Source organism: Artemia franciscana, chromosome 3 (assembly GCF_032884065.1).
Source record: "Artemia franciscana chromosome 3, ASM3288406v1, whole genome shotgun sequence".
NCBI lineage: Eukaryota > Metazoa > Arthropoda > Branchiopoda > Anostraca > Artemiidae > Artemia > Artemia franciscana.
The window spans coordinates 12,067,896-12,139,984 of record NC_088865.1 but is presented as its reverse complement, the minus strand read 5'-3'; the positions used below and the strand labels follow the sequence as shown (position 1 = coordinate 12,139,984).

At 34.1% G+C, this 72,089-nt stretch overlaps 2 protein-coding genes across 2 annotated transcripts in view; both read left to right on the top strand.

The window, feature by feature from the left end:
- LOC136025460 (AF4/FMR2 family member lilli-like) overlaps positions 1–720 on the top strand; it is a 26,565-nt gene extending 25,845 nt beyond the window's left edge. The window contains exon 9 of the mRNA XM_065701492.1: positions 360–720. Within this exon, the coding sequence (XP_065557564.1) occupies positions 360–490 (131 nt within the window). The 3' untranslated portion in view covers positions 491–720. The remainder of the gene's footprint in view (positions 1–359) is intronic.
- Positions 721–28,027: 27,307 nt separating this feature from the next.
- On the top strand, positions 28,028–33,306 carry LOC136024616 (AF4/FMR2 family member lilli-like). The gene is made up of 3 exons (XM_065700047.1): positions 28,028–28,120; positions 31,346–31,484; positions 33,024–33,306. The coding sequence occupies exons 1-3, from the start codon at positions 28,040–28,042 to the stop codon at positions 33,152–33,154; spliced, it is 351 nt and encodes a 116-aa protein (XP_065556119.1). The 5' UTR covers positions 28,028–28,039; the 3' UTR covers positions 33,155–33,306.
- Positions 33,307–72,089: the final 38,783 nt, after the last annotated feature.

The following is a 72,089-nucleotide window of genomic DNA, read 5'->3' as shown; positions in this document are numbered from 1 at the left end:
TTAAAAATTAAGAGTTACCAAGAATTGTTTGATAGTGACACATTTATTTTGTGTATTGTCTTCAAAAAGTATTATAGATGATTTCAAATTAGTAATTAAAATTTTTCTTGTCTTCCCTGAAGTTCTATGGACTAAAATTCTAAGGACTAGAATTTACTAGAATAGAAATATGGATTATGCTTCTACGTTTTAATCTATCCCAAATAAGCAATTTTTCTGTTTTTCATATTCCTCAATAGATCTATGTTTCAATTTTTACAAGAATTTTTAATTTTTTGCTGTCCAATTTATGCTACTGTGTCTAAGAATACACTTTAGGTCTTTTCTTCCCTAAAAACTAATGTCCATAATTTTTTCAGACTTTTTTATACAACTTGAACACCAATTTGGATCTCTGACTCTTCATTGCAGTTTAAGAAAACTGGTTCTTTTAGTCTCTACTGCAATTAAGAAAATTGAAAAGGATAGAAAAGGTTGTTCTACAAAGTAACATTGATGCAAAGTAACAAAGTGACAGTGTTGCAAGTGACTTAAAATCTGTGAAGCGGAGTTGCCATAAGAACATTTCACCGAATATTTACCTTTCAATTTGAAAATAATTACAAAATGGAAGTGCTTACTTGCCAAGTGTTTTATTTCCTTAATTTGTATATCTAACTGAAATACGTAATGTGTTTCAATTTTAAGTTTTTTGTGGACTTTTGCGAGCGAATTCTTTATTGCAAGAGATCATAAACGTATTTTTCTAGTTCAAGACGAAATGTTATGTGTATAATATAATGTTATATGTTTATTCCTTGAAGTTTTAATATTTTTTTATTATGAAAGAAAAAAAATAAATAAAAATATTTAAACTCTATTATGTTTCCAGTTAGAGATAGTAATGAAAGAGCAAGGCTGCCTAAGATATTGCTTATATGCCCTTTTGAATACATAAAAATACATGTTTTTTCGTTTGATTGAAACTCACCCTAAACGTTCCAGAAGTTTCACCTTAATATCATCATTAGTTAAAATATCCTTCCGGGGGGTAGCACCAATATTTTCATTGGGGTGAGGGAGGCAAAATTTTATTCCAGCAAAACTGAAGAAAAGTTACCATTTACCGAAGACGCTTTTAGGTTAAATTCAATACATTCACAATACATAATAAACATAAGATTCAGTAATAGTGATCAAGCTTTTACTATAATGATCAGTAATTAGTTACTACAGGTGACAGTAGTATAGTTTAAAATTTTGCGTGGACTAAGGTAAATTTCCTATAAATCCGGCTTTTTTGAGCAGCATTCATCGCAAATTTTGCTGAGCCTACCTCAGCTTTCAGCCTCAGCCTCAACCTAATAAATACGTACCCGTTATCTGTCTTCTGGCAAAAAATATGAAATTCCACATTTTTGTAGATGGGAGCCTGAAATTTTCGCTTTAGGGTTCTCTGATACGCTGAATGCGATGGTGTGATTTTTGTTAAGATTCTATGACTTTTATAATAAATTCATATAAATTTTATATGAAATCCGGCTTTTTTCAGCAGCATTCGTCGCAAATTTTGCTGAGCCTACCTCAGCCTTCTACCTTCTCTCCCTCCACTTCCCCAGCCTCCTAACCCTACAGAGGATGCTCAATCTTACAGTTGAACCAAGCACCATTCTAACGGCCCCGTGTAGCGTGCTATTCTGTTGTATGCCATTTCGAACAGAATTTGAGTCTGTTTAACTGTTTTCTTTATTCAACTTAAAAAATACAAAAAGAATATTATTCCCCAACAGAGAGTAGAGCTCGTAAGGCTGGGACAGTACAAAGACAGAAAAAATATCAGCATCTCATCATACTAATGATTCAAAAAATTAACAGGGCAAAAAACGGACAAAATAGAAAAAAAAAACAAAAGAGAATTACAATGATAAGTAAATAGCTAAATATCGGGCAGGGGGGATGTGAGAGGCCATCCCAAACACAGGGACACAAAAATAAAACACAAAGAAGAAGATGAAATAATTTATTTTTTCATCATCAACGATGAAAACCAATCAATAGCAAACAGTCTTTGATAATTGTTTTTTGTAAATTTAGCTGAGATTTTTGGGATGGATCAAATTGAATTTTATCATTTGGTACCTAATCAAAGACCTTGATATTTCAGAACTTACAAAAAGAATTCGGTACATCTTAGACCGCCTATATTCGAAACGAAGAACTGAAATTACCAGAGATTTATCATTGAAATAATTATTAGAATTTTGGATTTGAAAATGCCACATGAAAGCATTTATTACTCGTATATATTTTAAATCTAACAAATTAAAAACAAAAACAACGTTTTAGTTTCTGATGCATTTTAAGTTTGAAGGTCGATGTAAAAGAAAATTCCGAGCATTCTTACTGCTTTATTTTGTAGTACCTTAAGGGTTTTATATGCTTCCAAAAGGTATTAAGATAAACAATTGAGCAGTAATTCAAATAAGAAGTAATTAGAGAGTGTTAAATTATTTTAATATAGAAAAATATTTTTCACAAAATACATCGACCCAATATTTTTATCAAGTTTTAATCGTAAATTTTCAATATGATTATGACAAACGGGAACAAGAAAAACTCCTAAATAACGATATGATTGGAACCAACAAATTTTTTGATCAAGGGCTTGAAGCCCCTGACAAGCAATCTCTCGAGTGGTAAGTTTTGAAAGACCCAAAACCATAAATTTAGTTTTCGTAAATTTCTGTACTAGATTATTGGAAACAAACCATCAATTGACTGAGGTAACACTTATAAAAAAGTTTTCGATCAATGCCCATGAATCCCTAGCTTTAACTGGTATAGCTGTGCCATCTGCAAATAGAATTGCATGGCTAATATTCTCTTGCAAGCCTCGCGGAAGATCATTAATATAATTAAAAAATAAAAGTGGACCTAATATTGAGCCCTGGGGTACACCTATATCATTAAGACTTTTTAACTTATTCATTTTTCCACCAATATCTACTGTGATTTTATGTCCACACAGGTATGGTTTAATAATTTGTAATCCCCTCCCTCTCATGCCAGAATTTATCATTTTGTCGAGAAGAATTTCATGATTTAAAGTGTCAAACGCTTTTTTTACATCATAGAAAACAGTAGCCTCATGGAAATCATCATCATCACAATTATCCATTTTAATAAAAGAGCTGCAACTGCCTGTTCTGTCAAACGGTTTTCCCTAAATCCAAATTGATATTTGGCAAAGAAATGTAAGATTAAATTTGCTTTGCTAAACTTTTACTATGGATGATTCATTGAAAAATAATTTATGACTCTTTATTAAATTGATATGATAGTGGGGTTGCTGCTTTATATTAATAAATAGTATTGGTATAAATAGCATAAATAATAGTAATAAATAATATAAATAATAGTATAAATAAATAAATAATAATAATAATAATAATAATTATAATATTATAATATAATAATAAGTAATAATTATAATATATATTATATTACAATAAATAATTATAATATAATCCAGACCATTATGTTCTATTTGACGAAACAATTCTAATTTTCAATGACCTAGGAATCAAACAAACTGTCCGTGAGGCAATCGAAATCAAACGAAACTTAAATAATAACACATCTCTAAATAGAGACTTGGGTGAATACACTCAACCCTATGTACACAAAATTAATTATAGAAAATAATCTAATTCAAAATAAAACAAAAATAGGAACGAACAAAAACAAGCCCAATATCAAAAGAACTATCAGATTAGCTGCAGAGAAGGCAAATATCGCAATAAGAAATCATTCCAATTTTTAATAAATAGAGTTAGTGAAATGAATGAACCTTTTTATCTTGCAAAATGTTAGCTTTTATCAGACAGTCTTGGCTGAACTTTCAAACAGTTCGTGGTAACGAACTGTAGTAAGGAGCGACCCGGCTCAATAGTAACCAAAACTCTAAAAAATGGAATTTTGATACCAATAGCTACATCAAAAGAATCGCATTTTAATGCTGGTTTTAAATATATAAGTTTCATCAAGTTTAGTCTTACCCATCAAAAGTTACGAGCCTGAGAAAATTTGCGTTATTTTAGAAAATAGGGGGAAACGCCCCCTGAAAGTCATAGAATCTTAACGAAAATCACACCATCAGATTCAGCGTATCAGTGAACCCTACTGTAGAAGTTTCGAGCTCCTATCTACAAAAATGTGGAATTTTGCATTTTTGCCAGAAGGCAGATCACGGATGCGTGTTTATTTGTTGTTTTTTTTTTGTTTTGTTTTTTCCCAGGGGTGATCGTATCGACCCAGTTCTCCTAGAATGTTGCAAGAGGGCTCATTCTAACGGAGATGAAAAGTTCTAGTGCCCTTTTTAAGTGACCAAAAAATTGGAGGGCACCTAGGCCCCCTCCCACGCTAATTATTTTCCCAAAGTCAACGGATCAAAATTCTGAGATAGCCATTTTATTCAGCGTAGTCGAAAAACCTTAAAACAAACAGAAATTATTACCCATATGAGGGGCTCACCTCCTTCTAATACCTCGCTCTTTACGCTAAAGTATTTTCGGTAATTTCAACTACTTATTCTACGGCTTTTGTGATTCAGGGGGTCATTCTTAATGAATTGGGATAAAATTTAAGCTTTAGTGTAAAGAGCGAGGTACTGACGATGGGGCGAATCCCCTCATATATGTAATAAAAACATGAGAATACAAAAGTTCTTTACGTAAGCTAATTTATAAGTTACGTAAATCTTTTACCAATAAAAAGATTCGTAAAAAATTAAAAGTTCTAGTTGCCTTTTTAATTAACCAAAAATCGGGGGGCAACTAGGCTTCGTTCCCCGCTCTTTTTTTTCTCAAAATCATTCGATCAAAATTATGAGAAAGCCATTGAGCCAAAAAAAAAATATACAAATTTCGTTTTGATTATTCCTCTGCGGAGAGCCAAAATCAAAACATGCATTTAGTCAGGGAGCCACTCAACGAAAATGTGTCGGGTAGGTGATCAGTGAGCAGCAGAAGGTTTGACAACGGAATATGGGGTAATCGATAGCGCTGATCACGAAAATGGGCGTTATATACTCGGCCGGGGGGTGCTTGACCGCGAAAATTGAAAATTTCGCGTTTTTTTACTATTAAATCACGTTTCGGAAAAATTTCTACAATGATCGCCAAATCTTTCGTAACTGATGCCAGAAGTGACGAGTACAGTAGGGACCATCGCGAATGACCTTGAAACTTGCAATTTTAATTTTTTTTTTTATTCGCGCTGGAAAAGATTTCGCGCCTAGATCCAGCTGGTAGTGGATAGTTTTATTATCTCAGACAGGAAGATTGCCACTATACTCAACAATGACCTTGATTACAACTCTCTTTCATTCCTAATCAGAATTATTAGTAAACTTGACAAGATTATTATTCAATAAGCTTGAATAAACAAAAAAAAGACTACTATACTAACACCTGCTACGGATTTCGTGAACGGCACTTGTTACTACAAAAGTTAAAAAGTAGCTCAGCATATCAAATTATCCATCAAGCATATCAAACTCGTCCATAAAACACTTCCCACCACAGTCACAAAGTAAATTGCAAGGTCTATTTCCAGCACATGAACATTTTTTTGTACAGCGCTTGCACGAGCAGTACTGGGGGACCACACCTTCTGGAAATGCCTGAAGGGTATACACAACTGGCCTAACCCCACCGTCTTGAAACATCCAGCCAAATTGCAGGGGATCCAGAAACTGTGGCTTTGCTCGATTTGCTTGCAAAAAAATGTCCAACTGCAGGTACACGCGCTTAGCATGACACTCAAAGGCAGCGTCAGATGGTGGCAAATACTTAAGCTCCCGCTTTCGAGGGCACAAATGCACTCTTAATTCATTAAGAGAGGTAAAGTGGTCTGGGTCTTTTCCGTATGAGGCAACAACGACCTTTTTGCAAATCACACTGAATTTTTCTAGAACCGCAGGGTCAAGCTTTGACTTCTGTATCTCTTGGACAAGCAAAGCAATCGGTTTCTCCAATCCCCATTTCTCGACAGCCTTGGCCACCACTCGTTTTCCTTTAGAAAACATGAAACCCACGGTATCACACCCTGAAAGCGTATGAAGAAGGCAGATGGAGTGAACAAAATCGTTCGGTAAATTGCTGCAAAGCCGATGTATAGGCACTAAATAGCTGTGGAACCTGACATAAACTTTCCGCTTTTCACAATTTGGGTGGTTCCCAAGGAATAACTTGTAGTGATATAGCAAGACGACAACTATGTCTGTGTCATTCGCATCGACCAAAACGACATCGAAACCCCTCTCCAAACAGTCCAACATGTGTAACACAACTCTTGTATCGGCCTCTTCATGGGTACAGCTCAAACGCTCTTCAAAGTTTGTATCAGCATTTCCACTTCTGTTGAGCATCACCATTCTCATCCGGTCTCGAAAGCCTCCTGAGAGGTCCACAGTGAACCCTGCTTGCAGCAGGTGAACTGAGTTTTCAAACTCACCGAATAGAAACTCAATCAGTCTTGCCTTTGTCTTGGAATTTGAGAGCAACGAGTTCCAGTCATCTAGGTTTAAGTGTCTACCTAGAGCTACCGGAGACCTGTTTGAACATCCTCGCTGCTCATGGCAACCACCGCAGTCCTTTAGGCAGATCACCTTGCCTTCTTCGTCGGAATATCCAAAAATCCCATCATATCTATCTGCAAGGACGTGCAGCTCCTTAACGTTGCTGTTGAAAGACACAAGCGTAGAAAATGTCCGTTTTCCATAGCTCTCAACGGTTTCCGATGGATTTGGTGGATGTCTTCTGAGGTAGGGCATCAAGTCTACCACCCTTGAGTGAGTCGACTCACTGCTAATCTCGAGGTTAACGGGCCACTCGCTCAAGCTGATTTTTGTTTTCAAATACTCCAGAAGAGCTGACTTTGTTCCTGTCCGAAGCACAACCATTCCAGATATGGCACTTCTCTGGAATATAGAAGGTGCATATGGAAGAAGCTCATGGGAAAGCAAATTCTTTAGATGGTGAAGTCCTCTTTCGCCTGTAAAGTCAACACTCACCAATACCCTTTTGACCGTTTGAAGTTCAACATTGGTAAGGCTATTTACAGCACTAGAAGTATTGGTTGCTTTTTTCTGTTTCGCCTTCTCATTATTCATGACCTTTACTTTGCTAAAGGCACCTTTTTCACCGTCCAAGTAGCGATCAACCGCTCCGCTTCCAACAGATCGCACACTGAGGAGATTGTCAGCTATCTCACTATCAACTGTCTCAAGCGTATAAATATTCAGCATATCTTCGTCAGTGGATCGAAAGGGATTGAGCCTGGCTTCCAGAACAGACTTCACTTTATCAACAGCCATGTGTTGCCGCAGAACGAAGGAAGGGTTATCTTCGTGGTGAGAGGAGTCAAACTCAGTCTGGGGAACAATGCGTAGCATCTCAGTGAATGTAGACGAGACTGAGGCACAGAACGGAAGAGTTAAAGTCCACTTCACCAGTGCCAACTCATTCATGGTAATACCCGTCATTCCACCTTCCGTTTTTGAATCTAAATTAATGGTAGATTCTACAGCATGGTCTGGGGATATGCAGTTGAATTTTGCATTCCTCCTCTTCACATTGAACAGTCCATTGTGGAATGCCTGATCTACTTCTTGAGGTTAGCCCTGCATCTCAGCCAGGTACTCAATCAAGCAAGTGCCATACTTATAGTGACCACATGCAACTAAATAAGGAAGCATTTTGCTAGCTCCTTCAAGATGGCCATCCCAGTCACCAGATCTTTCACTGTACAATAACTGCCACAAAACCAGTACCATTTCTTTGTACTGCTTCCAGAACTTGTGGGTTTTTGAGCGTGCACGAGAAGTCTCGAACCTTTCTAACCACGGGGACAATGCGGTAAGTTTTTCCTTTAGACAGTTCAAGTTCTCATCACCCTCTCTTGAGATCTTCAAGTTTTGCAGTAAATCTCCCATTTCTTCAAAGATAGTGATGCACGATGAATCGTCTGATTCTGCGCAAAAATTTTCGAAAGCTTCCCAGTACAGAATGGATATTGCCTCGAGGACTAACGTATGAGCAGCGAGAGCTTTATAGTACGGTTTACCACTCATCACTTTCTTTGCGGTTCCTTCCAATAGAATTCCAGTCTCGTAAATCAGCTCTTCTAGACCCGAGCACTTCATTATATGACCGATGGCACCCATGAAGTTCATTAAAATATGAAGACCGGCCATTCTGAGGACAACATCAGAATATGCTTCAGGATTTCTGACTCTCAGAGCATGAACGATTTCATATACGGCCTGGTCACATGTGACGACGGTGTAACTCAGTCCCAGTTCTCTGGCAGTTTTCTGGAAAGACTTAATGACTTCTTCCACGACTGCTGGGTTCGAGGGAGAGTGGGGAACCACTGGCAGGTATCCGATCCTGGTAACAGGAATATCAGCCTTACAGCCATACACTGCTGAGAAACACTTGAAACCAAAATATGGTTGAGATTCTGCCGAGTCACTTGATACATTAATGAGCTGCGTCGGCAAAGCTCTACAAAGAAGCCAGATCGTGAAAAAGTCTGAAACGGGAACTTTCTGGTCACCTGACAAACCAATGAGATCGCTGCATTTATCGGTCGCCTCTATTTTTCTCTTGAGGTACATCTTCCCAAACTTTCCAGGCTGAATCAGATTTGAAGACGACAGGGAAGGGTTTCTGTTCCAACTTTTCTTCAAAAAACACGCTTTCTTTAGTGGGCCGTCCGTGTTTGGTTGCATAATGATGCTTGTCGTAATATGTGACGTCGAACCGTCAGACGTCTCTTCCCGAAATAAAAGTACTCTTAAGCAAAATGTAACAAAAACCCTATTATTCCTTTCGAAAATTGCTCCAAGGACACCTGAAGAAGAAACAAAACTGGAAGATAGGATTCAGGTTGCTGTATACGCGAAGCGGCAACGGCGTTTTTTGTCGGCACATTTTTGAGTCCGTCGGCACAAACTGGACGCCCCCCCCCCCAAAAGCTAAACGGCTAGTGACGCCCCTGATGGTATCTGATACCACGGTCTAAAGTCGTTTTCGTGGTTACCGAAGTATCTGATACCCTGACGCATTCACACTGGATAGATGCCGCTGCTTATCCGAGCTAAAAATTGGGTCAATCCGCTTTTCTGTCAATAGTTCAAAAACGAGAAGAGTTAGAGAATTTCTGGATCAGTCATTTTGTAGGACAATAAATTTCCTACAGAAGCCATTAAAAAAAAATACACCTCAGTCAGGCAAATTTTCAAGATGGATCAAGATTAATCCAAAAGAGAGATAAATTGTGTTAACTTTTTCGTCGAAATTTTGTGATTACAACTGAACGGCAAAAGATAAAAATGTTTTGAAAAGAGAATATGATTCTTTATTTAATTACCTTCGATCTGAGGTATAGCTGAACAATTTTGGAGTAACCTGTAATTTTTTATCGATTTTAATATAATTTTTGCCAGTTAAGATGGATTTTTAGGGAATTTGAAGAAATGTGGATGTCGCACCCATTTGTCGACTATATAACGCCGATTTTCGTTTTCAGCATGGTCGATTGCATTAGATTGCACACTCAAACCTTCTGCTGCTTGCTGATCACCTCAATCCTTAAATATCAACATTTCTCTCGTGTGGCTCCCTGACTAATTGATTCAAAAACGTTCAGAAATTAAATAAAAAAAACAAGTTTTTTCAACTGAAAGTAAGGAGTGACATCAAAACTTAAAACGCACAGAAATTACTTCGTATATGAAAGAGGCTGCTTCCTCATCAACGCCCCGCTCTTTACGCTATAGTTTTTTACTGTTTTAGAAAGAAGAATTGAGAGAAAGAGTCAAACTTTAGCGTAAAGAGCGGGGCGTTGATGAGGAAGCAGCCTCTTTCATATACGAAGTAATTTCTGTGCGTTTTAAGTTTTGATGTCACTCCTTACTTTCAGTTGAAAAAACTTGTTTTTTTTATTTAATTCGTTGAGAAGTAATGATGCCAAGGCTATTTTAAAATAAAAACAAATGGATTTTTAACTGAGAACTTTTATTGTAAGTGTTTTATTGTTTTTTATTTTTTCTTTGCTGAAGACGGCCCTTAGATATAGGGCCGAAATATTCAAATAGGTTTTGTTGGTTCACTGTCTTGGGAAAAAAGTCCTCATTATTCTCTCTTTTGTTGTTGTATTATAATATAATAATAAGTAATAAATAATATAAATAATAGTAATAGTATAAATAGTAATAATATATTAATAATAGTATTATTAATTAATAATAGTATTTATTAATAAATAAATAGTATATTTTTTAAAGTTTTGGTAACTATTGAACCGTGTGGCTCCTTGCCGACAGTTCACTACGACAAACTGTTTGAACAGGCGTATAGCATCTAATGAAATTGGAAAGCCATAGTTAATTCCGATTTGACATGTTAAATATACAAAACCTGCATAAATATTTAGCCAATTCACCTTCCTTTCATTCTTTTTATCTCCATTCCTCCATTTCTTTCTTTGAATATTAATTAATGATTTTATTTTGTTCGGCCTCTAATGAATTTGGGATTTTAATTATATTCAGTAGCCTTTGACGAGTGACAATAACACTAAAAGTGTAATTTTTGAATATTGATCGAGATCACAACACGTAAAAGTTTAATATAGATATATAGATGCATAATTTCGTGATTTAATCAAAAACAGGTATTTCACAGAAAAAAAACAAATAGAACAAAAACATACGTACTCACTACAAAAAAAAATACACACTATCGAAAACAAAACATAAACACTAAGTAAAAGTCAAGTCTCCTCGTGCTGTATAAAAATCTGTTTACAATACCCTGAACTCTATTATTTCTATTTACCAGTGATAAAAGAAACGGTACACATATTTCATATTCACTTAATTCAAACTCATTTACTATACGTGTTCCGCCAGCACAATGGAGAGCTTTCCCAATCCTATCTGAAATTAAATAAAAAAACAAGTTTTTTCAACTGAAAGTAAGGAGCGACATTAAAACTTAAAACGAACAGAAATTACTTCGTATATGAAAGAGGCTGCCTCCTCATACACGCCCCGCTCTTTACGCTAAAGTTTGACTCTTTCTCTCAACTCTTCTTTTTAAAACGGTAAAAAACTTTAGCGTAAAGAGCGGGGCGTGTATGAGGAAGCAGCCCCTTTCATTTAAGAAGTAATTTCTGTTCGTTTGAAGTTTTAATGTCGCTCCTTACTTTCAGTTGTAAAAACTTGTTTTTTTATTTAATTTCTGAACGTTTTTGAATCAATGTATGTTTCGATTTTGGCTCCCCGCAGAGAAATAATTAAAATGAAATTTGGATATTTTTTGTTTGGCTTAATGGCTTTCTCATAATTTTGATCGAATGATTTTGAGAAAAAAAGAGCGGGGGAAGCCTAGTTGCCCTCCATTTTTTTGGTTAATAAAAAAGGTAACTAGAATTTTTAATTTTTTACGAATCTTTTTATTAGTAAAAGATATACATAACTTATAAACTAGCATACGTAAAGCACTGGTCAAAGTTTATAACTTGTAGCCCCTTCCACAGGGACTGTGGAGGAGTAAGTCGTCCCCAAAGACATAGTTATAAGGTTTTTCGACTACGTTGAATAAAATGGCTATCTCAGAATTTTGATCCGTTGACTTTGGGAAAATAATTAGCGTGGGAGGGGGCCTAGGTGCCCTCCAATTTTTTGATCACTTAAAAAGGGCACTAGAACTTTTCATTTCCGTTAGAATGAGCCCTCTCGCAACATTCTAGGATGACTGTGTCGATACGATCACCCCTGGGAAAAAAAAACAAAAAAACAAACAAATAAACACGCATCCTTGATCTGCCTTCTGGCAAAAAATGAAAAAATCCCACATTTTTGTAGATAGGAGCTTGAAACTTCTACAGTAGGATTCTCTGATACGCTGAATCTGATGGTGTAATTTTCGTTAAGATTTTATGACTTTTAGGGGGTGTTTCCCCCTATTTTCTAAAATAACACAAATTTTCTCAGGCTCGTAACTTTTGGTACGTAAGACTAAACTTGATGAAACTTATATATTTAAAATCAGCATTAAAATGCGATTCTTTTGATGTAGCTATTGGTATCAAAATTCCATTTTTTAGAGTTTTGGTTTCTATTGAGCCGGGTCGCTCCTTAATTACAGTTCGTTACCACGAACTGTTTGAAATGGCGTAACCTAGTATGCCCTGTAATAAGCTGTTTTAATCTACTATTTGGGTGGATTTTTAATGCAGACATCGCGTCGTCTTTATTGTGGTGCGAGAGCAACACTGGGTTTCTAGCACCCTGATTTAATTTCCTCGTTATTAAAGCCAAGGGGTGGTAAGTTTCCCATATAGGGGTCTTGGACAAGACGGTTCTAATATTGTGTTTTTTTTTACCCAAAGATAAGTGTGTTGCATAATCATACTTAAGATGATTAATTTTAATATTTTGTTGCGAGAGAAACACTTCGGTTTTGTCACATTCTTTTTTTGTTCTAGCACCTCGATTTCATTTCCTCGTTATTAAAGCCAAGGGGTGGTAAGTTTCCTATATAGGGGTCTTGGACCAGACAGTTCTAATAGTGTGCTTTTCTTACCAAAAGATAAGGGTGTTGCATCATCATACGTAAGATGATTAATTTTGATATTTGTTGCGAGAGCAAAACTTTAGTTTTATCATGTTTTTTGTTTTTGTTTCAAGCATCTCGATTTAATTTCCTCGTTATTAAAGCTAAGGGGTGGTAAGTTTCCTATATACGGGTCTTGGACTAGATGTCTCTAATAGTGTGTCCCTCGCCAACGCCCTGTCTTTACACTAAAGTTTGACTCTTTTTCTCAACTTTAATTTTTCTAAAAGCTAAAAACTTTAGCGTAAAGAGCGAGGCGTTGAGGAGGGAACAGCCCCTTTCATATACGGAGCGAATGTTGTTGGTTTTAAGTATTAACATCACTCCTTATTTTTCAATTAATGCCGCTCCTTACCTTACGCATGTTTTGATTTTGGCTCTCAAGCCATGAATAATTAAAAAAAATTGCATGTTAATTAAATTTTGTGGCTAAATGCCTTTCTCATAGTTTTGGAGAATTATAAAATGTTTTTTTTTTATTAAAATAATCAAATCGAAAAATTTTGAGAAAAAGAAGCGAGGGAAGAGGTAAAAAGTTTGAAAAAACTTTTCCACATTTTTCCCCTTTTTTTAAATTCTAGAAAATCCTGTGTCCCCTTCATGTAGATTCTGTTCCCTCATGATAAATTACTCCATGAAAAGCTCCCTCATATAATCCCTTCCCCTAAACCCCTCACTCAACCAAACGAATCCCCCTGAAAACGTTTGTACGATTCCTGATAATCATAAACACTGGTCAAAGTTTGTGACTTGCAACCCCATGCACGGGGACTGTGGGGGAGTAAGTTGTCCCCAAAGACATGGCTATTAGATTTTTTGACTATGCTGACTAAAATGGCTGTCTTAGAATTTTGGTCCGGTAACTTTGGGAAAAATTACTCCGTATATGAAAGGGGCTATTCCCTACTCAACGCCCCTCTCTTTACGCTAAAGTTTGACTCTTTCTTTAAACTTTTGTTTTTAATAAGTTATAAACTTTAGAGTAAAGAGTGGGGCTTTGAGGAGGGAACAGCCCCTTTCATATACGGAGCAACTTCTGTTCGTTTTAAGCTTTAATTGTCGCTCCTTACTAAATACCTAAAACATACTAAACATACTAAAACATAATACCTATATTTAGAAGTAAAGAAAGATTGACCACAAGCGTTTCAGTGGCAGAATACTTTTTTTTTCTAATCTCAATTTGTTTTCGAAAAGGCAAAAATCACCTTTGTATCGTAAAAACTTGTTTGCGTCGTTAGGAGACAAACATAGACGATATTGTGACATTTTATCCCTGGGCTGCATTAAGTCATGTTTGCCGACAAGAAACCAAATTTTATCAAACAGTTCGTGGTAACGAACTGTAGTAAGGAGCGACCGTGCTCAATAGTAACCAAAACTCTAAAAAATGGAATTTTGGTACCAATAGCTACATCAAAAGAAATGTATTTTAATGCTGATCTTAAATATATAAGTTTCATCAAGTTTATTCTTACCCATCAAAAGTTAAGAGCCTGAGAAAATTTGCAATATTTTAGAAAATAGGGGAAAATGACCCGTAAAAGTCATAGAATCTTAACGCCATTACACCATCCGATTCAGCGTATCAGAGAACCCTACTGTAGAAGTTTCAAGCTCCTATCTACAAAAATGTGGAATTTTATATTTTTGGCCAGAAGGCAGATCACGGATGCGTGTTTATTTATTTTTTTTTTTTTTCGTTATTTCGTTTTTCAGTTATTGGGAAGTGTACAGGCGTTTTCAGGAAGATTTTTTGGCTGGAGGCAGGGGTTGAGAAGAGGGGGATATGCTGGGTGAACTTTCCATCGAGGAATTTATCATGGGGGAAGAAAATTTCCATGAAGGAAGCACAGGATTTACTAGCATTACTTAAAAAAAAACAATGAAAAAATAAATATGAAAATGTTTTTTTCAGCTGGAAGTAAGCAGCAGCATTAAAATTTAAAACGAACATAAATTATTACCCACATGAGGGGCTCACCTCCTTCTAATACCTCGCTCTTTACGCTAAAGTATTTTTAGTAATTTCAACTATTTATTCTGCGGATTTTGTGATTCAAGGGTCATTCTTAATGAATTGGGACAAAATTTAAGATTTAGTGTAAAGAGCGAGGTACTGACGAGGGGGCGAACCCCCTCATATATGTAATAAAAAATGAGAATACAAAAGTTCTTTACGTAAGCTAATTTATAAATTATGTATATCTTTTATTTATAAAAAGATTCGTAAGAAATTAAAACTTCTAGTTGCCTTTTTAATTAATTGAAAATCCGAGGGCAACTAGGCTTCCTCCCCCGCTCTTTATTTTCTCAAAATCATTCGATCAAAATTATAAGAAAGCCATTTTGCCAAAAAAAAAAATATACAAATTTCGTTTTAATTATTCCCCTGCGGGGAGCCAAAACCAAAACATTCATTGATTCAAAAACGTTCAGAAATTAAATAAAAAAACAAGTTTTTTTAAACTGAAAGTAAGGAGCGACATTAAAACTTAATACGAACAGAAATTACTCCGTATAAGAAAGAGGCTTTTCCTTCTCAACGCCCCGCTCTTTACGCTAAAGTTTTTCTTGTTTTAAAATGTAGAGTTAAGAGAAAGAGTCAAACTTTAGCGTAAAGAGCGGGGCGTTGAGAAGTAAAAGCCTCTTTCATATATGGAGTAATTTCTGTTCGTTTTAAGTTTTAATGTCGCTCCTTACTTTCATATAAAAAAATTGTTTTTTTTTATTTAATAACGATTAAGGTCGCATCCAAGTGAGAGGAGCTAATTTTTTTGTCTAATTCGCAAAAATGTAACACCATAATCTTAAGATCATTCGTTTGAACATAGACGAAAGATGCAATACCTATACCTTTGAGGGTAACATAACCCCGTTGCTCATAAGGAAAGGGAATACTATTTTGGAATTTAAGAGGGTGATTTTGCACAGAAATCAACGGTTCTAGAGTCCCTTTAAAGTAACAAAAATTATGGAAGGACAAGTAGCCCCCTCCCATTTCCCTTTCCCCCAAAGCCGTCTGATCATAATCTTAAGATAGACCTTCTGTTGAAGATAGATGAAAGATATGCTACTTATACCTTTGCGGGTAACAGGACCCCGTAGCCCATGAGGAAAGCGCAAAATATTTTGAGATTTGCCTAATGCATGCATATAGTATTTGTTACTGGAAAATTTACAAAAATTAAAGGGTTGTGTAAATTTTGTGTTTTGACTGAATTTTCACGGCGAGGGAAATATCTGGAGGGAACCTTCCAGGGGAAATTTTTAAACTAAGGGGATTTGACAGGATTTCTATACGGAATTCAGAGGGACCAAATCTTTCTTGTACGGAAAAGTTTTTGGTCGATTTGAGTTACATATCCTAGATTAAGAGAATAGTGGGATTCTGAAAAAATAATCTAAGGGTGATTTTTTTAAAAGCAATACATAGTTAATCATGTGGCCAATTTGAACCCTATTTTTTAACCACAATGACTTGTGGACGGTTTTGTCCAACAGTGCAAAGCTTTAAGATCTTCGCTTCCGAATATTTTAAGAACTTTAAGTGAAAGAAAACGTTTTATCTCCTTTTCTTTATACGGGAGGCCAAATCTTCTACGTAAAAGATTAAGATCACTACTGACTTATATGGTGTGTAGTACCTGAACTCATTCTCTAATCAGTTTATTCATTAATTAAAAAGAAGCCGGACATAGTTCATCAACGTCCGGCTTCGAAGGGATACAGAAAACCAACTTTACTTCCTTATCTGCCACTGCTAATTAGTTACTTTAATGTACGACGCTGAATATTAATTAATGATGGTAATTCGTTTTACTTCCAACTAGTTAGTAATTATTATGACATTCACTTACCCTTTATGTGTTAATAAATTAAAATGATATACTTACTTTTACTAGATTGTTTTCTCAAGGAAATATTTTTTTCAAGAGTAAAGTTAATGCGCATAAATCATTAGTATTAATTGTTAATATATTTGATAAGCAATGCCTCAAATTGAAATGTATAATGAATTTGATTAGTAAAGTCAACAAGTATATCAAACAGATTGGGGTAAAAAAACTGTAGTAAGGAGCAATAACCGAAACTCTAAAAAAAACAGAATTTTGAAACCAATAGTTACATCAAAAGAATTAAATCTTAACGCTTATTATAAAAATATAAGTTTCATCCAATTTAGTCTAACCAATAAAAAGTTGAGAGCCTTAGAAAATTTACTTTTTTTAGAAAATAGGAGGAAACACCCCCTACAGGTCATAAAATCTTAACAAAAATCACACCATCAGATTCAGCGTAACAGAAAACCCTACTCTAAAAATTTCAAGCTCCTATCTACAAAAATGTGGATTTTTTTGCCAGAAGATAGACCACGGATGCGTGTTTATTCGTTTGTTTTATTCTCCAGGGGTGATCGTCATCCCAATGGTCCTAGAATGTTGCAAGAGGGCTCATTCTAGCGGAAATTAAAATTTATAGAGCCTTTTTTGGTGACCAAAAAACTTGGAGGGCACTTAGGCCTCCCACTCACATTTTTCTCCAAACTTACTGCATCAAAATTTTGAGATAGCTATTCTGTTCATTTTCGTCAAAAACCTAATAACTATGTCTTTGAGGACGACTTGGTTCCCAGCAGTTCCCGGGGAGGGGCTGCAAGTTTTATACTTTGATCATTGTTGACGTATAGTAATGGTTATTATGAAGTGTACGAACGTTTTCAGGGGGGACGTTTTCGCGTTGGGGTAGGGATAGGTCGGTGGGAGGGGATTATACGGGAGGGTTTTTCCAAGGAAGATTTTTCATGAGGGAAATTCTTCCTTCATGGAAGAATTTCCATGAAGGGGGTGCAGGATTTTATAGTATTATTTAAAAAAAATGAAAAAATAAATATATATTTTTTTCAAGTGGAAGTAATGAGTAGCATTAAAACTTAAAAAGTTACGTAAATAAGGGGGTTAGTCTCCTCCAAAATACCTTGCTCTTTACACTAAAGTATTTTTGGTTATTTCAACTATTTACTCTACGGCCTTTGTGATCGGGACAAAAAATAACGAATTTTGACAAATTTTAAGCTTTAGTGTAAAACGCGAGGTATTGACGAGGACGTGAACTCCCTCATATACGTAATACAAACAAACGAATATAGAATTTCGTTAAGTAAGTTAATTCGTAAGTTATGTATATTTTTACGAATAAAAATGTTCATAAATAATTAAAATTTCTAGTTGCCTTTTTAAATACCGAAAAATTGGAGGGTAACTAAGCCTACTCCACGCTCCTTTTTTTCTCAAAATTTTCGGATCAAAACTATGAGGAAGCCACTTAGCCAAAAATATAAATTAAAGTGCAAATTTCCTTTTGATTATTCATGTGTGGAAGGCCAAAATCAAAACATGCATTAATAAAAAATGTTCAGAAATTGAATAAAAAAACCTTTTTTTGACTGAAAGTAAGGAGCGATATTGAAACTTAAAACGAACGAAAATCGCTCTGTGTATGAGAGGGGTTGTTCCCTCCTCAACGCCCCGCTCTTTACGCTAAAGTTGTTTACTGTTTTAAAAAGCAGAGTTGAGAGAAAGAGTCAAACTTTAGCGTAAAGAGCGGGGCGTTGAAGAGGGAACAGCCTCTTTCATATACGGAGTAATTTACGTTCGTTTGAAGTTTTAGTGTCGCTCCTTACTTACAGTTAAAAGAAACTTGATTTTTTTTTCAATTTAGGTAAATGAATATCAGCCATTGTCGATCATTGAGACAGTAGGCTTGATAATGTTGTCAGGGATAGGCCTCCTCCCACCGAACAATTCTTCTTATTCAAAAATTGAACAGTAAAAGGTAAAGTAAGACAAACAAAATAATTGGGAAAATCAGGAATTTTAGAATATCTTTTATTTTTTTCCCAAAAATGAAAGAAAACGCTGGAATGTGGTCCTGTAAACTACTTTTAGACTATGTATCACTTGGTACAAGCTGATTTAACTCATTGAGGGGGGGATTGAATGGCCACCCCTGCAGGAAGACAGATCCGGTATTCAAAACTTGGTCAAAGTGATCAGACACTTAAGTTTCTAATTAGAATAAAACTAAGACGGATAGTCATATTAAAACGGATAAGACGGATTGCCTATCAGAGGCAAAGTTGGCATAACTTTTTCAGATCTGTATAAAGTAATTATTTGCATTTTTTCAAATTGTCTTAATGCATATTGTTAAAGTTTATAGGTCTGATCAAAATGTCGGGGGAGGATTTCAAGCCATGTTACCTCTCCCTCTCCTGCTCCACATACATGACATTACTTTCGGTTAGTTTTTGAAAATTCTAAAATCTTAATTCCTTTTAAATAAAAAAACAAATCTTACCTCAATTCTTAATTGTAATCTATTATGAGATATATCTGTGTAATAACACATGTTAAGAATTTTTTCAATTTTCGTCAATATTTTTAGATTACTAGACATTGATATAAGCATCGTTTTGGAAGATGAGCAGTTTTCCCCATCCAATAATTTGGAGAAAAGTGGTTTTCAAATTTAATTTTGAAATTGTTCTTGATCTAAAATCTAACTTCAGTTTTTTACTTCTGACTTGATATAAATCAAAAAATAAAAAACATGTTTTTTTAACGCAAGTAAGGAGCGGCATTAAAATTTAAAACGAACAGAAATTATACCGTATATGAAAGGGGCTGTACCCTTCTCAACGCCACGCTCTTTACCCTAAGGTTTTACTGGTTTTCACATCTCTACTTTAAAAAAAAATAAAACCTTAGCGTAAAGTGACTTCAGCTGAAAATGAGGAGCGATATTAAAACTTAAAACGAAACGAAATTACTCTGTATATGAAAGGGGCTGTTTCCCTCCTGAACACCACGCTTTTTACGCTAAAATTTGACTCTTTCTCTCAATTCTACTTTTTAAAACAGTAAAAAACTTAAGCATAAAGAGCAGGGCGTTGACAAGGGAACAGCCTTTCTCTTATACGGAGAAATTCAAATAAAATTAATTTAAAGTAATTTAAAGTTATTCAAGTTCTAAATAAAAAAAAATTAGTTTTTCTAAATGAAAGTAAAGAGCGAAACTAAAACTTAAAACAGAAATTACTCCGTATATGAAAGGGACTTTTCCTCCTCAACGCCTCTCTCTTTACACTAAAGTTTGACTCTTTCTCTGAACTCTGCTTTTTAAAACAGTAAAAGGCCTTGGCGTAAAGAGCGGGGTATTGAGGAGGAATTTTTGATTACTTAAAAAGGCAACTAGAACTTTTAACTTTTTACAAACCTTTTTATTCTTAAAAATAATGCGTAACTTACGAATTAACTTACGTAACGAACTTTTATATTCGTATGTTTTTATTGCGTATATAAGGGGGTTCAACCCTCGTCGATATCTCGCTCTTTGCATTAAGGCTTAAATTTTGTCCCAATTCCTTAAGAATGACCTCTGAATCACAAAGGTCGCAGAATAGATAGTTGAAATTACTAGAAATGCCTTAGCGTAAAGAGCGAGGTATTACGAGGAGGTAAACCCCTCACATGCGTAATAATTTCTGTTCGTTTTAAGTTTCAAAACTGCTCCTCACTTTCAGTAGAAAAAAGCTTTTCATATTTATTTTTTCATTGTTTTTTTTTTCTAAATAATGCTAAAAAATCCTGCGCCCCCTTCACTGAAAGTCTCTTCCCCAATGAAAATTTCCTCCATGGAAAGATCCTCCCATGTAATCCCACAAACCAAAAAAATCCCACTGAAAACGGCTGTACACTTCCCAATAGCCATTCCTATATGTAAACACTTGTCAAAGTTTGTAACTTGCAGCCCCTCCCACGGGGACTGCGGGGGTGTAAGTCGTTCCCAAAGACATAATTATTAGGTTTTTAGACTATGGTGAATAAAATGGCTATCTCACTTTTTTGATCCAGTGACTTTGGGGAAAATTGAGCGTCGGATGGAACCTAGGTGCCCTCAAATTTTTCGTTCACTTAAAAAGGGCACTAGAACTTTTAATTTCTGTTAGAATGAGCCCTCTTGCGACACTCTAGCACCACTGAGTCTATATTCCTTAAGAATGGCCCCTGAAGCACAAACGCCGTAAGATAAAGAGTTGAAAATACTAAAAATATTTTAGCGTAAAGTGCGAGGTATTAAGAAGAAATGAACCCCTAATATGTGTAATAATTTCTGTTCATTTTAAGTTTTAATACTGCTTCTTACTTTCAGTTGGAAACACTTTTTCATATTTATTTTTTCGTTGTTTTTAAAAAAAATGCTAGAAAATTCTTCATGGAAATTTTCTTCCCACACAAAAAAAATCCTCCGTGAAAACGTCTGTACACTTCCCAATAACCGTTATTGCTTGTAAACAGTGGTCAAAGTTTGTAAATTGCGACCCCTACCACGGGGACTGCGGGGGACTAACTCGTCCTCAAAGACATAGTTATTAGGTTTTTCGACTATGCCGAATAAAATGGCTATCTCAAAATTTTTAATCGGTGACTTTGGGAAAAAAAACGAGCGTTGGTAGAGGCCTAGGGGAACTCCAATTTTTGGTCACTTAGGTAAGGAACTAGAACTTTTAATTCCCGTTAGAACAAGCCTTTTTATGACATTCTAGGACCACTGGTTCGATACGATCACCCCAGGGAAAAAAGCAGAAAAAAACAACAACAACGAACAAACAAATAAATACGCTTCCGTGATCTCTCTTCTGATAAAAAGTACAAATTTCCGCATTTTTGTAGATAGGATCTTGGAACTTCTACACTAGGGTTCTCTGATACGTTGAATCTGATGCTTTGATTTTTGTTAAGATTCTATGGCTTTTAGGGGCTGTTTCCTCCTATTTCTAAAACAAGGCAAATTATCTCAGGCTCGTACCTTTTGATGGTTAAGACTAAACTTGATGAGACTTATATATTTAAATTCAGCATTAAAATCTGATTCTTTTCATGTAGCTATTGGTATCAAAATTCCGTTGTTTAGATTTTCGGTTACTATTGAGTCGGGTCGCTCATTACTAAAGTTCGTTACCACGAACTGTTTGATAATTTGGTATTAAATTAGTGGTGTCAACCTAAAACCTTTTTGTTTCGTTGTTAGTTGTAAGTTGCAGCTCTAATGGGACCGAGGAGGGAGATATTCTGGAGCTCAAAAATTTGATTAGAGTGCTTTTGAAAGACTGCTTTCAGATTTTTTGCTCTCAGATTTTGTCCTTTGCTATGTTTTTTCTTTTTTATTTTTCACCGTAGTCTGTTCAATAAACCTATCAGAGTTTTAAAAGTGGAAAATTATTTATGACACCAGGGAAACTATTATTAAAAATGGGAATTATTTATATAACTAACATTAACTTTATTATGTTGAGACTTTTATGTTAATAGGAACTAGGAGAGTTAGGAACTAGGAACTAGGACTTATCCTGTTTGTCAAAGTATTGGGCGGGGTCAATGCAGATCCGCTTGATAGACTATTAGGTTCCGGGTAGGAAACATTATCCAATCTAATTCAATCGTGTTCCGGGTTATCCAATCCAAAGACTTTGAGTGAAATTACGCCGCGGGCGAATTTTGTTAAATAGGCATTGCTGTTGTGGATCACTCTGGTTCTCAATATTCTTATTCTGGTTTTAGCTGTTATAGAACAAAGTTTAAGTGTTATATATCAGATCTTTGTTTGCTTCACAAAGCTGTTAGTCATGGTAATTGTACTTTGTTCTTTTATTCTTCCTATATTATATAATTCTATCTGCAAGGATGGCTATTTTTTCTTTGCTCCTCGTTCTTACTGCTAAAGGATTTAAGTTATTTAAAGTACTCCTCATTCAGAGTCAGAAGCTCTTGAGTTTGAACATCTTTCTCAAAGAATTGCTACAAAATGTCAGATTATAGAAAATCATCAAGGGTGGAAAAAAGTTTTGCCACCCTCTTTAGTGAGTTAGTCTATATTCGTGTTTTAAGTTGCAATACCGTTTCTTAGTTTCAGCTAATTTTTTCATTTAATATTTCCCTTTCTTTAATGGTTATGATGTTCTTTTTATTTCTATAGGCGTAGTTATTGAGCCTTTCAACTGTCTTTTATCACCTGATCAGAGGCAGTTACATCCTGGGGGCAAATGAAATTTTTTAGAAGGGCTTATCGCAAACAATTTGGAAGTGGCTCATTTGACTGGGAATTGAAAATTGTTTCAGCTTCAAGAATCATTGGTTCAATTCAAAAATTCCACAGAGAAAGCAATAGAACAAAATAACCCCCCCCCCCAAAAAAAATCTAGCTTTTCATTTGGAACTCTAATTTGAGATAATTGTGATATTAAATTTTGTTTGAATAGCTGAAACATAAAAATAATACGTTTCATTTTCCTTAATAATTATTCCCTCCAGATATTTGTTTTTCAAACGGTTCGTGGTAACGAACTGTAGTAAGGAGCGACCCGGCTCAATAGTAACCGAAATTCTAAAAAATGGAATTTTGATACCAATAATTACATCAAAAAATTGCATTTTAATGCTGATTTTAAATATATAACTTTCATCAAGATTAGTCTTACCAATCAAAAGTTACGAGCCTGAGAAAATTTGCCTCATTTTAGAAAATAGGGGAAAACACCCTCTAAAAGTCATGCAATCTTAACGAAAATCAAACCATCAGATTCAGCGTATCAGAGAACCTAATTGTAGAAGTTTCAAGCTCCTATCTTCAAAAATGTGTAATTTCGCATTTTTTGCTAGAAAACAAATCACGGATTTAAGTGACCAAAAAATTGGAGGGCACCTAGGCCCCCTCCCACGCTCATTTTTCCCCAAAATCACCGGATCAAAATTCTGAGATAGCTATTTTATTCACCATAGTCGAAAAACCTAATAACTATGTCTTTGGGGACGACTTACTCCCCTGCAGTCCCCGTGGGAGGGGTTGCAAGTCACAAACTTTGACCTGTGTTTACATATAGTAATGGTTACTGGGAAATGTACAGACGTTTTCAGGGAGATTTTTTTTTTGGTTTGGGAGGGAGAGTTGAGGTGGGGGGATTACATGGGAGGACCTTTCCATGGAAAAACTTCTCATGGGGGAAGAGAGTGAGGAGCAGCATTAAAACTTAGAACGAGCGGAAATCATTGCTCATATGAGGGGTTTACCTCCTCGAAATACCTTGCTCTTTAGGCTAAAGTATTTTTAGTAATTTCAACTATTTATTCTATGGCCTCTGTGATTCAAAGGTTATTCTTAAGGAATTGGGACAGAATTTAAGCTTTAATGTAAAGAGCAAGGTATCGACGAGGGGTAAACCCCCTCATATACGCAATAGAAACATACAAATAAAGAAGTTCGTCACGTAAGTTAATCCGTAAATTACGTATATTTTTTACTAATGAAAATGTTCGTAAAAAATGCTAAAAATAATGGGAATGATTTTACAATTCAAAACCTGATTTGGTTAAAAAAAAAAAAAAAATTACCACATGAAAAAGTAATTGTTCCCAGCTTAACCGATGACACTCATATAACTGTGGCTGCACAAACAGGAATTCAGCTGTTGAGTCGTATTAGTTCTTGTCTGGAGTTTGTACAAAAGTGGATGAAGCTTAATAAGTTAAATTTGAATTATAGTAAATCTTACTTTTTATTGTATGGTAGGAGCTCAAATTATTACCCTTGGATAGACAGACTTAATATTACTGATATAAGTATTTTAAGAATAAATTGTACAAAATATCTAGGAGTATTAATTGATGAATGTCTCAGTTTTAGAGAACATATAGATTATATTAGTCTTAAACTCGCTAGGAATGTTGGCATTTTAAAAAAGCTGAAGTACAGTTTTCCCAAGAGATATTTTAAGAACACTGTATTATTCCTTGATTCATCCTTATCTGCTATATTGTTGTAATGTTTGGGGTAGTTCATTTCCTTCTCATCTCCATCATATTCGAGTTTTGCAGAATAAAGCGCTTCGAGTGTTATGTGGTGTAGGTTTTAAAGACTCGGTACCAAAGAGGTATATATTGCAAAATCTTGCCTTTAGCAGGACTTATTACTTTTTATCAAAGCCTGTTTATATATAAATATTTTCAAAATTGTTTACCAATATGTTTTAAAAGTATGTTTGAATTAGGAAGTCATGTTCATACACATTCTACGAGACAGTCCGATATAATTCGTCGTCCGCTTGCTATTACCCGTAGATCTCCATTTTCTATTCGCCATCTAGGACCCCATGCATGGAATTGTTTACCTACGACTTTGAGAAACATGGATAATTTCCTTGAATTTCGGCGGGTACTAATTAAAAATAGACTGTTAAATTCTCTCAAGTCACATTGTCTGTTGCTTTCCAGAACAAAAAAATTACAATTGAACTGGAAACTCTTATACCTAAAATTTTAATCTAAGATATTTCAGGCTTTTGTTTTGGCTCACCACCAATAAAAACATTATGTTTTTTGGGGGGAGCTCTTGTTGTTCCCTTATTTGGTTCTTGATTTCCACTTATTTCGATGCTTGTAACCCCATAACTGCTGTATATTTTAACTATTTATAATTATTATAGCTGTTTTTCTCATGGTTTGAATTTTTTTTTAGATGGATTTCTAAGAAATTTGAAAATCAGGAATGCAGCCAGACTCAAGGAAAATATCTCTCCGTGCTCTTGGTCTTGAGGTACTGTACAGTTTTTGGTAGTAAATGTACAATTTACATTAATATAAACCTGGAGATGTTTTTTTTAGCTATATAGATGAATCCATAAGAAAAGGTTAAGAAAATAGCTAGTGGTTTAAATGTGCGTAAGGCTCGTCTCAACACGTCTTGTGTTTTTGCATCATTCTTAAAGAACGACTGCATAAAGAACTAAGAAACAACTTCAAACCTTACCGTAAAGTTTGGGAGAATCAGTAGTGATTAGCCTCCCATGATTTACAAAATAACTTATGTTCATTATAAGTTTTAACACTTCTCTGCACCTTCATTTGAGAAAAACTTGTTATATTTTAGATTATATTTTCAAACACCCCTAAAACTATACTCTTAACAAAAAAATTTGCCTTCTCTCAGAAATATGTTTTAGTTTTGCTTCTTACTTTCAGTTGAGAAAAGTATATTAACGTTTAATATGAAATAAAAGTATTTGGAGTCTGACAAACTTCACCAGCATCCACAATTTTTTGGGGAGGTTTGAACACAAAGTGAGTCAAAAGCTCGTTCCTTATTCAGAGTACAATCTCCTCAAGTTAAATGCATAAAGTTATCCTGCATGCTTAAAACAAGGCTCTCTTAGATATCAAAAAGAGCATTACCCTCCCTCGCCTGAAATATTTGACATTTAAGCTTGTTTCATAATTGTTCATGTGCAATTATGCATCACTGATCATGGTTTTATAAGAAATAAAGGCAGTCAAAAGTAGTAAGATGAATCAATAAAATAAATAATAACAAATTATTATTAAAAGAATGTATAAATAATACAAGAGACAAAAGTATATTAGAAACTAAAAAAAAACAACATATATCCTCCCTCCATTCACCTCAAATATTTTACATTTAAGTTTTCATCATAATCGTCGATTTGTAATTACACAGGGTTGGCTCGAAGCATACAGTCTAAGGGTAATGAGATTCCCTCATTGAAACGACTTCTAGATCCTTTTATACGACTCATGAACATAATTCTGAATCTAAGACTTTGTCGACGGTCTTTTCCTTGACTTCTGCTGAAATTAAGTCAATGAAGTCGCTCTGGAAGATTCTGCATAAATCGATCAATTTTTATGGTCTATAACTGGTATCAAGAACTGCCACAAATCTTGCTTAAGTTTATTAATTTGAACAAAGTTACTGTTTTGTTCTTCCTTTCTTTTAAAGGTAATGCCCTGTCTCGCTATGGTCCTTAGAACATCGAAAAGAAAAATTCACAGCTTATCTGTTTGTTTTTTCACCTTTTGCTTGCTGCAAAACCTTAGTTCGAGTAATTTTATCTGTTAGGAAATCCACATGACTGCTGCTATTGACGAAGTGACAAAAATAGACAAAGGGACTTGGTGTGACTCGGAAGAGGAATGAGTTGTCGGTTTTCTTTTCTTCGCCTTTACTTGGTTCTTCATTTTATGCCATTTCCAAACATTATCTTCCATCAAAGCTTTTTCGAATTGGCCTGTCCTGGGACCACTAGAGATAAGGAAATATACGAAGCAGAGGGCTGCATCTTTATTGATATTGTATTATATTATAAGATAATCCTCATACCGTCCCGAATGAAAACACCACAGTTTTATTTTTGATATTGAAGGATCAACTGGGAATAGGCTACACTTAGGTTTGGTTGATTAGGACCACATTAAATAAGGTATTTCCTTTACTTTTCGCTTGAGATTTCCTTCTCTATTCTTGGACCCTTGCGAACTATACCTTCAATCGTCACTGTAACTTTCGACACCAACTCCTCTAAATGCTGAAATATTACCAAGTTCTTCAGTGCAATCGACTGTTAACTCTTTACATCGATCAAACATAGGAGGAAATGTAGATTTTATTTCCACCAAGATATTTTGGCAAAAGATGCTAAATTCCAGATTCTTGTAGATATGAGCTTGAAACTTCTACAGTAGGATTCTCTGATACGCTGAACCTGATAACATGATTTTGGTTAAGATTCTATGACTTTTAGGGTGTTTTTCCCCCTATTTTCTAAAATAAGTCACATTTTCTCAGGCTCGTAACTTTTGATGGGTAGGACTAAACTTGATGAAACTTATAAATTTAAAATCAGCATGAAAATGCGATTCTTTTGATGTAATTATTGATATCAAAATTTTTAGAGTTTTGGCTACTTTTGAGCCGGGTCGCTCCCTACTATAGTTCGTTACCACGAACTGCCTGAAAACAGTAGATTTTGAGATTTAATATACTTTAACTGAATTAAAAACCTTTAACAGTCATTCAAACTATAATTAACAACAATTTTTTATTTGAGGAGGGGTGCAAACAGGCAAAGCCTATTAAATCCTGTTCGGTTTACTTTAGCTTTTCTTTTTGATTGTATATTGAATTCGGAGAAGAAAACAATTGTAAAAGTCATTCACTCGTTACCAAGTGATAACATAATTTCTGAAGAATAAAAAAAATATATATAAAAATTATTCCTTGCAAAGGTGGTCAAATCAAACTCCCCATAAGAATTTGATTCCCCTACCTCAAGCTAATTTTTGTTTGTTCCCGAGATAAGAAAAAAACACCATACATTAATTTATAACTAATAAAAAAGCCAAGAAAAAGTATCTTATCAATATTACAATTATTTTTGTAATTTTAATTAATTCGGACACATTCTTATTTGACGGATTACTTACAATTTATTTGTTAATTTCAGTATGAAAGCTCAAGCCATGCTGGACTTGAATCTGTACAAATCAAAAGATTCAGAGGTGAAGAAAGACGTTATAACGTTAAATGGCCATTTTGCAAATGTAAGATTCAAATTATTGTTAAATTTATCTTATTGTATTTCTTAATATTCATTATTCTCTTTCTCTCTCTCCTTTTCTCTTTTCTGTGTCTCTATTGTACATTATGTGTACTTTTCTCAATTCCCTTCATAATCAAATCGACGGCCTTATTGTCAATAATATGATATGATATTGATTTATTGCCTGCTAAAACTGTGCAAATACAATAGGGGGAAGAGTACGAATAAAAAAGAGATAAAGGTAGCAAATTACAATTTAACACGATTAATATACAACAGAAGAAATGACTCAAAATTCAACTATTAAATAAGAAAAGAAAAAAAAAAGAAAAAGACGGCAAAATACAGTTTAACTCAAATATATACAACAGATTTAATACACATAACATTCAACTATTAGAAATTAATTCTAATTGGAAACATACTCTGAAGAGTCACCCAAGGGTGATGTAGAGTCTGGAAATTATTTTTAAAATTAATTACTCTCATAGGGACAGCAACATCTGGATCTATCAGACCAAATCTTTTAATCAAATACCGGTTACTGGTCCACGGTGGTAGCCCAAGAAAATACTTAGCATACATAAAATAAATAATGCGCAGCTTTTTCTTATCTGTCTGAGTGAAACATTTCCAAATCGGAAATATGTATTTCTCCGCATACATATGCGGAGATATGTATACAAAATTTGGCAGAACAAATAGATTATATAACTGGGCTAGAATATGACGATTAAATCTTGTCTTATTTGGGACAAGCCTTCCATATGCGCTACGGACTTTCCTGAGGGTGTCATCAATAGCAAGTTCACGCATAACCTTGAGCAATGTACCGATTCGGACTCTAAGGACTCCAAATAGCATGAACTGGTTTGACCTCAGTACCTTTCAGAATGACAGATACATCATCAGTTGGCACATTATAGTTAAAAAACAGCAGTTCCGTTTTCGTTGGGTTAAACCAATGGCTGATACAAGAATATTCATTCGTTAAACCACTGAAACAACTTATTATTCCTTGTAGACTCCTTCTAATATTTCAAACTAATATCTGCATAGCTAATGAGCGACACGTCAATCCCATAAAGAAATGCATGTTGTTGGGGCTTTATATTGTGCATCAAGAGCTATTGAACAAATCTGGCGAGTTCACAGCCCCTTGCCTTATACCCTACTTTACTGGTATATTAGACTCAACTAGTACATCACAATTTACATTTTTGCACTTTATTCTAACTGGAAGTGAACTATACATTGAGTCAAAGGCCTTTGTAATACATGCTTGGACTCCTCTTTATGCTGACGGAAGCAGAATCTGCTCACGAGTGGATGAATCGAAAGCACGAGGGAGATCGTGTCCTGCCAGGACAAGAGAATCATTATTACTTTCTGCGTCCACCAATACAGAAACTAATGAATAGAGCGAATGATCACAAACGAGAAATGTTTTATATCACGCTATATATTATGTTATGAATTGATTATGTTCTCTAAAGGATGTTTTTTTGGTTTACTTTATTTAGGTTTTTCGTTTAACTACTTTCTACCCCAGTCCCTTCTAGTTATCTCTTTTTTTTCATAAATCTATTCGTCTTTGATTTGGCTTTGATATGATTCACCACGACTTAAAGCGATTAATAGGATTTGAATAGTAAAATCACACCTGTGCTGTTTTTAGTATATAAGTTCCACATTAGTCCAAACTCACGCAATAATCTAACAATTTAACGATTCAAAGGAATTATTGCAATTTAAAGGAATATTCTTTAAAAAAGCTGGATATTTGTATTCTTACGATTTGTCACATGGATATATTTGAGTTTTGCAGTCATATTTGGTAATGCAACTATTTATACAACTTTTTTTCATAAAGAAATATCTCAAATCAAAACCTATTATTTGCAAGTTCCACAGTTTTGAGTTAAATATTTCAAACATATTCATTAGTTTCTACCGTATTACATATTTAAGTTCAAGTGTTTCTTTAATATATTCTTTGTTAATTGAATATGTTAGGAAGGAGCGATGCAGCTCAATAACAACCGAATCTCTAAAAAAAAGTCTTGATAACAGTAGATACATCAAAAGAAATGAATTGATTGAATGAATTGAAATGGATGAATTGAATTGATTTTTGTTCAAAATGTTTAAAAAAGTTACGGGCCTGAGAAAATTTGCCCAATTTGTGAAAAAGGAAGTACCCAACCCCGAAACATCAAATGATCTTAATGAAAATTACATCATGAGATTCAACATACCAGGGAATCCTACTGTAGAAGTCTCAAGATTTTTATGTACGAAAATGTGGAATTTTGTCTTCTTTGTCAGAAGAAAGATCACGGACACGTGTTTATTTGTTGTTGTTTTTTCTTTTTTCCCCAGGAGTGATCATATCGAACCAAAAATCGTAGAAGATCGGGAGAGGGCTCTTTTGATTAGAAACAAAAGTTATAATGCCCTTTTTAAGTGACCAACATTATTGGATGGAAGTTAGCCCCCCTCCAACACTCATTTTTCTCCAAATCACCCGCTCAAAATTTTGAGATGGCCATATTTTCAGAACAGTCAAACGACATAATCTTTAAGGATAGAAACCCCCCTCACAGTCCCCGGGTAAAGGCCGCAAGTTATGAACTTCGCCCGTTATTTTCATATAGTATTGGTTATTGAAAAGAATACTAATATTTTAAGGTGAGAAATTTCTGGTAGCAGGGGGTACGTGGGAAGATTTTTCAATGGAGTAATTTGTCATGGTGGATGGGAATTTTCCATGGAGGGGGAGTCGGATTTCCTAGAATTATTTGAATAAATGATAAGATAATAAATAAGAAAACAAGTTTTTTCAACTAAAAGTAAGGAACAACATTAAAACTTAAAAGGAAAAGAAATTATTACTTATACGAGGAGGGGTGGCTACCTCATCTATACCTCGCTCTGTAAGCTAAAGTTTTTTAGCATCTTCTGAAGGACTTTTGATTCTAATTAAAGTCTTTGTAATTCAGGAGTCATTCTTAAACAATTTCTGCTCGTTTCAAGTTTTAATGCTGCTCCTTGCTTCCGGTTAAAAAAACTTATTTCGTATTTATAGCCTTTGCCTTTATATATATATATATATATATATATATATATATATATATATATATATATATATATATATATATATATATATATATATAAATGAATATTAATATATAAACGAATATATAACGAATATTCTTTCTTTCAGTCTTCTCAAATGGCTGCACCAGTTCCACTGTCAACTTACTCAGCTCTATTGAGGCATCATCATAATGTTGGTTTTTTGCAAACATCATTTGATCTTTGGGATCAAGCAGATGAGATGGTTTTCAGAACTCATTCTGAAGGTGAGTGCATCTTGTTTTTATTTAATAAAAAACAAGTTTTTTTTTAACTACAAGTAAGGAGTGACATTAAAACTTAGACGAACAGAAATTATTCCGTATATGAAAGGGGTTGGCCCCTTCTCAACGCCCTGCTCATTACGCTAAAGTTTGACTCTTTGTCACAACTCTACTTTTTAAAACAATAAGACAATTGGATATATAACTTCTATGTTTGTGTATTTTTATTAGTGTATTAGGGGGGCTCACTCCTCCTCAATACCTCACTCTTTACACTAAAGCTTGAATTTTGTCCCAAATCTTTAAGAATGACCCCTTAATCACAAAGGAAGTAGAATTAATAGTTGAAATTAGTAAAATTACTTTGGCGTAAAGAGCAAGGTAGGCCTATTGTAGATGAGACGAACTCACTTACATTCGTAATATTTTGTGTTCGTTTTAAGTTTTAAAGCTGCTCATTACTTCCAGTTGAAAAAGAACTATTTTCTCATTTTTTTTTTTTTAAATAATGCTAGAAAATCCAGTGCCTCCTTCATGGAAATTCTCTTCCCTCATGATAAATTCCTCCATAGAAGGATCATCCCACCTAACTTCCTCCTTCCTACTCACCCCAACAAGAAAAATCCCCCCTGAAAACGTCTGCACACTTCATAATAACCATTACTATATGTAAACAATGGTCAAAGTTTGTAGCTTGTAGCCTTTCCCCTGGGGACTCTGGGGGATTAAGTCGTTCATAAAGACACAATTATTAGGTTTTTGACTAAGTTAAATAGAATGGATATCTCAAAATTTTGATCCGGTGTTTTTGGTGAAAAATTTGAGTGGGCCATTGGAGGTTTCCTCCAATTTTTTCGGTCACTTAAAAAGGCAACTAGAACTTTTAATTTCCGCTATAATAAGCTCTCTCACGACATTCTAGGACCACTGGGTCGATACGATCACCCTTGAAAAAACAAAACAAAAACAAATGAACTACTGGGAAAAAACAAAATTTCACATTTTTGAAGGTAGGAGCTTGAAACTTCTTCAGTAGGATTCTCTGACATGCTGAATCTGATGGCGTGATTTAAGATTCTATGACTTAAAGTTAGATGTTTCCCCCTATTTTCAAAAATAACGCAAATTTTTTCAGGCTCTGAACTGTTGATGGACAAGACTAAACTTGATGAAACTAATATGTTTAAAAATTAAGAGTTACCAAGAATTGTTTGATAGTGACACATTTATTTTGTGTATTGTCTTCAAAAAGTATTATAGATGATTTCAAATTAGTAATTAAAATTTTTTTTGTCTCCCCTGAAGTTCTATGGACTAAAATTCTAAGGACTAGAATTTACTAGAATAGAAATATGGATTATGCTTCTACGTTTTAATATATCCCAAATAATCAATTTTTCTGTTTTTCATATTCCTCAATAGATCTATGTTTCAATTTTTACAAGAATTTTTAATTTTTTGCTGTCCAATTTATGCTGCTGTGTCTAAGAATACACTTTAGGTCTTTTCTTCCCTAAAAACTAATGTCTATAATTTTTTCAGACTTTTTTATACAACTTGAACACCAATTTGGATCTCTGACTCTTCATTGCAGTTTAAGAAAACTGGTTCTTATAGTCTCTACTGCAATTAAGAAAATTGAAAAGGATAGAAAAGGTTGTTCTACAAAGTAACATTGATGCAAAGTAACAAAGTGACAGTGTTGCAAGTGACTTAAAATCTGTGAAGCGGAGCTGCCATAAGAACATTTCACCGAATATATACCTTTCAATTTGAAAATAATTACAAAATGGAAGTGCTTACTTGCCAAGTGTTTTATTTCCTTAATTTGTATATCTAACTGAAATACGTAATGTGTTTCAATTTTAGGTTTTTTGTGGACTTTTGCGAGCGAATTCTTTATTGCAAGAGATCATAAACGTATTTTTCTAGTTCAAGACGAAATGTTATGTGTATAATATAATGTTATATGTTTATTCCTTGAAGTTTTAATATTTTTTGATTATGAAATAAAAAAAAATAATTAAGCTCTATTATGTTTTCAGTTAGAGATAGTAATGAAAGAGCAAGGCTGCCTAAGATATTCCTTATATGCCCTTTTCAAACAGTTCGTGGTAACGAACTGTAGTAAGGAGCGACCCGGCTCAATAGTAACCAAAACTCTAAAAATTTGAATTTTGATATCAATAGCTACATCAAAAGAATCGCATTTTAATGCTGATTTTAAATATATAAGTTTCATCAAGTTTAGTTTTACCCATCAAAAGTTACGAGCCTGACAAAATTTGCCTTATTTAAGAAAATAGGGGGAAACACCCCCTAAAAGTCGTAGAATCTTAACGAATATGACACCATCAGATTCAGCGTATCAGAGAACCATACTGTAGAAGTTTCAAGCTCCTATCAACAAAAATGTGGAATTTTGTATTTTTTGCCAGAAGACAAATCACGGGTGCGTGTTTATTTGTTTGTTTGTTTTGTTTTTTCTTTCTTTTCTCCAGGGGTCATCGTATCGACCAAGTGGTCCTAGAATGTTGCAAGAAGGCTCATTCTAACGGAAATGAAAAGTTCTAGTGCCCTTTTTAAGTGACCAAAAAAATTTGAGGGCATCTAGGCCCCCTCCCACGCTAATTTTTTTCCAAAAGTCAACAGATTAAAATTTTGAGATTGCCATTTTGTTCCACATAGTCGAAAACTATAATAACTATGTCTTTGGGAATGACTTACTCCCCCAAAGTCGTTGGGGGAGGGGCTGCAAGTTACAAACTTTGACCAGTGTTTACATATAGTAATGGTTGTTGGGAAGTGTACAGACGTACACTTCCGTAGAACGAACAGAAATTACTCCGAATATGAAATGGGTTGTCCCCTCCGCAGTCCCTCGCTCTTTACGCTAAAGTTTGACTCTTTGCCACAATTCTACTTTTTAAAACAATTAAAAACTTTAGCGTAAAGAGCGAGGGACTGCGGAGGGGACAACCTATTTCATATACGGAGTAATTTCTGTTCGTTTTAAGTTTTAATGTCGCTCCTTACTTTCAGTTAAAAAAACTAGTTTTTTTATTTAATGAATACATAAGAATACATGTTATTTTTTCGTTTGATTGAAACTCACCTTAAACGTTCCAGAAGTTTCACCTTAATATCATCGTTATTTAAAATAACCTTCGGGGGAGTAGCACCAATATTTTTATAGGGGGTGGGGGAGGCAAAAATTTTATTCCAGCAATACTGAAGAAAAGTTGCCATTTACCGAAGACGCATTTAGGTTAAATTCAATACATTCACAATACATAATAAACATAAGATTCAGTAATAGTGATCAAGCTTTTACTATAATAATTACTTTTACTTTTACTTTTTACTTTTATAATTTTTTACTTTTACTTTTATAATTTTACTTTTACTATAATGATCAGTAATTAGTTACTACAGGTGACAGTAGTATAGTTTAAAAATGTTGTATGGACTAAGGTAAATTTCATATAAATCCGGCTTTTTTGAGCAGCATTCATCGCAAATTTTGCTGAGCCTACCCCTACCCCCCTCCACTTCCCCAGCCTTCCAACTCAGCAGAGGATGTTTAATCTTTTATTCGAACCAAGCACCATTCTAATGGCCCCGAGCAGCGTGCTATTCTGTTGTATGCACTTTCGAACAGAATTTAAGTCTGTTTGACTGTTTTCTTTATTCAACTTAAAAAATACAAAAAGAATATTATTCCCCAACAGAGAGTAAAGCTCGCAAGGCTGGGACAGTACAAAGAGAAAAAACATCAGCATCTCATCATACTAATTATTCAAAAAATTAACACGGCAAAAACGGACAAAACAGAAAAAAAAACACAAAAGAGAATTACAATGATAAGTAAATAGCTAAATATCGGGCAGGAGGGACGTGGGAGGCCATCCCAAACACAGGGACACAAAAATAAAACATATAGAAGAAGATAAAATAATTTATTATTTCATCTCCAACGATGAAATTGTTTTTTGTTTTTTGTAAATTTAGCTAAGATTTTTGGAATGGATCAAATTCAATTTTATCATTTGGTACCTTATCATAGACCTTGATATTTCAGAACTTACAAAAAGAATTCGGTACATCTTAGACCGCCTACATTCCAAACGGGGAACTGAAATTAACAGAGATTTATTATTGAAATAATTATTAGAATTTTGGATTTGAAAATGCCATACGAGAGCTTTGATTATTCGTATATATTTTAAATCTAACAATAAAAAAAAAGAACAACGTTTTACTTTCTGATACATTTTAAGTTTGAAGGTCAATGTAAAAAAAAAAATTCCAAGCTTTCTTACTGCTTGGTTTTGTAGTATCTTAAGGGTTTTATATTCTTCCAAAGGGTATTAAGATAAACAATTGAGCATTAATTCAAATAAGAAGTAATTAGAGAGTGTTAAATTATTTTTAATATAGAAAAATATTTTTCACACAATACATCGACCAAATATTTTTAGCAAGTTTTAATCTGAAATATTCAATATGATTATGACAAACGGGAACAAGAAAAACTCCTAAATAACAATATGATTTGAACCAACTAATTTTTTGATCAAGGACCTGAAGCCCCTGACAAGAAATCTCTCGAACGGTAAGTTTTGAACGACCCAAAACCATAAATTTAGTTTTTTGTAAATTTCCATAGTTAATTATTGGAAGCAAACCATCAATTAACTGACGTAACACTTATAAAAAAGTTTTCGATCAATGCCAATGAATCCCTAGCTTTAACTGGTATAGCTGTGCCATCTGCAAATAGAATTGCATGGCTAATATTCTCTTGCAAGCCTCGCGGAAGATCATTAATAATTAAAAAATAAAAGTGGACCTAATACTGAGCCCTGGGGTACACCTATATCATTAAGACTTTTTAACTTATTCATTTTTCCACCAACATCTACTGTGATTTTATGTCCGCACAGGTATGATTTAATAATTTGTAATCCCTTCCCTCTCATGGCAGGATTTATCATTTTGTCGAGAAGAATTTCATGATTTAAAGTGTCAAACGCTTGTTTTACATCATAGAAAACAGAAGCCTCATCAAAACAATTATCCATTTTAATAAAAGAGCTGCAACTGCCTGTTCTGTCAAAAGTTTTTTATTGTTTTAAAAAGTAGAGTTGCGAGAAAGAATCAAACGTTAGCGCAAGGAGCGGGGTGTCAAGGAGGAAAAGCCCCTTTCATATACGGAGTAATTTCTGTTCGTTTTAAGTTTTAATGTCGCTCCTTACTTTCATTTAAAAAAACTTGTTTTTTTATTTAATTTCTGAAAGCTTTTTAATTAATGCATGACTGATTATGGCTCTCCGTACATAAATTATTAAAATGAAATTTGCATATTAATTCTTTTTTTGGCTAAATGGCTTTCTCTTAGTTTTGTTCAGACGATTTTGAGAAATAAGGGGTGGGGAAGGAGGTATTGTTGCCCTCCAATTTTTCGGTTACTTAAAAAGGCAACTAGATCTTCTATTTTTAACGAACGTTTTCATTAGTAAAAAAAAATACGTAACTTAAGAATTAACTTACGTAACAAACTTTTATATTCTTATATTTTTGATTATATATATGAGGGGGTTGGTCCCCTCGTTAATACCTCGCTCTTCACACTAAATCTTGTTTTATCCCAATTCTTTAAGAATGACCCCTGAATCAGAAAGGCCGTAGAATAAATAGTTGAAATTATTTTAAAAAATTTTAGCATAAAGAGTGAAGTATTTATCTCCTCCTAAATACCTCGCTCTTTATGCTAAAGTATTTTTAGAACCCCTCATATGCGTAATAATCTCTGTTCCTTTTTAAGTTTTAGTGCTTCTCCTTACTTTCAATTGAAAAAACTTTTTCATGTTTATATTTTCATTGTTTTTTTTTTTTTTATAGTAATGCTAGAAAGTCCTGCGCCCTTTTCATTGAATTTCTCTTCCCCCATGAAATATTCCTCCAAGGAAAGATCCTCCCATATAGCCCCCTCCCCTGAACCCCACACCCAAACCAAAAAATCCCCCTGATAACGTCGGTACACTTCCCAGTAACCATTACTGTATGTAAACATTGGTCAAAGTTTGTAACTTGCAGCCCCTCCCCCAGGGACTGTGGGGGGTAAGTCATCCCCAAAGACATAATTATTATGGTTTTCGACTATGCGGAACAAAATGGCTATCTCAAAATTTTGATCCGTTGACTTTGGGAAAAAAATGAGCGTGGGAGGGGGCCTAGGTGCCCTCCAATTTTTTTGGTCACTTAAAAAGGGCACTAGAAATTTTCATTTCCGTTAGAATGAGCCCTCTTGCAACACTCTAGGACCACTTGGTCGATACAATGACCCCTGGAAAAAAAAAAAAAACAAAAAAAAAACAAATAAACACGCACCCGTGATTTGTCTTCTGGCAAAAAATACGAAATTCCACGTTTTTGAAGATTGGACCTTGAAATTTTATCTATAGAATTCTCTGATACGCTGAATACGATGGTGTAATTTTTGTTAAGATCCTATGTATTTTAGGGGGTGTTACCCCCTATTTTCCAAAATAAGGAAAATTTTCTCAGGCTCGTAACTTTTGATGACAATAACTAAACTTGATGAAACTTATATATTTGAAATCAGCATAAAAATCCGATTCTTTTGATATATCTTTTAGCATCGAAATTCCGTTTTTTAGACTTTCGTTTACTATTGAGCCGGGTCGCTCCTTACTACAGTTCGTTACCACGAAGTGTTTGAAATGGCGTAACCTACTATGCTCTGTAATAAGCTGTGTTAATCTACTATTTGGGTGGATTTTTAATGCAGAGATAATGTCGTCTTTATTATGGTGCGAGAGCAACACTGGGTTTCTAGCACCCTGATTTCATTTCCTCGTTATTAAAGTCAAGGGATGGTAAGTTTCCCATATAGGGGTCTTGGACAAGACGGTTCTAATATTGTGTTTTTTTTTACCCAAAGATAAGTGTGTTGCATAATTATACTTAAGATGATTAATTTTAATATTTTGTTGCGAGAGAAACACTTCGGTTTTGTCACATTCTTTTTTTGTTCTAGCACCTCGATTTCATTTCCTCGTTATTAAAGCCAAGGGGTGGTAAGTTTCCTATATAGGGGTCTTGGACTAGACAGTTCTAATAGTGTGCTTTTCTTACCAAAAGATAAGGGTGTTGCATCATCATACGTAAGATGATTAATTTTGATATTTGTTGCGAGAGCAAAACTTTAGTTTTATCATGTTTTTTGTTTTTGTTTCAAGCATCTCGATTTCATTTCCTCGTTATTAAAGCTAAGGGGTGGTAAGTTTCCTATATAGGGGTCTTGGACTAGATGGCTCTAATAGTGTATCCCTTCCCAACGCCCTGTCTTTACACTAAAGTTTGACTCTTTTTCTCAACTTTACTTTTTTTAAAGTTAAAAACTTTAGCGTAAAGAGTGAGGTGTTGAGGAGGGAACAGCCCCTTTCATATACGGAGCGATTTCTGTTGGTTTTAAGTATTAATATCACTCCTTATTTTTCAATTAATGTCGCTCCTTACCTTACGCATGTTTTGATTTTGGCTCTCCATCCATGAATAATTAAAAAAAATTGCATGTTAATTAAATTTTTTGGCTAAATGGCTTTCTCATAGTTTCGGCAATTATAAAATGTTTTTTTTATTAAAGTAATCAAATCGAAAAATTTTGAGAAAAAGAAGCGAGGGAAGAGGTAAAAAGTTTGAAAAACCTTTTCCACATTTTTTCCCTTTTTTTAATTCTAGAAAATCCTGTGCCCCCTTCATGTAGATTCTTTTCCCTCATGATAAATTACTCCATGAAAAGCTCCCTCATATAATCCCTTCCCCTAAACCCCTCCCTCAACCAAACGAATCCCCCCTGAAAACGTTCGTACGATTCCCGATAATCATAAACACTGGTCAAAGTTTGTGACTTACAACCCCATGCAGGGGGACTGCGGGGGAGTAAGTTGTCCCCAAAGACATGCCTATTAGGTTTTTTGACTATGATGACTAAAATGGCTATCTCGGAATTTTGGTCTGGTAACTTTTGGAAAAATTACTCCGTATATGAAAGGGGCTATTCCCTCCTCAACACCCCTCTCTTTACGCTAAAGTTTGACTCTTTCTTTCAACTTTTGTTTTTAATAAGTTATAAAATTTAAAGTAAAGGGTGGGGCGTCGAGGAGGGAACAGCCCCTTTCATATACGGAGCAACTTCTGTTCGTTTTAAGCTTTAATGTCACTCCTTACTAAATACCTAAAACATACTAAACATACTAAAACATAATACCTATATTAGAAGTAAAGAAAAATTGACCACAAGCATTTCAGTGGCAGAATACTTTTTTTTTCTAATCTCATTTTGTTTTTGAAAAGGCAAAAATCACCTTTGTATCGTAAAAACTTGTTTGCTTCGCTAGGAGACAAGCATAGACGATATTGTGACATTTTATCTCTGGGCTGCATTAAGTCATGTTTGCCGACAAGAAACCAAATTTTATCAAACAGTTCGTGGTAACGAACTGTAGTAAGGAGCGACCGTGCTCAATAGTAACCAAAACTCTAAAAAATGGAATTTTGGTACCAATAGTTACATCAAAAGAAATGCATTTTAGTGCTGATCTTAAATATATAAGTTTCATCAAGTTTAGCCTTACCCATCAAAAGTTACGAGCCTGAGAAAATTTCCAATATTTTAGAAAATAGGGGGAAACGCCCCGTAAAAGTCATATAATCTTAACGCCATCACACCATCAGATTCAGCGTATCAGAGAACCCTACTGTAGAAGTTTCAAGCTCCTATCTACAAAAATGTGGAATTTTATAGTTTTTGCCAGAAAGAAGATCACGGATGCGTGTTTTTTTTTCCCAGGGGTGATCGTATCGACCCAGTTGTCCTAGAATGTTGCGAGAGGGCTCATTCTAACGGAAATGCAAAGTTATAGTGCCCTTTTTAAGTGACTAAAAAAATTGGAGGGCACCTAGGCCCCCTCCCACAATAACTATTTTCCCAAAGTCAACGGATCAAAATTCTGAGATAGCCATTTTATTAAGCGTAGACAAAAAACCTTATAACTATGTCTTTGGGGACGACTTACTCCCCCACGGTCTCCGTGGGAGGGGTTACAAGTTGAAAACTTTGACCAGTGCTTACATTTAGTAATAATTATTGGGAAGTGTACAGGCGTTTTCAGGAGGATTTTTTGGCTGGAGGCAGGGGTTGAGAAGAGGGGGATATGCTGGGTGAACTTTCCATCGAGGAATTTGTCATGGGGGAACAAATTTTCCATGACGGGACCGCAGGATTTACTAGCATTACTAAAAAAAACAATGAAAAAATAAATATGAAAAAGTTGTTTTTTTTTCAGCTGGAAGTAAGCAGCAGCATTAAAACTTAAAACGAACAGAAATTATTACTCACATGAGGGGCTCAGCTCCTCCTAATACCTGGCTCTTTACGCTAAACTATTTTTAGTAATTTCAACTACTTATTCTGCGGATTTTGTGATTAAGGGGTCATTCTTAATGAATTGGAACAAAATTTAAGATTTAGTGTAAAGAGCGAGGTACTGACGAGGGTGCGAACCCCCTAATATATATAATAAAAACATGAGAATACAAAAGTTCTTTACGTAAGCTAATTTATAAATTATGTATATCTTTTATTTATAAAAAGATTCGTAAAAAATTGAAAGTTCTAGTTGCCTTTTTAATTAATTGAAAATCGGAGGGCAACTAGGCTTCCTCCCCCGCTATTTTTTCTCAAAATCACTCGATCAAAATTATGAGAAAGCCATTTATCAAAAAAAAATATATACAAATTTAGTTTTAATTATTCCTCTGCGGGGAGCAAAAATCAAAACATGCATTTATTCAAAAACGTTCAGAAATTAAATAAAAAAAAACATGTTTTTTCAACTGAAAGTAAGGAGCGACATTAAAACTTAAAACGAACAGAAATTACTTCGTATGTGAAAGAGGCTTTACCTTCTCAACGCCCCGCTCTTTACGCTAAAATTTTTACTGTTTTAAAATGTAGAGTTAAGAGAAAGAGTCAAACTTTAGCGTAAAGAGTGGGGCGTTGAGAAGGAAAAGCCTCTTTCATATATGGAGTAATTTCTGTTCGTTTTAAGTTTTAATGTCGCTCCTTACTTTCATTTAAAAAACTAGTTTTTTTATTTAATAATGATCAAGGTCGCATCCAAGTGAGAGGAGCTAATTTTTTTGTCTTATTCGCAAAAATGTAACATCATAATCTTAAGATCATTCTTTTGAACATAGACGTAAGATGCAATACCTATACCTTTGAGGGTAACATAACCCCGTTGCTCATAAGCAAAGGGAATACTATTTTGGAATTTAAGAGGGTGATTTTGCACAGAAATCAACAGTTCTAGAGTCCCTTTGAAGTAGCAAAAATTATGGAAAGACAAGTAGCCCCCTCCCATTTCCCTTTCCCCCAAACCCGTCTGATCATAATCTTAAGATAGACCTTCTGTTGAAGATAGATGAAAGATATGCTACTTATACCTTTGCGGGTAACAGGACCCCGTAGCCCATGAGGAAAGCGCAAAATATTTTGAGATTTGCCTAATGCATGCATATAGTATTTGTTACTGGAAAATTTACCAAAATTAAAGGGTTGTGTAAATTTTGTGTTTTGCCTGAGTTTTTACGACGAGGGAAATATCTGGATTGAACTTTTCATGGGAAATTTTTAAACTAAGGGGATTTGACAGGATTTCTATACGGAATTCAGAGGGACCAAATCTTTCTTATACGGAAAAGTTTTTGGTCGTTTTGAGTTACATATCCTAGATTAAGAGAAAAGCGGGATTCCGAAAAAAATAATCCAAGGGTGATTTTTTTAAAAGCAATACATAGTTAATCATGTGGCCAATTTGAAACCTTCATTATTTCAGATAAAAGGTATTCCCATGTATTTTTTAACCACAAGGACTTGTGCACGGGTTTTGTCCAACCGTGTAAAGCTTTGAGATCTTCGCTTCCGAATATTTTAAGAACTTTAAGCGAAAGAAAACGTTTTATCTGCTTTTCCTTATACGGGAGGCCAAATCTTCTACGTAAAAGATTAAGATCACTACTGACTTATATGATGTGTAGTACCTAAACTTATTCTCTAATCAGTTGATTCGTTAATTAAAAAGAAGCCGGACATAGTTCATCAACGTCCGGCTTCAAAGGGATACAGAAAATTAACTTTACTTCCTTATCTGTCACTGCTAATTAGTTATATTAATGTAGAACGCTGAATATTAATTAATGATGGTAATTCGTTTGACTTCCAACTAGTTAGTAATTATTATGACATATTATGACATATTATGACATTCACTTACCCTTTATGTGTTAATAAATTAAAATGATATACTTACTTCTACTAGATTGTTTTCTCAGGGAAATATTTTTTTCCAGAGTAAAGTTAATGCGCATAAATCATTAGTATTAATTGTTAATATATTTGATAAGCAATGCCTCAAATTGAAATGTATAATGAATTTGATTAGTAAAGTCAACAAGTATATCAAACAGATTGGGGTAAAAAACTGTAGTAAGGAGCAATCCACCTCAATAATAACCGAAACTCTAAAAAAACAGAATTTTGAAACCAATAGTTCCATCAAAAGAATCAAATCTTAACGCTTATTATAAAAATATAAGTTTCATCCAATTTAGCCTAACCAATAAAAAGCTGAGAGCCTTAGAAGATTTACTATTTTTTAGAAAATAGGAGGAACCACCCCCTACAGGTCAAAAATTTTTTTTTGCCAGAAGATAGACCACGGATGCGTGTTTATTTGTTTGTTTTATTCCCCGGAGGTGATCGTCAGCCCAGTGGTCCTAGAATGTTGCAAGAGGGCTCATTCTAGCGGAAATTAAAATTTATAGAGCCTTTTTTGGTGACCAAAAAACTTGGAGGGCACTTAGGCCTCCCACTCACATTTTTCTCCAAACTTACTGCATCAAAATTTTGAGATAGCTATTCTGTTCATTTTCGTCAAAAACCTAATAACTATGTCTTTGAGGACGACTTGGTTCCCAGCAGTTCCCGGGGAGGGGCTGCAAGTTTTATACTTTGATCATTGTTGACGTATAGTAATGGTTATTATGAAGTGTACGAACGTTTTCAGGGGGACGTTTTCGCGTTGGGGTAGGGATAGGTCGGTGGGAGGGGATTATACGGGAGGGTTTTTCCAAGGAAGATTTTTCATGAGGGAAATTCTTCCTTCATGGAAGAATTTCCATGAAGGGGGTGCAGGATTTTATAGTATTATTTAAAAAAAAATGAGAAAATAAATATATATTTTTTTCAAGTGGAAGTAATGAGCAGCATTAAAACTTAAAACTAACGTAAAAAGTTACGTAAATAAGGGGGTTAGTCTCCTCCAAAATACCTTGCTCTTTACACTAAAGTATTTTTGGTTATTTCAACTATTTACTCTACGGCCTTTGTGATCAGGACAAAAAATAACGAATTTTGACAAATTTTAAGCTTTAGTGTAAAACGCGAGGTATTGACGAGGACGTGAACTCCCTCATATACGTAATACAAACAAACGAATATAGAACTTCGTTAAGTAAGTTAATTCGTAAGTTATGTATATTTTTACGAATAAAAATGTTCATAAACAATTAAAATTTCTAGTTGCCTTTTTAAATACCGAAAAATTGGAGGGTAACTAAGCCTACTCCCCGCTCCTTTTTTTCTCAAAATTTTCGGATCAAAACTATGAGGAAGCCACTTAGCCAAAAATATAAATTAATGTGCAAATTTCCTTTTGATTATTCATGCGCGGAGAGCCAAAATCAAAACATGCATTAATAAAAAATGTTCAGAAATTGAATAAAAAAAACTTTTTTTGACTGAAACTAAGGAACGATATTGAAACTTAAAACGAACGAAAATCGCTCTGTGTATGAGAGGGGTTGTTCCCTCCTCAACGCCCCGCTCTTTACGCTAAAGTTGTTTACTGTTTTAAAAAGCAGAGTTGAGAGAAAGAGTCAAACTTTAGCGTAAAGAGCGGGGCGTTGAAGAGGGAACAGCCTCTTTCATATACGGAGTAATTTACGTTCGTTTGAAGTTTTAGTGTCGCTCCTTACTTACAGTTAAAAGAAACTTGATTTTTTTTTCAATTTAGGTAAATGAATATCAGCCATTGTCGATCATTGAGACAGTAGGCTTGATAATGTTGTCAGGGATAGGCCTCCTCCCACCGAACAATTCTTCTTATTGAAAAATTGAACAGTAAAAGGTAAAGTAAGACAAACAAAATAATTGGGAAAATCAGGAATTTTAGAATATCTTTTATTTTTTTCCCAAAAATGAAAGAAAACGCTGGAATGTGGTCCTGTAAACTACTTTTAGACTATGTATCACTTGGTACAAGCTGATTTAACTCATTGAGGGGGGGGTTGAATGGCCACCCCTGCAGGAAGACAGATCCGGTATTCAAAACTTTGTCAAAGTGATCAGACACTTAAGGTTCTAATTAGAATAAAACTAAGACGGATTGCCTATCAGAGGCAAAGTTGGCATAACTTTTTCAGATCTGTATAAAGTAATTATTTGCATTTTTTCAAATTGTCTTAATGCATATTGTTAAAGTTTATAGGTCTGATCAAAATGTCGGGGGAGGATTTCAAGCCATGTTACCTCTCCCTCTCCTGCTCCACATACATGACATTACTTTCGGTTAGTTTTTGAAAATACTAAAATCTTAATTCCTTTTAAATAAAAAAAACAAATCTTACCTCAATTCTTAATTGTAATCTATTATGAGATATATCTGTGTAATAACACATGTTAAGAATTTTTTCAATTTTCGTCAATATTTTTAGATTACTAGACATTGATATAAGCATCGTTTTGGAAGATGAGCAGTTTTCCCCATCCAATAATTTGGAGAAAAGTAGTTTTCAAATTTAATTTTGAAATTGTTCTTGATCTAAAATATAACTTCAGTTTTTTACTTCTGACTTGATATAAATCAAAAAATAAAAAAACATGTTTTTTTAACGCAAGTAAGGAGCGGCATTAAAATTTAAAACGAACAGAAATTATACCGTATATGAAAGGGGCTGTACCCTTCTCAACGCCACGCTCTTTACCCTAAGGTTTTACTGGTTTTCACATCTCTACTTTTTAAAAAAATAAAACCTTAGCGTAAAGTGACTTCAGCTGAAAATGAGGAGCGATATTAAAACTTAAAACGAAACGAAATTACTCTGTATATGAAAGGGGCTGTTTCCCTCCTGAACACCACGCTTTTTACGCTAAAATTTGACTCTTTCTCTCAATTCTACTTTTTAAAACAGTAAAAAACTTAAGCATAAAGAGCAGGGCGTTGACAAGGGAACAGCCTTTCTCTTATACGGAGAAATTCAAATAAAATTAATTTAAAGTAATTTAAAGTTATTCAAGTTCTAAATAAAAAAAATTAGTTTTTCTAAATGAAAGTAAAGAGCGAAACTAAAACTTAAAACAGAAATTACTCCGTATATGAAAGGGACTTTTCCTCCTCAACGCCTCTCTCTTTACACTAAAGTTTGACTCTTTCTCTGAACTCTGCTTTTTAAAACAGTAAAAAGCCTTGGCGTAAAGAGCGGGGTGTTGAGGAGGAATTTTTGATTACTTAAAAAGGCAACTAGAACTTTTAACTTTTTACAAACCTTTTTATTCTTAAAAATAATGCGTAACTTACGAATTAACTTACGTAACGAACTTTTATATTCGTATGTTTTTATTGCGTATATAAGGGGGTTCAACCCTCGTCGATATCTCGCTCTTTGCATTAAGGCTTAAATTTTGTCCCAATTCCTTAAGAATGACCTCTGAATCACAAAGGTCGCAGAATAGATAGTTGAAATTACTAGAAATGCCTTAGCGTAAAGAGCGAGGTATTACGAGGAGGTAAACCCCTCACATGCGTAATAATTTCTGTTCGTTTTAAGTTTCAAAACTGCTCCTCACTTTCAGTAGAAAAAAGCTTTTCATATTTATTTTTTCATTGTTTTTTTTCTAACTAATGCTAAAAAATCCTGCGCCCCCTTCACTGAAAGTCTCTTCCCCAATGAAAATTTCCTCCATGGAAAGATCCTCCCATGTAATCCCACAAACCAAAAAAATCCCACTGAAAACGGCTGTACACTTCCCAATAGCCATTCCTATATGTAAACACATGTCAAAGTTTGTAACTTGCAGCCCCTCCCACGGGGACTGCGGGGGTGTAAGTCGTTCCCAAAGACATAATTATTAGGTTTTTAGACTATGGTGAATAAAATGGCTATCTCACTTTTTTGATCCAGTGACTTTGGGGAAAATTGAGCGTCGGATGGAACCTAGGTGCCCTCAAATTTTTCGTTCACTTAAAAAGGGCACTAGAACTTTTAATTTCTGTTAGAATGAGCCCTCTTGCGACATTCTAGCACCACTGAGTCTATATTCCTTAAGAATGGCCCCTGAAGCACAAACGCCGTATGATAAAGAGTTGAAAATACTAAAAATATTTTAGCGTAAAGTGCGAGGTATTAAGAAGAAATGAACCCCTAATATGTGTAATAATTTCTGTTCATTTTAAGTTTTAATACTGCTTCTTACTTTCAGTTGGAAACACTTTTTCATATTTATTTTTTCATTGTTTTTAAAAAAAATGCTAGAAAATTCTTCATGGAAATTTTCTTCCCACACAAAAAAGATCCTCCGTGAAAACGTCTGTACACTTCCCAATAACCGTTATTGCATGTAAACAGTGGTCAAAGTTTGTAAATTGCAACCCCTACCACGGGGACTGCGGGGGACTAACTCGTCCTCAAAGACATAGTTATTAGGTTTTTCGACTATGCCGAATAAAATGGCTATCTCAAAATTTTTAATCGGTGACTTTGGGAAAAAAAACGAGCGTTGGTAGAGGCCTAGGGGAACTCCAATTTTTTGGTCACTTAGGTAAGGAACTAGAACTTTTAATTCCCGTTAGAACAAGCCTTTTTATGACATTCTAGGACCACTGGTTCGATACGATCACCCCAGGGAAAAAAGCAGAAAAAAACAACAACAACGAACAAACAAATAAATACGCATCCGTGATCTCTCTTCTGATAAAAAGTACAAATTTCCGCATTTTTGTAGATAGGATCTTGGAACTTCTACACTAGGGTTCTCTGATACGTTGAATCTGATGCTTTGATTTTTGTTGAGATTCTATGGCTTTTAGGGGCTGTTTCCTCCTATTTCTAAAACAAGGCAAATTATCTCAGGCTCGTACCTTTTGATGGTTAAGACTAAACTTGATGAAACTTATATATTTAAATTCAGCATTAAAATCTGATTCTTTTCATGTAGCTATTGGTATCAAAATTCCGTTGTTTAGATTTTCGGTTACTATTGAGCCGGGTCGCTCATTACTAAAGTTCGTTACCACGAACTTTTTGATAATTTGGTATTAAATTAGTGGTGTCAACCTAAAACCTTTTTGTTTCGTTGTTAGTTGTAAGTTGCAGCTCTAATGGGACCGAGGAGGGAGATATTCTGGAGCTCAAAAAATTGATTAGAGTGCTTTTGAAAGACTGCTTTCAGATTTTTTGCTCTCAGATTTTGTCCTTTGCTATGTTTTTTCTTTTTTATTTTTCACCGTAGTCTGTTCAATAAACCTATCAGAGTTTTAAAAGTGGAAAATTATTTATGACACCAGGGAAACTATTATTAAAAATGGGAATTATTTATATAACTAATATTAACTTTATTATGTTGAGACTTTTATGTTAATAGGAACTAGGAGAGTTAGGAACTAGGAACTAGGACTTATCCTGTTTGTCAAAGTATTGGGCGGGGTCAATGCAGATCCGCTTGATAGACTATTAGGTTCCGGGTAGGAAACATTATCCAATCTAATTCAATCGTGTTCCGGGTTATCCAATCCAAAGACTTTGAGTGAAATTGCGCCGCGGGCGAATTTTGTTAAATAGGCATTGCTGTTGTGGATCACTCTGGTTCTCAATATTCTTATTCTGGTTTTAGCTGTTATAGAACAAAGTTTAAGTGTTATATATCAGATCTTTGTTTGCTTCACAAAGCTGTTAGTCATGGTAATTGTACTTTGTTCTTTTATTCTTCCTATATTATATAATTCTATCTGCAAGGATGGCTATTTTTTCTTTGCTCCTCGTTCTTACTGCTAAAGGATTTAAGTTATTTAAAGTACTCCTCATTCAGAGTCAGAAGCTCTTGAGTTTGAACATCTTTCTCAAAGAATTGCTACAAAATGTCAGATTATAGAAAATCATCAAGGGTGGAAAAAAGTTTTGCCACCCTCTTTAGTGAGTTAGTCTATATTCGTGTTTTAAGTTGCAATACCGTTTCTTAGTTTCAGCTAATTTTTTCATTTAATATTTCCCTTTCTTTAATGGTTATGATGTTCTTTTTATTTCTATAGGCGTAGTTATTGAGCCTTTCAACTGTCTTTTATCACCTGATCAGAGGCAGTTACATCCTGGGGGCAAATGAAATTTTTTAGAAGGGCTTATCGCAAACAATTTGGAAGTGGCTCATTTGACTGGGAATTGAAAATTGTTTCAGCTTCAAGAATCATTGGTTCAATTTAAAAATTCCACAGAGAAAGCAAAAGAACAAAATAACCCCCCCCCCAAAAAAATCTAGCTTTTCATTTGGAACTCTAATTTGAGATAATTGTGATATTAAATTTTGTTTGAATAGCTGAAACATAAAAATAATACGTTTCATTTTCCTTAATAATTATTCCCTCCAGATATTTGTTTTTCAAACGGTTCGTGGTAACGAACTGTAGTAAGGAGCGACCCGGCTCAATAGTAACCGAAATTCTAAAAAATGGAATTTTGATACCAATAATTACATCAAAAAATTGCATTTTAATGCTGATTTTAAATATATAACTTTCATCAAGATTAGTCTTACCAATCAAAAGTTACGAGCCTGAGAAAATTTGCCTCATTTTAGAAATAGGGGAAAACACCCACTAAGAGTCATGCAATCTTAACAAAAATCACACCATCAGATTCAGCGTATCAGAGAACCTAATTGTAGAAGTTTCAAGCTCCTATCTTCAAAAATGTGTAATTTCGCATTTTTTGCTAGAAGACAAATCACGGATTTAAGTGACCAAAAAATTGGAGGGCACCTAGGCCCCCTCCCACGCTCATTTTTCCCCAAAATCACCGGATCAAAATTCTGAGATAGCTATTTTATTCACCATAGTCGAAAAACCTAATAACTATGTCTTTGGGGACGACTTACTCCCCTGCAGTCCCCGTGGGAGGGGTTGTAAGTCACAAACTTTGACCTGTGTTTACATATAGTAATGGTTACTGGGAAATGTACAGACGTTTTCAGGGAGATTTTTTTTTGGTTTGGGAGGGAGAGTTGAGGTGGGGGGATTACATGGGAGGAACTTTCCATGGAAAAACTTCTCATGGGGGAAGAGAGTGAGGAGCAGCATTAAAACTTAGAACGAGCGGAAATCATTGCGCATATGAGGGGTTTACCTCCTCGAAATACCTTGCTCTTTAGGCTAAAGTATTTTTAGTAATTTCAACTATTTATTCTATGGCCTCTGTGATTCAAAGGTTATTCTTAAGGAATTGGGACAGAATTTAAGCTTTAATGTAAAGAGCAAGGTATCGACGAGGGGTAAACCCCCTCATATACGCAATAGAAACATACAAATAAAGAAGTTCGTCACGTAAGTTAATCCGTAAATTACGTATATTTTTTACTAATGAAAATGTTCGTAAAAAATTAAAGTTCTAGTTGCCTTTTTAAGTAATCAAAAAGTTGGAGGGCAACTAGGCTTCCTCCCTCTCTCCTTTTTTTCAAAATCTTTCGATTAAAAATATGAGAAAGCCATTTAGCCAAAAAAATTAATATGCAAATTTTGTTTTGATTATTTATGTGCGGAGAGCCAAGATCAAATCATGCATTAATTAAAAAACGTTTTTTTACTGTTTTAAGAAGTAAAGAGAAAGAGTGAAACTTAAGCGCAATGAGCGAGGCGTTGAGGAGGAAAAGCCCTTCCATATACGGAGTAATTTCTGTTCGTTTCAAGTTTTAATGTCGCTCCTTACTTTCATTCAAAAAACTTGTTTTTTTCATTTAATTCTTATAAATGATAAGTGTTTGTTCTGTGTTCTACAAATTTGGGTTGTGGATATTGAACTTGAATCTAGGACTAAAAAGTATATTTAATAGATTTATCACTATCAAACTCGAAAGGGATCTGTTGTTGATCTTCTAGGCTTTAAATTTGTCTTTATATTCATCTACTGAATAACCTTTGACAGCATATTTGTGATAATTTTTTTCTGAAAAGGGGAAGATTTTTAGCGATTTTTCTAACATAACTCACAACATTTTCTCGGAGAATTGATCTGTGTTGGAAGTTGATTTTTGAATATTTGTATCGTGTGAAACGAAGAAGACGCCGCTTATTAAATGTCTGTCAAATTATCCAGCAGCTTATGCTCTATGGTCGCATCACTGGTGATGTTGTAACTGTTAGTTATATCTCCCCGGAATATTTTCTCAATAGAAAACTCCTACTCATTCAAAGTTGAGCATCTAAAGAAAAAGTATGACAAATTAAACAATGTAGAAATGAAGCGTTTTTTAGAATGTTCTATCTATATTGGAATTATGAAGAAAGGAAGTGGCATTGTAAACTATTTAAATACGTCATTTCTTTCCAAAAATCACTTTCAAGAAAACAGAAAAAAACCTTAGAGCGCTATGATGCTACTATCTATATTTACACTCATGAGTCATTGTTGGCGTTGTTTTAAACTACAATCCGTGTGGTGTCTCTCATTAGTAGTCTTGTTGGCGATAGTTCCCTTTCATCTCCATTTCTTCTCTGTGTGGTTATATATTTTGCGAATGAATTTTAAGCTCATATTTGCCCACATATCCCTGCGTAAGGGAAAATCGGGATATTGAGATATTTATCGAAGGGAAATTATTTAACTTACCTCGAGATATTGTGCTTATCTTGAGGCTAATTTGTAGGTTCTAGTGTGACAAGAGGGATATCCAGATTAACTATAGAAAGGAAGGATGGTTGTAATTATTTCTGTCCCGGCCTAGATTTATAGTTTGTAATTTTCCACAATAAGCCTTAAATCTAAGCTAAAACATTTCCTTTTCAGGTAATAACAAAGGAAAGGTGACAAAAGCGGGAGTTGGCACGGCAAGAGCGCCAGCATGCAGCTCAACAGCGTACCTCTACCGAAGAAATTCCGCATTTTCCACCCCTAAAGAAGGTATTTACCAACTTTATCAGTTGAAATTAATATCTTAGATAATAAAAAAAGATGTATTTGTTCTAAGTTATATCAAATGGTATGGATTTTTTCGGTCTGTTTTTAGATCCTTAAGCAAAATTTAGCATTTATTTTCAACCTTGCCATCGCAATGATTTTCAACCTTGTCATCTGCCGCTTTAAAAAAATCAAAACTTCACATATATAGTAAAATGAACTACAAAGACCTAGTAGTTTTTATTAGTGCAAAGAACTTCCTGAACATGTAACCTTACAAAATCAAAATAGTCGTTCAAATTTCAGAGCAGTAGTTACAGGGCTCAATTGTTGATAATAGTGTTGCAAAACAGTAGAAGTTATTTAGCCTGCTAAACTTTTAACATGGTCCTGCCGGCGGCCTGTGAATCTCAGGAACGACTTTGAATAATCTTAAATGAACTCAATGATCTTAAACTGGACTAGAATTATCTTAAATTTTATGTAAGACCCCTAAGATAGACAACCTTACAAATATAAGACTTATCTAGAAAATGACAAAATTTATTTGTCATTATTTATGGTAGTTTATTTATTTATTAAACAGAGTTTTTATCAAACAGTTCGTGGTAACGAACTGTAGGAAAGAGCTACCCAGCAAGATAGTAAACGAAACTGTAAAAAACAGAATCTTGACACTAATAGATACATCGAAAGAATCAGATTTTTATTTTGATTTTAAATGTAGCAGCTAAATGAAAGTTTGTCTTATTTTGGAAGATGGGGGGGGTATTGTCCCCTAAAACATTATTAAATCCTAACGAAAATCAAACTGTCATATTCAGAGTATCCGAGAACCCTACTGTAGAAGTTTCAAGCTCGTATCTACAAAAATGTGGATTGCCAGAAGACCAATCACGGGTGCGTGATAATTTGTTTTTTGTTTTTGTTCCAGGGTTGATCGTATAGACCCAGTGATCCTAGAATGTCACAAGAGGGCTCATTTTGACGGTAATTAAAAATTATAGTGCTCTTTTTGAGTATTGAAAAATTAGAGGTCACCTAGGCCCCCTCCCACGATCATTTATTTCCAGTAACGAAAAATTAGAGGTCACCTAGGCCCCCCACGATCATTTATTTCCCAAAGTCAACAAATGAAAATTTTGATGTAGCCATTTTGTTCAGGATAGTTAAAATATTTAATAACTGTGTCTTTGAGGACAAATTACTCGCTCGCAGTCCCTGGAGGAGGAGCTGGAAGTTAAAAACTTTGACCAGTGTTTACATATTGCAATGTTTAATGGAAAATGTAAAGACATTTTCAGTGGGTTTTTTTGGTAGTGAGGGGGTTGAAGGAAGAGAGTTTTGTGGGAGGATCCCTCCATGGAAGAATTTGTCATGGAGAAGAGAATTTCCATGAAGGAGGTGCAAGATTTTCCAAAATTATTTAAAACAAAAAGACAATGAAAAAATAAGTATGAAATTTTTTTTTTAACTGAAAGTAAGCATCAAACTTAAGACGAACAGAAATTATTATGCATATGAGGGGTTCATCTCCTCCTAAAAAGCTCGCTCTATACGCTAAACCATTTTTAGTAGTCTCAGCTATTTATTCTACGGCCTTTGCGATTCAGGGGTCATTCTTATAGAATTGGGACAAAATTTCAGCTTTAATGTAAGTAGCTAAGTATTAACGAGGGGGCAAGCCATTTCATATACGTAATAAAAGTTTTCGAATATAGAAGTTCATTACGTAAGTTAATTCGTACATTAACGTATATTACTTACTAATAAAAACTGATGTAAAAAATTAAAAGTTCTAGTTGCCTTTTTAAGTAACAAAAAGAATAGAGGGAAACTAGGCCTCCTCCCCCACCCCTTTTTAAAAAAATGTCTGAAAAGAACCAAAAGAAAGCCATTAAGCCAAAAAAATTAATATGCAAGTTTTATTATTCGTGTGCGGAGAGCCAAAATCGAACCATGCATTGATTCAAAAACGTTCAGAAATTAAATTATAAAAAAAAGTTTTTTTTAACTGAAAGTAAGAAGTCACATTGAAACTTAAAACAAACAGGAATTATATCTTGTATGAAAGGGACTGTTCCCTCCTCAACGCCCCGCTCTTTACGCCCAAGGTTTTTACTTACCTTTGACTCTTAAGGTTTAACTCTAGAAAGAGTCAAACTTTAGCGCAAAGAGCGGGGCATTGAGGAAGGAACAGCCCCTTTCATTTACAGAGTAATATCTGTTCGTTTAATTTTTAATGTCATTCCCTACTATCAGTTAAACTTTTTTTTAATTTAATAGTCTTTAAAGAATAAATGGTGAATAGAATGCCGTCCAAGCCTAGAAAATGTATATCCCGAAAATAATAATTCATCCAAGGAAATTTTAGTTATGTTAATACTTTGCTTGAGATTATTTATTCTGCAGGTATATAGAGGTTATTTCTGAGGGTCCATTTTTGTATATAAAGTAATAAGAATCAAGCTGTTGTTCTTTGTGAGTAATAATAGACCTTATGAAGATTACTAGGTAAGCAAATATTATTTCATATCACTATAAACTGCAGAGCTATTCGGAACATTTAGAAACTCTAATCCAAAAAATATTTTTAAACTGTATTGAATAATTTTACAATTTCAGGTGAAACTTGATGGTGACAGAACATATTCTATGATTGTACATACTCTTGGTGAATATGATGCTGTAAAGTCAACATTACAAAAGGAAGGAGCTAACCTTTGGGATAACATTGGAGTGGATACAATGCCGGTATCTCCTGAGAAAATTGAATTCACACCGAAGCCCCCAAAACCCACTGAACTTCCAATGATTAAGTGCAGCTTGAACTTGGATTTAATACAAAAAGCGTCTACTAATCTTAAGAATGCTGCAAAAAGAAGCAGTGAAAGAAATATGACCGACCACAGAACACTGGTTCCAATACCCCCTCAAGAAGAAAATTTTTTTACTGGCCTATTCAGGTACCATTTTTCCTTACTTTTTCTATTCAATCATATTACAGATTATTTTAAGCCTTCAGGGAATGTAAACAAGGAGGAATGAATAGCTAGGTTAATAGTATTAAGATGAAACTTTGAGTGAATGTTTGGGGGATATTGAACAAAATCACAGTCCACTATACACGTCCAGATTCTCAAAAAAGCATATTAGCAAGATCTTCGAAACACCTTAGAGCATAAAATTGAAACTTCGGACTTTCTACTACAACGACTAATGCTAAGGCTAAGGGTTTTAAAGTAATATTTCAAGGGAATATAAAGAGGTATTTTGAACTAATAAAAAACAAACACATTATATGCATGCTGGCAGTCAAAAGAATATATGAAAAAAGTTTGACGAATAACTTTATGTAATATTAAATTACGACCAATTATGATTACTAGTATTAATTACGTAATATTAATAACCTTCAATATTACGATCGTTGCTACTATGATTTACACTGCAACAAAGGGCAATGGCAATGAGTCAAAACATTCAGGCAATTGTCAGGGGATAATGGACAAAATCATAAGCAGCGCAACAGCGTATCTAAGTAAATAGTGATGTGAGCACATTGTATTTTTTTTCTTTTTTATGGCACTTGGTATTTACCAAGTGACATATACCGATCGCCATTTCTGTCTGTCGGTCCCGGTTTTGCTAGTTTGGGCACTTCCAGATAGACTAGGACGATGAACTTTGGCAGATGTATCAGGGAACCTGACCAAATTAAATTAAAATAGAGTTTCTCCGTTTTGACTCACTGAAGGAGTGGGGGGACGGTTAATTTGGAAAATTTAGGAAAATTGATGTATTTTTTACTTACGAACCAGTGATCAGGTCTGATCAGGTCTTACGAACTGGATAGAATTTGATATTTCGAAAGATTTTGCATCTCAAAGCTCTTATTTTAAATCCCGATCAGATCCGATGACACTGGGGGGATTTGGAAGGGGGCCGGATATCTTGAAAATCACTTAAAATGGAGTGATCAGGATGAAACTCAAGTATTAGTTAGTTGTAACCGGCTTAAACAGAGTCTTAAGAAAAATTAGCGTGCAGACACTAAACTGCCAGTTAATAAATAAATATATATATATATATATATATATATATATATATATATATATATATATATATATATATATATATATATATATGTAGAACAACCAAGTAACACCAAAACAAGCTTATTCTGTTAATATATCCCTCATTTTAGCAACAATAGGTAAACTAAATATGATAAATTTTACCAAATCACAAATATTAACACATTGCAAAAAACCTGAATGAACTAAACAATTATAGAATTCATCTTTACCATGTGGCTATTTTAAAAAAAAAATCCGCTCTATTAGAAACATAATTCAAAATAAATGGCGCTGCATCATCATTTCTCGAACCTCCGAAATTAGTTGAAAATTTCTTTAAGTATTTCCAGATAATTCTTTTGATATTTATCTAAAAGTTCATTATAATGAAAACTAAATTTTTTAAATTGCCAAGTTAATTTATTTGCAGAAAAACCTCTTAATATCAATTTTTGGCTTAAGAGTTTACATCTATTTTTAAAATCAATATAATTACTACAAATCCTTGCATAACGAAGTAACTGTGAGAAAAACGCCGAATATGTGATATTTGAGTGTATATTACTTTCAGGGAATGGGAAACTAATCACTTCAAAATCAAAATCATCCGTTTTATTATACATTTTAAAACTTAATTTATTATTATCACAAATATTAATATTTAAATCTAAAAAATGGTCTTCATGACCAGCGCCATGACTAGGTTCAAGAGTAAGCTCTGATGGATATATATTTTTAGAAATATCAATAAAATCCTTACAGCTTAAGACCAAAATATCATCTAAATATCTTATATTATTTGACAAAACATGTTTTAAATTATTTGGATTATTCTTATCCATCATATATTTATATTCTAGTTGACTTAAAAACAAGTCAGCTATAATTGGGCTGGCATTCCCCCCCATGGGAATTCCCACGATTTGCTTGTACAAATCACCACCAAATCTTATATAAGTATTGTATAAAACAAATTCTAATAACTCAAAAATCATATCCAGGCTATAACATCTCAAGTTAACTGTAGTATTAAAGCAATTTGTCCATATAGCTTTTTTATTATAAGTGTCTATTTTTAAGAACCTTTTACTAGATAAAAGGAAAAATTTCTTGATAACAGTCTTTAAATTATCTAACACTACAATAAGTGATAAATTAGTGTACATTGTCGCAAAATCGAAAGACTCAATTCTTTTAGCTGAAACCATTGTTAAAGAATCTATCACCTGCAGTGAATTATTAACACTCCATTATGGATTAAAATTCGAAAATTTTTTAATACCAGAACAATAGGTTTTAAGTTTATTTACAATTTCCTTTAAAATTAAAGAGAGGTCAGTAGCAGCAATGCGGGTTGGACATTCAGCTGCTCCAGCAATAAACCGTGATTTAGGGGGATTCTTATGAAATTTTACAGTCCAATATAGGAAAGGGAACTTTTTATTATTGTCATTTATTTTAATATTAAAATTTTTAAAAAGAATTTCTTCAGTCTTTTCAATTAAATTCTCATCCTCTAAATTTACCTTTTCGTAAACATTAGTTGTGCATAACTCCCTTTTTAAGATATCAAAATACAGCTTCTGACAAATTGTGGCAAAATTATTATTAGCTTTATCCACTGGCACAATTACAAATTCATTCTGTAGATTAGAAATTGCTTGTTTAATCTTAGCATTATAAAATAATGATTTAGTGTTACACCACTTATCAATAAATAAATCAAAATCATTTTCCAAGCCATCAAAAAAAAGAATTGACTAGGGGGTAAATGCATGGACTTTGGCCAGTCCTTAAATTAGGAATATTTATTTCCCCGATTTGAACATCTGGGGAGGGGGGGAGTGAAAGGAAAGTTAATTTAGAAAATTTTGAAAAAATGAGGTATTTTTAACTTTTGAACGGGTTATCAGATCTTAATGACATTTGATATTTAGAAAGACCTCGTGTCTCATAGCTCTTATTTTAAATCCCGACAGGATTCGGTGACATTGGAGGGAAGAGCAGGAGGGAAAAACCAGAGATCTTGGAAAACGCTTAGAGTGGAAGGATCGTAATGAAACTTGGTGGGAAGAAAGTATTGGCTCTTCTGACCTCGTCACAAGTGCCATATGAGCTTTTAGCTCTTGTTTTATTTTTGTTTTGTTTTTGTTTTAGACCAGGGAAATTTGTATCGAAGGAGCTGTCATAGAAACTTCAAAAAGGGCTCATTAGTTTGGAAATTGAAAGGATTAGTGCCCTTTTTATAGTCAAAAGTAATTGGTGGGCAAGTAGCCCCCTCTCACGACCAGCATTTCCCCAACCACCTCAAACCAAAATCCTGAGATAGGTATTTTATTCAACGTAATTGAAAGGTCTCGAAATTACGTCTTTGAAGTTGACCACCTCTGTCCTGAGGGCGACAGTTGTATACTATGCCCCTGGGGTATACAAGGCTAATATAAAAGTGTGATCGTATAAATTAAGGAGGGAACTCATTGGATTGGTAATTAGAAGTTCTAGTCGCTTGTTTAAGACTGAGCAGAATCAAAGGGCAGGTACCCTCAAAACCTCATATTTTCCCGAAATGCATCTACGAGATATTTTGTGAAGGCCATTTGCTGTCGTAGAAACTTCGAAAAAGGCTCATTCAATTGGATTTCAATTGAATAATGAAAGATCCAATGCCCTTTTTATTGATCAAAAGTGATTGGAGAGCAATAGCCCCCCCCTTCCTCACGCCCATCATTTCGGACAACACAAAAAATTAAAATTTGAGATAGCTATTTGTTGAGTGTAGTTGAAGTTTTAATATTCTTTTAAAAATTAAAGTTAAAAAAGTTAAAACATTTTAAATGTAATTAAGAGTCAACTTTTAAGAGTCAAAAGTTAATAGAGCGACATCAGTCCCCTCCCCCTTAAGTCGATAATTCTCCAAAACATATTCGATCGAAATTTCAAAAGATCTATTTTGTTCCACATTGTTGAAAGGCCTAGTATTGGGGATAACAGCCTACATACAGTCCCCAGGATAAGGGCTATAAATTAGGCAATTCACTAATTGTTAACACATAATCTATGTCAGACAGTTTGGAGTAACAAACTGTAAATAAGGAGTGACCCAGCTCAATAGTAACCGAAACTTTAAAAGAACGGAATTCTGATACCAATAAATACATCAAAACAATTGGATTTTTATGCTGATTTTAAATTTATAAGTTACATGTAGCTTAGTCATACTCTTAAAAAGATACAAGTCCCCCTTCCCTTTTAAGTGACCAAAAAATTAGGGCACCTAGGGCCCCTCCCACGCTCATTTTTCCCCACAGTCACTGGATCAAAATTTTGAGATAAAAAAAAATTTGAGATAAAAAGTTTGCTCAGAAATGTCGAAATTTCTAATAACTATGTCTTTGAGGACGACTTATTTAGTAATTTCAAAAGAGCTAATTATTCTAATTAAATGGGTTTTGTGATTCAGGTGTCTCTCTTAAAGAATTAGAACAAAATTCAACCTTTAGGGCAAAACTCGGGTTTTTTGCAAAGAGATTTGCTTGATCGAAGGGGGTTTTCTAAGACAGGGCAAAGGAATGACAAAAAGTAACATAAGATGAAAGTAAATTCTCCTTTGTTTTATAGATGTATTTTTAAGTTTATCCCCCATATCATAGACATATATTTGGAGCGGATGTAATTGTATTAAGTTTTCATTAAAAACGAATGGTAGGTGAAAAAAATAATTAACAAATGAAATTGCAGAAAATTCGGCTTTGATGTCAACAAATTGAATAACATTCTTTTAACTTATGGTATGCTATTAATAAACTAGTTAAATAAACTTAAACAATTAAAATCAGTGGAGAGAAATGAGGCATAAATTAACTAGTTCGTTAAGGAAGTATTCCTTTTGGTTAAAAAAAATTTGTATTTTAGGAAGTGACTCAGCCAACCCAGTCCATTCAAAACGTCAAGGAGAAAAACGTCCAGAAAAACAACAAAAGGTACTGTAAAGTCTGAATTATTATATAAATATTGAACGAAAAGTTTGGAAGCGACATTAATGGGGTTGGAAATAAGTAATAATGAAGTGATAAAAAAAAGTCAGATGCGTAAAAACAGATAGAATACTTGAAATACGAAATTAATTTAAACAAAGAAAGATGAAAGTTATCGATTGAATAGCCTCTTGTAAGAAAAGTGAGGTTGATGTATAAATAAATTTTGACAAATTATAGCTAGGGTTTGCCGAGTGAGGAAGGAAGGATTGCACTAAAGGGAATTAAGAAGAATACGTATGGAAAATTGAAAAAATATATATATTAACAGGGGTCTTACTTCTTGCTTGAGTGAGAAGGGGGCTTATCAGGGCAAAAAAGTGTTTTTATACATTTAAAAGGTGAGTAGATTACTTGAACAATTTTTAGGAGATTTCTCGAAAAAATATCCTAGTGGTTTTAAAGATTTAACTCAGATTCAGTTAAAAATGAAGCTTATTATAAATAATGTGAACCCAAGAAAAATATTGAAATACGTATCAAAAGATTAGCCAAGGGCGTGGAAGATGCAAAAATCTAAATTTCAGGAACATACTTATACATAATGGTTTTTAATGACGGGTACATGTTAGTTTAGGGTAAATATGTTTGTTTAGTACTGGAGCATTCAGGAGTAAGCCCAACACTTTTATAATCTTATACACTCTAGTCTGCTATTCAAAAAATTGCCGTCAGTCGGGTACTCAAGACAATCCTACCCAATTCTTTTTTAAAACATCAGAGATGTCCTTCATCATCTTAGCTTTGAAATATTCTAATTTTAGTTCGCAGACTTTTCTTCCTATTCTTCCAATATTTTTTTAAGCCAGAGTAATATTTTATGTAATACAATATGTTATATAATATAATCGAAAATTTATAAATTAATTAATTTTCAAGGTTATTTATTAATATTTTGAATCTCCGTGCAGAGGATAACTAATTCGTAATCAAACAGTTCGTGGTAACGAACTGTAGTAAGGAGCGACCCGGCTCAATAGTAAACAAAACTCTAAAAAATGGAAATTCGATGCTAAAAGATATATCATAAGAATCGGATTTTTATGTTGATTTTAAATATGTAAGTTTCATCAAATTTTGTCATTGTCATCAAAAGTTACGAGCCTGAGAAATTTTGCCTTATTTTGTAAAATAGGGGAAACACCCCCTAAAAGTTATAGGATATTAACGTAAATCACATCATCGCATTCAGCGTATCAGAGAACCCTATAGAAAAAATTCCATGGTCCAGTCTACAAAAATGTGGGATTTCAGACAAATCACGTGGGAAGACAAATCACGGGTGCGTGTTTATTTTTTTTTATTTTTTTTTCCAGGGGTCATCACATCGACCAAGTGGTCCTAGAGTGTTGCAAGAGGGCTCATTCTAACGGAAATAAAAAGTTCTAGTGAACTTTTAAGTGAACAAAAAAATTGTAGGGCACCTAAGCCCCCTCCCGCGCTCATTTTTTTCCCAAAGTCAAGGGATCAAAATTTTGAGATAGCCATTTTGTTCCGCATACTCGAAAACCATACTAACTATGTCCTTGGGGATGACTTACCCCCTACAGTCTCTGGGGGAGGGGCTGCAAGTTACAAACTTTGACCAATGTTCAAACAGTTCGTGGTAACGAACTGTAGTAAGGAGCGACCCGGCTCAATAGTAAACAAAACTCTAAAAAACAGAATTTTTAATGCTAAAATATACATCAAAAGAATTGGATTTTCATGCTGATTTCGAATATATAAGTTTAATTGACTTAAGTCTTTGTCATCAAAAGTTACGAGCCTGAGAAAATTTGCTTTATTTTGGAAAATAGGGGGAAACACCCCGTAAAAGTCATAGAATCTTCAAGTTTCAAAAGTTTCAAGCTCCTATCTACAAAAATGTGGAATTTCGTATTTTTTGCCAGAAGGCAGATCACGGATCCGTGTTTGTTTGTTTTTTTTTTGTTTTTGTTTTTTTTCCAGGGGTGATCATATCGAACAAGTGGTTGCAAGAGGGCTCATTCTAACGGAAATGAAAAGTTCTAGTGCCCTTTTTAAGTGACCATAAAGATTGGAGGGCACCTAGGCCCCCTCCCGTGCTCATTTTTTCTCCAAAGCCAACGTATCAAAATTTTGAGATAGCCATTTTGTTCCACATAGTCGAAAACCATAATAACTATGTCTTTGGGAATGACTTACTCCCCCACAGTCCCTGGGGGAGGGGCTGCAAGTTACAAACTTTGACCAGTGTTTACATATAATAATCGCTATTGGGAAGTGTAGAGACGTTTTCAGGGGGATTTTTTCGGTTTTGGGAGTGGGGCTGAGGGGAGGGGGATATGTGGGTAAATCATTCCTTGGAGAAATATGTCGTGGGGGAAGAGAAATACAATGGAAAGGGCGCAGGATTTTCTAAAACTACTATAAAAAAAAAACAATAAAAAAATAAACATGAAAAAGTTTTTTCAATTAAGGAGAAAGTAAGGAGTAGCATTGAAGCTTAAAACGAACAGAGATTATTACGAATATGAGGGGCTCTAAATATACTTTAGCATAAATAGCGAGGTATTTAGGAGGAGATAAATCCCTCGCTTTTTATGCTAAAGTATTTTTAGTAATTTCAACTATTTACTCTACGGCCTTTCTGATTCAGGGGTCATTCTTAAAGAATTGAGACAAAACTTACGATTTAGTGTAAAGCGCAAGTCATTGACGAGGGTACAAACCCCCTTATATACATAGTTAAAATATAAGAATAAAAAAGTTTGTTACGTGAGTTAATTCTTAAGTTACGTATATTTTTTACTAATAGAAACGCTAGTTAAAAATTAAAAGTTATAGTTGCCTTCTTATGTAACCGCAAAAATTGGAGGGCAACTAGGCCTCCTTCCCCACCCCTTATTTCTCAAAATCGTCTGATCAAAAATAAGAGAAAGCCATTTAGCCAAAACAGGAATTAATATGCAAATTTCATTCTAATAATCTGTTAATCTGATTCAATACAAAAAATTCAATAAGATTGGACAAGTCCTATAGTGGAGAGCCAAAATCAAACATGCATTAATTCAAAAACGTTCAGAAATTAAAGGAAAAAAAACTAGTTTTTTCAACTGTAAGTAAGGAGGGACATTAAAACTTAAAACGAACAGAAATTACTCTGTATTTGAAATGGGTTGTCCCCTCTTCAAAACCTCGCTCTTTACGCTAAAGCTTTTAATTGTTTTAAAAAGTAGAATTGTGGCAAAGAGTCAAACTTTAGCGTAAAGAGGGAGACGTTGAAGAGGGGACAACCCATTTCATATACGGAGTAATTTCTGTTCGTTTAAAGTTTTAATATCGCTCCTTACTTACAGGTAAAAAAACTAGTTTTTTGTTCCTTTAATTACATACAGTAATGATTATTGGGAAGTATACCGACGTTTTCAGGGGGATTTGTTTTTGGTTTGAATGTGGGGTTCAGGGGAGGGGGTTCAGGGGAGGATCTTTCCTTGGAGGATCATTTCATGGGGGAAGAGAAATTCAATAAAAAGGGCGCAGGATTTTCTAGGATGACTATAAAAAAAAACAATGAGAATATAAACATGAAAAAGTTTCTTTCAATTGAAAGTAAGGAGAAGCATTAAAACTTAAAACGAACAGAGATTATTACGCATATGAGGGGTTCTAAAAATACTTTAGCATAGAGAGCTAGGTATTTAGGAGGAGATAAATACTCCGCTATTTATGCTAAATTATTTTTAGTAATTTCAACTATTTATTCTACGGCCTTTCGGATTCAGGGTCATTCATAAAGAATTGGGACAAAACTTAAGATTTAGTGTGAAGAGCGAGGTATTAACGAGGGGACAAACCCCCTCATATATATAATCAAAAATATAAGAATATAAAAGTTTGTTACGTAAGTTAATTCTTAAGTTACGTATATTTTTTACTAATAAAAACATTCGTTAAAAATTAAAAGTTCTAGTCGCCTTAAGTAACCGAAAAATTGGAGGGCAACTAGGCCTCCTTCCCCACCCCTTATTTCTCAAAATCGTCTAATCAAAACTAAGAGAAAGCCATTTAGCCAAAAAAAGAATTTATTTGCAAATTCCATTTTAATAATTTATGTACGGAGAGCCAAAATCAGACATGCATTAATTCAAAAACTTTCAGAAATTAAATAAAAAAAACAAGTTTTTTGAAATGAAAGTAAGGAGCGACATTTAAACTTAAAACGAAAAGAATTTACTCCGTATATGAAAGGGGCTTTTCCTCCTCGACTCCCCGCTCCTTGCGCTAAAGTTTGATTCTTTCTGGCAACTCTACTTTTTAAAAAAATAAAAAACTTTAGCGTAAAGAGCGGGGCGTCAAGGAGGAAAAGCCCCTTTCATATACGGAGTAATTTCTGTTCGTTTTAAGTTTTAATGTCGCTCCTTACTTTAATTTCAAAAAACTTGTTTTTTTATTTAATTTAAAATGTATAAATCAAATGAACTTGTTGATTATCCTCCTGATGTCTTACTGTCAATTGGAAAATATTAGGAGGGGGTATATCATGTTATTTTGCTGTACTGATGTATTTGGTTTAATATGTGCCATAAAGTAACAATCAATGTTTTCATTTAAAATAGATACTTTTTTCGCTTTAATATGCCAAAACAATTTACTTTGTGTTTGAGGGCATTGTTGTTTATCAATTGAAAGAAGCTTAGAATGTATGTAGCAAAATACCCCATTGAACAGGTTCTAATTCTCGCAAAACCCAAAACTCGCTCATCAAGCAATTTCATTACCTATTTGACACTGCCTCTTACGAGAATTATTGTTTCAATATTTGATCTTCTTTTGCTACAGAATAATTTTATTTATTTTATTAATTACAGCGGCCAGATTCATTTTAAAACCGCCATTCAACTGACTGCTTTAGCTGATAAAGAAAGCGATATAGTCCAGCAATTCATATTCTATTTGAAGGCTGCGATGCATTTTGTTGTGGCTGGACTATTTATAGACCATCCAGGTACACCATGCAGTAAAGAAGCTCAAAGTAGCTACAAGGAAGCAAGAAAATTGATCAAGTAGGTTTTTTCTTGTTAACTTTCTGCCAAATTATTTCTAAAAGGAGTGAGCACCATTTACATAATTGCCTGATGAGTCAAAATTATGTTCTCTAGTTATAAGTGTTTTTTATTTTATGTAATAACTAGCCGTAATGCTGACTGATTGCTAAAAATAATGGGAATGATTTTACAATTCAAAACCTGATTTCGTTAAAAAAAATAACGCCTGCATTAGAATGTTCCGTATCTATTTTTACTGCATTTAAAATACACAAAAAATCTTTTCGACAAAGTATAAAGTAAGAAGATCACAAAGAAAAAGAAAAAAATTCAATGACAACTTAAACTTTTATTCTGATTTAAATTTCCAGCTTAGTCCCTTTAAATTTCAAATTTATTTCTCCTTCTCGTCCCCAAATTACAGATTTTGTAACTTAAAAAAAAGAACAAATAATCTCTGGCCAGTGGATCAAGAACTATTCAACTGAAAAAGTAAGACCTTGAATTTATTATCCTTGGATATAAAAGAACTTGAAGCAACTGGCCTTTGACTGATAGAGCACAACTTGCAATTTTACCACATGAAAAAGTAATTGTTCCCAGCTTTGCGGATGACACTCATATAACTGTGGCTGCACAAACAGGAATTCAGCTGTTGTGTCGTATTAGTTCTTGTCTGGAGTTTGTACAAAAGTGGATGAAGCTTAATAAGTTAAATTTGAATTATAGTAAATCTTGCTTTTGATTGTATGGTAGGAGCTCAAATTATTACCCTTGGATAGACAGACTTAATATTGCTGATATAAGTACTTTAAGAACAAATTGTAGCATTAATTGATGAATGTCTCAGTTTTTGAGAACATATAGATTATATTAGTCTTAAACTCGCTAGGAATGTTGGCATTTAAAAAAAGCTGAAGTACAGTTTTCCCAAGAGATATTTTAAGAACACGGTATTGTTCCTTAATTCATCCTTATCTGCTATATTGTTGTAATGCTTGGGGTAGTTCATTTCCTTCTCTTCTCCATCATATTCGAGTTTTGCAGAATAAAGCGCTTCGAGTGTTATGTGGTGTAGGTTTTAAAGACTCGGTACCAAAGAGGTATATATTGCAAAATCTTGCCTTTAGCAGGACTTATTACTTTTTATCAAAGCCTGTTTATATATAAATATTTTCAAAATTGTTTACCAATATGTTTTAAAAGTATGTTTGAATTAGAAAGTCATGTTCATACACATTCTACGAGACAGTCCGATATAATTCGTCGTCATGCATGGAATTGTTTACCTACGACTTTGAGAAACATGGATAATTTCCTTGAATTTCGGCGGGTACTAATTAAAAATAGACTGTTAAATTCTCTCAAGTCACATTGTCTGTGCTTTCCAGAACAAAAAAATTAGAATTGAACTGGAAACTCTTATACCTAAAATTTTAATCTAAGATATTTCAGGCTTTTGTTTTGGCTCACCACCAATAAAAACATTATTTTTTTGGGGGGGAGCTCTTGTTGTTCTTTTATTTGGTTCTTGATTTCCGCTTATTTCGATGCTTGTAACCCCATAACTGCTGTATATTTTAACTATTTATAATTATTATAGCTGTTTTTCTCATGGTTTGAATTTTTTTTTAGATGGATTTCTAAGAAATTTGAAAATCAGGAATGCAGCCAGTCTCAAGGAAAATATCTCTCCATGCTCTTGGTCTTGAGGTACTGTACAGTTTTTGGTAGTAAATGTACAATTTACATTAATATAAACCTGGAAATGTTTTTTTTAGCTATATAGATGAATCCATAAGAAAAGGTTAAGAAAATAGCTAGTGGTCTAAATGTGCGTAAGGCTCGTCTCAACACGTCTTGTGTTTTCGCATCATTCTTAAAGAACGACTGCATAAAGAACTAAGAAACAACTTCAAACCTTACCGTAAAGTTTGGGAGAATCAGTAGTGATTAGCCTCCCATGATTTACAAAATAACTTATGTTCATTATAAGTTTTAACACTTCTCTACACCTTCATTTGAGAAAAACTTGTTATATTTTAGATTATATTTTCAAACACCCCTAAAACTATACTCTTAACAAAAAATATTTGCCTTCTCTCAGAAATATGTTTTAGTTTTGCTTCTTACTTTCAGTTGAGAAAAGTATATTAACGTTTAATATGAAATAAAAGTATTTGGAGTCTGAAAAACTTCACCAGCATCAACAATTTTTTTGGGAGGTTTGAACACAAAGTGAGTCAAAAGCTCGTTTCTTATTCAGAGTACAATCTCCTCAAGTTAAATGCACAAAGTTATCCTGCATGCTTAAAACAAGGCTCTCTTAGATATCAAAAAGAGCATTACCCTCCTTCGCCTGAAACATTTGACATTTAAGCTTGTTTCATAATTGTTCATGTGCAATTATACATCACTGATCATGGTTTTATAAGAAATAAAGGCAGTCAAAAGTAGTAAGATGAATCAATAAAATAAATAATAACAAATTATTATTAAAAGAATGTATAAATAATACAAGAGACAAAAGTATATTAGAAATTAAAAAAAACAACATATATCCTCCCTCCATTCACCTCAAATATTTTACATTTAAGTTTTCATCATAATCGTCGATTTGTAATTACACAGGGTTGGCTCGAAGCATACAGTCTAAGGGTAATGAGATTCCCTCATTGAAACGACTTCTAGATCCTTTTATACGACTCATGAACATAATTCTGAATCTAAGACTTTGTCGACGGTCTTTTCCTTGACTTCTGCTGAAATTAAGTCAATGAAGTCGCTCTGGAAGATTCTGCATAAATCGATCAATTTTTATGGTCTATAACTGGTATCAAGAACTGCCACAAATCTTGCTTAAGTTTATTAATTTGAACAAAGTTGCTGTTTTGTTCTTCCTTTTTTTAAAGGTAATGCCCTGTCTCGCTATGGTCCTTAGAACATCGAGAAGAAAAATTCACAGCTTATCTGTTTGTTTTTTCACCTTTTGCTTGCTGCAAAACCTTAGTTCGAGTAATTTTATCTGTTAGGAAATCCACATGACTGCTGCTATTGACGAAGTGACAAAAATAGACAAAGGGACTTGGTGTGACTCGGAAGAGGAATGAGTTGTCGGTTTTCTTTTCTTCGCCTTTACTTGGTTCTTCATTTTATGCCATTTCCAAACATTATCTTCCATCAAAGCTTTTTCGAATTGGCCTCTCCTGGGACCACTAGAGATAAGGAAATATACGAAGCAGAGGGCTGCATCTTTATCGATATTGTATTATATTATAAGATAATCCTCATACCGTCCCGAATGAAAACAGTTTTATTTTTGATATGGAAGGATCAACTGGGAATAGGCTACCCTTAGGTTTGGTTGATTAGGACCACATTAAATAAGGTATTTCCTTTACTTTTCGCTTGAGATTTCCTTCTCTATTCTTGGACCCTTGCGAACTATACCTTCAATCGTCACTGTAACTTTCGACACCAACTCCTCTAAATGCTGAAATATTACCAAGTTCTTCAGTGCAATCGACTGTTAACTCTTTACATCGATCAAACATAGGAGGAAATGTAGATTTTATTTCCACCAAGATATTTTTGGCAAAAGATGCAAAATTCCAGATTCTTGTAGATATTAAATAAAAAAAAACTAATTTTTTTAGCTGAAAGTAAGGAGCGACATTAAAACTTAAAACGAACAGAAATTACTCCGTATATGAAATGGGTTGTCCCCTCCACAATCCCTCGCTCTTTACGCTAAAGCTTTTAATTGTTTTAAAAAGTAGAATTGTGGCAAAAAGTCAAACTTTAGCGTAAAGAGCGAGGGATTGTGGAGGGGACAACCCATTTCATATACGGAGTAATTTCTGTTCGTTTTAAGTTTTAATGTCGCTCCTTACTTTCAGCTAAAAAAATTAGTTTTTTTTTATTTAATTTCTGAACGTTTTTGAATTAATGCATGTTTGGTTTTGGCTCTCCGCACATAAATTATTAAAATGAAATTTGCATATTAATTCCTTTTTTGGCTAAATGGCTTTCTCTTAGTTTTGATCAGATGATTTTGAGAAATAAGGGGTGAGGAAGGAGGCCTAGTTGCCCTGTAATTTTTCGGTTACTTAAAAAGGCAACTAGAACTTTTAATTTTAACGAACGTTTTTATTAGTAAAAAATATGCGTAACTTAAGAATTAACTTACGTAACAAACTTTCATAACCTTATATTTTTATTATGTATACGAGGGGGTTTGTACCCTCGTTAATACCTCGCTCTTTACACTAAATCGTAAGTTTTGTCCCAATTCTTTAAGAATGACCCCTGAATCAGAAAGGCCGTAGAATAAATAGTTGAAATTACTAAAAATACTTTAGCATAAAGAGCAAGGTATTTATCTCCTCCTAAATACCTCGCTCTTTATGCTAAAGTATTTTTAGAACCCCTCATATGCGTAATAATCTCTGTTCGTTTTAAGTTTCAATGCTACTTCTTCCTTTCATTTGAAAAAAACGTTTTCATGTTTATTTTTCATTGTTTTCTTATAGTAATGCTAGAGAATCCTGCGCCCTTTTCATTGAATTTTTCTTCCCCCATGACAGATTCCTCCAAGGAAAGATCCTCCAACATAGCCCCCTCTCCTCAGCCCCACCCCCAAATAAAATAAAATCCCCCTGAAAACGTCTATACACTTCCCAATAACCATTACTATATGTAAACACTGGTCAAAGTTTGTAACTTGCAGCCCCTCCCCCAGGGATTGTGGGGGAGTAAGTCATCCCCAAAGACATAGTTATTATGGTTTTCGACTATGTTGAACAAAATGGCTATCTCAAAATTTTGATCCGTTGACTTTGGGAAAAAATGAGCGTGGGAGGGGGCCTAGATGCCCTCCAAATTTTTTGGTCACTTAAAAAGGGCACTAGAACTTTTCATTTCCGTTAGAATGAGCCCTCTTGTGACATTCTAGGACCACTTGGTCGATACGATGACCCCTGGGAAAAAAAAAAAAAACAAAAAAACAAACAAATAAACACGCACCCGTGATTTGTCTTCTGGCAAAAAATACAAAATTCCACATTTTTGTAGATAAGAGCTTGAAACTTCTACAGTAGGGTTCTCTGATACGCTGAATCTGATGGTGTCATTTTCGTTAAGATCCTACGATTTTTAGGGGGTGTTTCCCCCTATTTTCATAAATAAGGCAAATTTTCTCAGGCTCGTAACTTTTGATGGGTAGGACTAAACTTGGTGAAACTTATATATTTAAAATCAGCATTAAAATGCGATTCTTTTGATGTAGCTATTGATATCAAAATTCAATTCTTTAGAGTTTTGGTTACTATTGAGCCGGGTCGCTCCTTACTACAGTTCGTTACCACGAACTGTTTGATGAGCTTGAAACTTCTACAGTAGGATTCTCTGATACGCTGAACCTGATAACATGATTTTGGTTAAGATTCTATGACTTTTAGGGTGTGTTTCCCCCTATTTTCTAAAATAAGTCACATTTTCTCAGGCTCGTAACTTTTGATGGGTAGGACTAAACTTGATGAAACTTATAAATTTAAAATCAGCATGAAAATGCGATTCTTTTGATGTAACTATTGATATCAAAATTTTTAGAGTTTTGGCTACTTTTGAGCAGGGTCGCTCCCTACTATAGTTCGTTACCACGAACTGCTTGAAAACAGTAGATTTTGAGATTTAATATACTTTAACTGAATTAAAAACCTTTAACAGTCATTCAAACTATAATTAACAACAATTTTTTATTTGGGGAGGGGTGCAAACAGGCAAAGCCTATTAAATCCTGTTCGGTTTACTTTAGCTTTTCTTTTTGATTGTATATTGAATTCGGAGAAGAAAACAATTGTAAAAGTCATTCACTCGTTACCAAGTGATAACATAATTTCTGAAGAATAAAAAAAATATATATAAAAATTATTCCTTGCAAAGGTGGTCAAATCAAACTCCCCATAAGAATTTGATTCCCCTACCTCAAGCTAATTTTTTTTTGTTCCCGAGATAAGAAAAAAACACCATACATTAATTTATAACTAATAGAAAAGCCAAGAAAAAGTACCTTATAAATATTACAATTATTTTTTGTAATTTTAATTAATTCGGACACATTCTTATTTGACGGATTACTTACAATTTATTTGTTTATTTCAGTATGAAAGCTCAAGCCATGCTGGACTTGAATCTGTACAAATCAAAAGATTCAGAGGTGAAGAAAGACGTTATAACGTTAAATGGCCATTTTGCAACTGTAAGATTCAAATTATTGTTAAATTTATCTTATTGTATTTCTTAATATTCATTATTCTCTTTCTCTCTCTCCTTTTCTCTTTTCTGTGTCTCTATTGTACTTTATGTGTACTTTTCTCAATTCCCTTCATAATCAAATCGACGGCCTTATTGTCAATAATATGATATGATATTGATTTATTGCCTGCTAAAACTGTGCAAATACAATAGGGGGCAGAGTACGAATAAAAAAGAGATAAAGGTAGCAAATTACAATTTAACACGATTAATATACAACAGAATAAATAACTCAAAATTCAACTATTAAATAAGAAAAGAAAAAAAAAGAAAAAGGCGGCAAAATACAGTTTAACTCAAATATATACAACAGATTTAATACACATAACATTCAACTATTAGAAATTAATTCTAATTGGAAACATACTCTGAAGAGTCACCCAAGGGTGATTTAGAGTCTGGAAATTATTTTTAAAATTAATTACTCTCATAGGGACAGCAACATCTGGATCTATCAGACCAAATCTTTTAATCAAATACCGGTTACTGGTCCACGGTGGTAGCCCAAGAAAATACTTTGCATACATAAAATAAATAATGCGCAGCTTTTTCTTATCTGTCTGAGTGAAACATTTCCAAATCGGAAATATGTATTTCTCCGCATACATATGCGGAGATATGTATACAAAATTTGGCAGAACAAATAGATTATATAACTGGGCTAGAATATGACGATTAAATCTTGTCTTATTTGGGACAAGCCTTCCATATGCGCTACGAACTTTCCTGAGGGTGTCATCAATAGCAAGTTCACGCATAACCTTGAGCAATGTACCGAAGGACTCCAAATAGCATGAACTGGTTTGACCTCAGTACCTTTCAGAATGACAGATACATCATCAGTTGGCACATTATAGTTAA

Bases quoted from the DNA above. Each gene is read 5' to 3' on its own strand.
- LOC136024616 (XM_065700047.1), top strand. From the start codon at position 28,040: ATGCTGGACTTGAATCTGTACAAATCAAAAGATTCAGAGGTGAAGAAA. The intron at 28,121-31,345 runs GTAAGATTCAAA...TCTTTCTTTCAG, and splicing joins TAAATGGCCATTTTGCAAAT to TCTTCTCAAATGGCTGCACC. The intron at 31,485-33,023 runs GTGAGTGCATCT...TAATTTTTTCAG, and splicing joins TTTCAGAACTCATTCTGAAG to ACTTTTTTATACAACTTGAA.